Source organism: Lolium rigidum, chromosome 7 (genome assembly GCF_022539505.1).
Source record: "Lolium rigidum isolate FL_2022 chromosome 7, APGP_CSIRO_Lrig_0.1, whole genome shotgun sequence".
NCBI lineage: Eukaryota > Viridiplantae > Streptophyta > Magnoliopsida > Poales > Poaceae > Lolium > Lolium rigidum.
This window is the reverse complement of record NC_061514.1, coordinates 101977392-102049480: the sequence shown is the minus strand read 5'-3', so window position 1 is coordinate 102049480 and position 72089 is coordinate 101977392. Positions and strand designations below refer to the sequence as shown.

The window sequence follows — 72089 nt, the reverse complement described above, 5'->3', positions numbered from 1 at the left end:
TTTCAACTTATAACATGTATATCTCATGGATATTGTCAATGTAAAGTAATATAACAAGTGCAATATGCAAATATGTAGGAATCAATGCACAGTTCACACAAGTGTTTGTTTCTTGAGGTGGAGAGAAATAGGTGAACTGACTCAACATAAAAGTAAAAGAAAGGTCCTTCAAAGAGGAAAGCATCGATTGCTATATTTGTGCTAGAGCTTTGGTTTTGAAAACATGAAACAATTTTGTCAACGGTAGTAATAAAGCATATGTATCATGTAAATTATATCTTACAAGTTGCAAGCCTCATGCATAGTATACTAATAGTGCCCACACCTTGTCCTAATTAGCTTGGATTACCGGGATTATCATCGCAATACACATGTTTTAACCAAGTGTCACAAAGGGGTACCTCTATGCCGCTCTGTACAAAGGTCTAAGGAGAAAGCTCGCATTTGGATTTCTCGCTTTTGATTATTCTCAACTTAGACATCCATACCGGGACAACATAGACAACAAATAATGGACTCCTCTTTAATGCATAAGCAATTAGCAACAATTAATGTTCTCATATGAGATTGAGAATATATGTCCAAAACTCGAAACTTCCACCATGATTCATGGCTTTAGTTAGCGGCCCAATGTTCTTCTCTAACATTATGCATGCTCTAACCATTTAATGAGTGGTAAATCTCCCTTACTTCAGACAAGACGGACATGCATAGCAACTCACATGATATTCAACAAAGTGTTGATGGCGTCCCCAGGAGCATGGTTATCGCACAACAAGCAGCTTAATAAGGGATAAAGTGCATAAGTACAGATTCAATACCACAATAGTTTTTAAGCTATCTGTCCCATGAGCAATATATTGCAAAGGCGAATGATGGAAATTTAAAGGTAGCACTCAAGCAATTTACTATGGAATGGCGGAGAAATACCATGTAGTAGGTAGGTATGGTGGACACAAATGGCATAGTGGTTGGCTCAAGGATTTTGGATGCATGAGAAGTATTCCCTCTCGATACAAGGTTTAGGCTAGCAAGGTTATTTGAAACAAACACAAGGATGAATGGTGCAGCAAAACTCACATAAAAGACATATTGTAAACATTATAAGACTCTACACCGTCTTCCTTGTTGTTCAAACTCAATACTAGAAATTATCTAAACTTCAGAGAGACCAAATATGCAAACCAAATTTTAGCAAGCTCTTCGTATTTCTTCATTAATGGGTGCAAAGTATATGATGCAAGAGCTTAAACATGAGCACAACAATTGCCAAGTATCAAATTATTCAAGACATTTTAGAATTACTACATGTAGCATTTCCCGATTCCAACCATATAACAATTTAATGAAGAAGATTCAACCTTCGCCATGAATACTATGAGTAAAGCCTAAGGACATATTTGTCCATATGCAACAGCGGAGCGTGTCTCTCTCCCACACAATGAATGCTAGGATCCATTTTATTCAAACAAAAACAAAAACAAAAACAAACCGACGCTCCAAGCAAAGCACATAAGATGTGATGGAATAAAAATATAGTTTCAGGGGAGGAACCTGATAATGTTGTCGATGAAGAAGGGGATGCCTTGGGCATCCCCAAGCTTAGACTTTTCACTCTTCTTGATCATAGTATATCATCCTCCTCTCTTGACCCTTGAAAACTTCCTCCACACCAAACTCGAAACAAACTCATTAGAGGGTTAGTGCATAATAAAAAATTCACATGTTCAGAGGTGACACAATCATTGTTAACACTTCTGGACATTGCCCAAAGCTACTGGAAGGTAATGGAACAAAGAAATCCACCAAACACAGCGAAAGAAGCAATGCGAAATAAAAGGCAGAATCTGTCAAAATAGAACAGTCCGTAAAGACGAATTTTAAAGTGGAACCAGACTTGCTCAGATGAAAATGCCCAAATTGAATGAAAGTTGCGTACATATCTGAGGATCAAGCACGTAAATTGGCAGATTTTTCTGATTTACCTACAGAGAGGCAGGTCGAAATTCGTGACAGCAAGAAATCTGTTTCTGCGCAGTAATCCAAATCTAGTATTGACCTTACTATCAAAGACTTTACTTGGCACAACAATGCAACAAAACTAAGATAAGGAGAGGTTGCTACAGTAGTAACAACTTCCAAGACACAAATATAAAACAAAAGTACTGTAGTAAAATAAACACATGGGTTATCTCCCAAGAAGTTCTTTCTTTATAGCCATTAAGATGGGCTCAGTAGCTTTTAATGGTGCACTCGCAAGAAATAGTAGTTGAAGCAAAAGAGAGCATCAAAAGGCAAATTCAAAACAAATTTAAGTCTAACATGCTTCCTATGCATAGGAGTTTTGTAAATAAACAAGTTCATGAAGAAAAAAGTAACAAGCATAGGAAGATAGAACAAGTGTAGCTTCAAAAATTTCAGCACATAGAGAGATGTTTTAGTAACATGAAAATTTCTACAACCATATTTTCCTCTCTCATAATAACTTTCAGTAGCAACATGAGCAAACTCAACAATATAACTATCACATAAAGCATTCTTATCATGAGTCTCATGCATAAAATTATTACTCTCCACATAGGCATAATCATATTTATTAGTTGTAGTGGGAGCAAATTCAACAAAGTAGCTATCATTATTATTCTCATCATCAAATATAGGAGGCATATTGTAATCATAATCAAATTTATCCTCCATAACAGGTGGTACTAAAAGACCAATATCATTATAATCATCATAAATAGGAGGCAAAGTATCGTCAAAGTAAATTTTCTCCTCAATGCTTGGGGGACTAAAAATATCATGCTCATCAAAGCCAGCTTCCCCAAGCTTAGAATTTTCCATATCATTAGCAACAATGGTGTTCAAAGCGTTCATACTAATATGTTCCATAGGTTTTTTAATTTTCGCATCAAACCATCCATATCTTAAATCAGGAAATAGAATAAGAAGCTCATTGTTGTCCATTATGCCAAACTAGTGTAAACAAGAAACAAAAAGATGCAATTGCAGGATCTAAAGGAAATAGCTTCGAGCACACACACAACGGCAACGTAGAAAGTACTTTACCCGGGACCGGAGTATGAGTGCCTTTTACCTTTCCTCCCCGGCAACGGCGCCGTAAAATAGCTTAGTTGCCGGGGTCCGGTGTGTGTGTGCCATTTACCTTTCCTCCCCGGCAACGGCGCCGTAAAATAGCTTGATGTCTACGGGTGCTTCTATTCTTGTAGACGGTGTTGGGCCTCCAAGAGCAGAGGTTTGTAGAACGAGCAGCAAGTTTCCCTTAAGTGGATCACCCAAGGTTTATCGAACTCAGTGGAGGAAGAGGTCAAAGATATCCCTCTCATGCAACCCCGCAGCCACAAAGCAAGAAGTCTCTTGTGTCCCCAACACACCTAATAGGTGCACTAGTTCGGCGAAGAGATAGTGAAATACAGGTGGTATGAATAAGTATGAGCAAGTAGCAATGGCACCGTAAAAGTGCTTTGTTGTCTAGGACCGGCGTGTGGTTGATGGTGGTAATATTGCAGGCAAGTATAAATGCAGAAAAACAAGAAACAAGCAGCGATAGCAGTATTTAGGAACAAGGCCTAGGGATCATACTTTCACTAGTGGACACTCTCAACATTGATCACATAACAGAATAAATAGATAGATGCTAGACTCTACACCCTCTTGTTGGATGATGAACACCACTAACTCGTGTAGGATTACACGAACCCTCAATGCCGGAGTTAACAAGCTCCACAATATTCAATGTTCATATTTAAATAACCTTAGAGTGCATAACAGTATCAACATAACCAAACCAAGTACTAACATAGCATGCACACCGTCACCTTCACACTACGAAAGGAGGAATAGATCACATCAATACTATCATAGCAATAGTTAACTTCATAATCTACAAGAGATCACAATCATAGCCTACGCCAAGTACTACACGATGCACACACTCGTCACCATTACACCGTGCTGGGGAATAAACTACTTTAATAACATCACTAGAGTAGCACACGAGATAAATTGTGATACAAAACACATTGCAATCATAAAGAGATATAAATAAGCACTTCACTATGCCATTCATAACAGCGAATAAGTATTCTCGTGAAATATAGCCTAAGAGACCCACACGGTGCACACACTCGTCACCTTTACACACGTGGGACAAGGAGTCTCCGGAGATCACATAAGTAAAACCCACTTGACTAGCATAATGACATCTAGATTACAAGCATCATCATATGAATCTCAATCATGTAAGGCAGCTCATGAGATTATTGTATTGAAGCACATAGGAGAGAGATTAACCACATAGCTACCGGTACAGCCCCGAGCCTCGATGGAGAACTACTCCCTCCTCATGGGAGACAGAGCAGCGTTGATGGAGATGGCGGTGGTGTTGATGGAGAAGCCTTCCGGGGCACTTCCCCGTCCCGGCGGCGTGCCGGAACAGAGACTCCCGTCCCCCGCATCTTGGCTTCGCGATGGCGGCGGCTCGGGAAGGTTTTCTCTCGGTTTCGTCGAACGTGGTAGGGTTTTCGCGATGGAGACCTTAAGTAGGCGGAAGGGCAGCCTCGGAGGGGGTCTGGGGCCACCAGACACTAGGGCGGCGCGCCCCCCTCCTGGGCCGCGCCGCCACCATGTGTGGGCCCCCTGTGGCCCCTCTCTCGGCGGCTCTCGGGTGTTCTGAAGGTCCCGGGGATTCTAAGATGTCGGGCGTTGATTTCGTCCAATTCCGAGAATATTTCCTTACTAGGATTTCGAAACCAAAAACAGCAGAAAACAGTGAACCGACACTTCGCATCTCGTCAATAGGTTAGTTCCGGAAAACGCATAATAATGACATAAAGTATGCATAAAACATGTAGATATCATCAATAATGTGGCATGGAACATAAGAAATTATCGATACGTCGGAGACGTATCATGCATCGTGTAGTACTTGGCGTAGGCTATGATCATAATCTCTTGTAGGTTATGGAGTTAATTATTACTATGATAGTATTGATGTGATTTATTCCCCCTTCGTAGTGTAAAGGTGACAGTGTGTATGCTATGTTAGTACTCGGTTTAAATTGCAAAGATCTATTATGCTCTAAAGGTTACTTAAATATGAATGTCGAATGTTGTGGAGCTTGTTAACTCCGGCATTGAGGTGCTCTTGTAGCCCTACACAACGAATGGTGTTCATTATCAAACAAGAGTATATGTAGCACAAAGGAAGAGAACTTATTTATTTATGTGATCAATGTTGAGAGTGTCCACTAGTGAAAGTATGATCCCTAGGCCTTGTTTCCAAATACTGCAATCATCGCTTGTTTACTGTTTTACCGCATCTTTACTTCCTGCAATATTACTACCATCATCTGCACGCCAGCAAACACTTTTCTGGCGCCGTTACTACTCGCTCATATTCATTCATACCACTTGTATTTCACTATCTCTTCGTCGAACTAGTGCACCTATACATCCGACAAGTGTATTAGGTGTGTTGGGGACACAAGAGACTTCTTGTATCGTGATTGCATGGTTGCTTGAGAGGGATATATTTGACCTCTTCCTCCCTGAGTTCGATAAACCTTGGGTGATCCACTTAAGGGAAACTTGCTGCTGTTCTACAAACCTCTGCTCTTGGAGGCCCAACACTGTCTACAAGAATAGAAGCACCCGTAGACATCATGGGGCACCCCAGGGTGGCACCCCACAGGCTGGCGCGGCCAGCAAGGGGGGCGCGCCACCCTGGAGTGTGGGCCCCTCCTTGCCCCACTACTTCATCTCTTCCTCCCACTCTCTTCTTTCTCCCGAAAAACTCGCACCAGGTTCCTCTCACTCGCATTTTTGCTCAAGAGCTCCAGATTTCTCGATCTCCTTGCTCAGCCCAGATTTCTGTCTGAAATTTGGCACATTTGCTCTCCGGTATGTGACTCCTTCGATCATCCAAGTAGAATTTTGTTTGGTTGAGTATATCTTGAATATTTTGCTGCTGTAGGTAACATGTTTAGTGAGCTTGCATGCTTGTTCTAAGTGGTAGAAACTAATTTTGATGCATGATTAGTACTCTAGCAAGTTCCTATGGTAGTTTCCCTCAATTATATGTCACCAAATCAAGTTTTATAATGTTTGTTGAAAATTTTCAGAAAAGGAAGATGGATAACCACAACTTTGGAGAAGTGTTTGAAAGAGAGACGACGAGCACGGGGAGGCCCTCAAGGTCATCCACCCGATTCAGGCAATCCTATAATGAGGACCTCATCGCACCAAGCTTCGCACCCGAAGAGGACAATGGAGTCCCTAACGCTTCATCCTTCCCATGTTATGACTTTTTGAGTAATGCAGGGTTGTTGGATGATTTCTTGACCCTCGTCGGTAAGGCAGGCCTAACCACCTACATGGGAGATGAGAGTGAGCAATACTACATGCTCACTAAAATCTTTGTGGAGAGCTTCAAGTTCAACAACAAGCACTATCACCCGACAGTTGCATTCAAGATCTATGGTAAACCTATTACTATGAAGTTGGGAGATTTTTGTGCTGCATTGGGTATTGCCCCTTTAGGTACAGCAAGGAAGATTGAGGACAACCCCAAGGAATTGTTGGAGCTCTATCGAGGAATCACCAATGATGATTGTCGCACCATTCAGCGTGGCAAGATAAGAAACATTCAACTCCCCGCCATTAAGTATTTCGCTTATTACATTGCTACTAGCATTCTCGGTAGGGAGAACACTAGTAATATATCTAGCTATCATCTTGCTTTCTTAATTTCTGCACTCACTGGAGACACGCCTTATCATCTTGGTGCTCTTGTTGCTCGCCGCTTGTCTAACAAGGGGCCTATATTTGGAGGAACTATTGCATCACACATTTTAGCATATCTAGAACTTCCTCTTGACCCTACTGATATGAAACTAACCCCTATAAGGCTTGATATTGCTGCTATGAAGAGTCATCAATTTGTTACAACTGACTCTAGTTTAGATAATATTGTCTATAGAGTGTTGTTTGCTGACGGGGAAGAGAGGGAAGTCCCTTTGCCCCAGCCAGATTTGTTCAGTATCGACAGGAAACCATGGTCGTGCTCTAAGGAGGAGGTGGATGAGCAGCTAAAGATACACAGCTTCCACCAGCAGCATGAATCCGAGGACGCCGAGCCCTCCTATGACTATACCGTCACGTATCCGGGTGCTTCCTCTAGCACATACCCGGAATATGATCCATCTTCGTCGTACTACGGAGGTGCTACTTCATGGGCACCATGGGATTGATCTCCACTTAGGCCAAAAGCCTAAGCTTGGGGGGAGGTATACCGGCATCACTCATTCTTTGCATATTATGGTTGCTGGATACTTGTACATACTTGTTTGGTTTCTTAGAGTGATTTTCTAATAAGAGGAAGATGATATTTTGGGAAGTGCTGCCTGAAAACAGATTCTGGACTGTTACTAAAAAAATTTCGTGTGCACAGCCAGAACGTCATTTTGAGCTGCCAATTTTTGTGCATGTTCCCCAGGTTGTTATCTAACTTTCATTAGTTGAACACTTTTCGAGCTGAGCAGCGGAAGAATTTCTTAAAAATCGATTACTGTACTGCTGTCAAGTTTTGGCAGATTTCTGCCATCTTGCTTTTCTGTGTTTCTTTTAGTTTTCATTTTCTTGTTTTTGCTTTGGTTCTTTCCTAAAACACAAAAAGACCAAAAATATTTCTGTTGTTTCTCTTCACCATTTGTTTATTTTGGTTTCTTGCTTTTATTTTGCTTTGTGTGCTATCGTTGGTTTGCTATAAGAAAATCCAAAAAGATTTTGCTTTGTTTGCTTGTTTCCTTTTGTTCTTGTTTCTAATTCGAAAACACCAAAAATATTTGCTGTTCTTCTTTGGTTTTGTAAAGTTCATTATGAGTTCAATGGTCTTCGGTGGCTGGAGCGTGGTTTTCATTCCATATTATTCAAGCTACACAAGTGAAAAGGCAATAATGACGATCTACGACAATCCGATTGTGGTGAGAGGCTGGTATGAACTCTATTTGTTTTCATTTTTGTACATATACTCATCCATGTGAGCATGCTTAGTTGGTTCATGTGAGGTATATGTCATTTAATAAAGTCTAGTAGTTCATGATCTCTCATGCTTAGCTCCAATTTATTAATATGAGTAGCATGTCATAAATATTTGCTTGCATTGTTTTATTCATGGATAGATATGACATTGTGGTATCCTCCTCTGAATATTTCACTTGAATCAACCTAGCACATGCTCACGCATGCATATGACTGAACAAATGTCAATTAAGCCTCGATGTTTTACTTTACCTCAGAGTTCTTGTATCACTTTTATGCCTCCGTTAATTTATTTTGTCGCAAGCATGATTATGACAAGCATCGCTCTCTTGATTGTCGCTTCCTAGTCTATTGCTAGCCTTCACTTGTACTGAGCGGGAACGCTGCTTGTGCTTCCAAACCCCTGAAAACCAAGTTGTTCCAAAGTGTCCACCATAAATACCTATGCATGGCATTTCAAACCATTCCAAGTAAATTCTCATGTGCTACCTTTAAATCTTCAAATGCTTCTCAATTTGTGTCAATGTTTTATAGCTCATGAGGAAATATGTGGTGTTTATCTTTCAATATTTTCATTTACTCCTGACAGACTTTCATAATGGACTAGTGGCACATCCGCTTATCCAATAATTTTGCAAAAAGAGCTGGCAACGGGGTTACCAGCCCCAATTAATCAACTTTCATTAATAATTCTCTTCACATGTTTTGCCCTGATTTATCAGTAAGCAACTTAAATTGCAAATAGACACTCCTCCATGGTATGTGATTGTTGGAAGGCACCCGAGGATTCGGTTAGCCATGGCTTGTGTAAGCAAAGGTTGGGGGAGTGTCATCCATAATAAAACTAAAGTACGTGTGTAAACAAAAGAGAAGAGGGATGATTTACCTTGCTGGTAGAGATAACGTCCTTCATGGGAGCCGCTCTTGAAAGTCTGGTTGACGAGGTAGTTAGAGTACCCACTATCATTCGTTGACAACAACAAACACCTCTCAAAATAATTTTACTCTTGTTTTACAAATGAAAAGCTCTAGCACATGTTAATCCTTGCTTCCCTCTGCGAAGGGTCAATCTTTTACTTTTACATTGAGTCTCCATCCTTTCTTTGAGCACTTTCTTGAGAGCACAACTGTCATTCTTAGTATAATATGCTTGTCCCAAAATGTGATTAATTGTGGTATAACTTTGATGCTTTTATCTTTGATAATCTCTACTTCCAGTCTTCCCATGAACTTCAAAGGTGCCCAAGCATTTATGTTTTGCCGTACAATTACGGGCAAGCGAGATACCACTTTATCATATCATTCTATGAACACTGCAATCCTGCTGATAGACATGATTCATGATGCTCATTATTAATTTATTGGTACCTTTTCCATGATTGACATAGCTATTAGATGATTTTATTTGCATGTACCCTATTATGAATTGCTTAAGTACTTGCCATATCATGAGAATATTTACATCATATGAACAAATGTGTTCGTGAAAGTTCTTTTATCGCACTCAGCTTGTTAATCGAATTGCTTGAGGACAAGCAATAAGCTAAGCTTGGGGGAGTTGATACGTCCAAAACGTATCTACTTTCCCGAACACTTTTGCTATTGTTTTGCCTCTAATTTGTGTATTTTGGATGCAACTAACACGGACTAACGCTCTTTTCAGCAGAACTGCTCTGGTGTCTCATTTTTGTGCAGAAATCGAACTTTCAGGAAAATCCTCGGAATTTATGCGAAAGGTCTTATTTTCCCGGAAGATTTACGGAGCCAGAAGGGCAAGCCAGGTGGAGGCCCGAGGGCCCCACACACTAGGCCGGCGCGGCCCAGGAGGGGGGCGCGCCGCCCTGTTGTGTGGCCCCCTCGGCTGGCCTCCGACGCCCTCTCTCGGAGTACTTAACGCCCTCGACCTAAAAACGCACGGGGGTTAGAAGAAATCGCCGTAAGACATCCAAGACGCCGCCACCGTCGCGAAACTCCGTCTCGGGACCGAAACTCCGTTCGGCACTACGCCGGACGGGGAATTGGAGGAGATCATCGCCATCATCACCACTGACGCCTCTCCATCGACCAGCCATGTTCCCCCCATCCATGTGTGAGTAATTCCCCCGCTGTAGGCTGAAGGGGATGGTAGGGATTGGATGAGATTGGTCATGTAATAGGCATAGTGCCTAGTGTCCGTAATTGGTACTTTTATGATATTGTTGCAACTTGTTATGCTTAATGCTTGTCACTAGGGCCCGAGTGCCATGATCTCAGATCTGAACATGTTATCAATTCATTATGATATTCATTGCTTTATGATCTTACCTGCAAGTTGTATACACGTATTGCTGTCCGGAACCCGAGGCCCCAAAGTGACAGAAATTGGGACAACCGAAGGGGATGGCGGTGATATGAGGATCACATGTGTTCACGGAGTGTTAATGCTTTGTTCCGGTGCTCTATTAAAAGGAGTGCCTTAATTTCCAAGTAGATTCCCTAGAGGCCCGGTCGCCACCTGGCTGGTAGGACAAAAGATGTTGTGCAAGTTTCTCATTGCGAGCACGTACGACTAAATATGGAACACATGCCTATTGATTGATTAGTACTTGGATACCGTTTTAGTATTATCTCGCAAATGCCCTCGCTTTGAATGTTACATGAGTTTCTCTCATCCATGCAACGCCCGTTCATCCATCCCTGTGCCTACGGTATTTTAATCCTGCTTGTTTACTATAATCACTACTGCTGTCTTTGTTACTCTGCTGTCGTTATTTCACTACTCGCTATCGCTATAAAACTGTTACTATCGATAAACTCTTGCGAGCAAGTCTGTTTCCAGGTGCAGCTGAATTGAAAACTCCGCTGTTAAGGCTTACAAGTATTCTTTGTCTCCCCTTGTGTCGAATCAATAAATTGGGTTTTACTTCCCTCGAAGACTATTGCGATCCTCTATACTTGTGGGTCATCATTTCGTCTAAATTTTGGTGAAGTAATTTTGTTACCGAAGGTTAATGAGGCGAAAAGGATCCAACAATATAGACATATCTGCCTTTTAAACGTCAGTTTCAAGATTTTCACGAAAGTGGCCACCATTAGACTTAATACGGTTGCGGATCATGTCGTCCAGCCATCACAAACCACGTTCATGCAAGGAAGGAACATCCTTGATGGTGTGGCGGTTTTGCATGAGACGGTTCATGAGATGCATACTAAGAAACTAAATGGGGTTATTTTAAAATTAGATTTTGAAAAGGCGTATGATAAAGTAAAGTGGTCCTTCTTACAGCAGACACTCAAGATGAAAGGTTTTTCTCCCGAGTGGCGGGCTCTAATTTATGATTTTGTGTATGGAGGTAGTGTGGCAATTCGGGTTAACGACGACATCGGCCACTATTTTCAAACACGAAAAGGGTTACGCCAAGGAGATCCGCTATCACCGATGTTGTTCAACATTGTAGCGGATATGTTGGCGATACTCATAGAGCGGGCCAAGTCTGATGGCCAAATTGAAGGTGTGATTCCTCATCTGGTTGATGTGGGCTTATCCATCCTTCAATATTCCGATGATACAATTCTATTTATGGATCATGATCTCGAAAAGGCTCGTAATCTGAAATTAATTTTGGCAGCTTTCGAGCAGTTGTCGGGTTTGAAAATCAATTTCCATAAAAGTGAATTGTTCTGTTTCGGTGATGCCTAAAATGATATGACTCTATATTCAGAGTTGTTTGGTTGTGGGCAAGGCCAATTTCCTATTCGCTATTTGGGTATTCCGATTCATTATCGGAGACTTACGATTGCTGAATGGAAAATTGTCGAAGAAAGATTACAAAAACGCCTTAGTAGTTGGAAAGGTAAATTGTTGTCCCTGGGAGGAAGATTGGTACTCATTAATTCGGTACTCAAATATGGTACTGTATATGTTATCATTCTTTGTTCTGCCGAAGGAATTCTGCATAAACTCGATTATTATCGATCCAGATTCTTTTGTCAAGGATAGCGAGAAAAAGAAATATAGACTGGTGAAATGGAGTATAGTTTGTAGTCCCAAAGATCAAGGCGGACTTGGAGTTCACAACCTAGCGGTTAAGAATTCAGCTCTGCTGGGTAAATGGCTTTTTAAACTTCTTACCGAGGATGGGATATGGCAATCTATACTTCGGAGAAAGTATATTGGCTCGAAAACGTTATCCCAAGTGGTTTGGAAACCTGGGGATTCTCATTTCTATGCTGGTCTCATGGCGACAAAGAATGTTTTCTTTCGCCATGGTACTTTCTCGATTAAGAATGGTGAACAGATACGTTTCTGGGAAGATATTTGGTTAGACAATGCTCCCTTATGTGAACAGTATCCTGCTCTGTATAGTATTGTTCGTCGCAAAGGTGATACCATTGCCGCGGTAATGGCTTCCTCACCCCCGAACGTGACGTTCAGACGAGTTTTGCTTGGACAAAGACTATTGGCATGGACTGATCTAATCCACCGGCTGGGAGATATTCACCTATCGCCTGAACCAGACGAATTTAGATGGAACCTCCATGTAGATGGTACTTTCTCAGTCAAATCGTTATACAATGCGATCCTTCATTCTGATACACCAGTTGATAATAATAAGAAAATCTGGAAGATGAAGGTACCATCCAAAAATTACCATTAAAAATTAAATTTTTTGGATGGTACCTTCGTCGAGGAGTTATTCTTACTAAAGATAATCTTGTTAGGCGAAATTGGCATGGAAGTTCTAGGTGTGTTTTCTGTCATCAGGATGAAACTATTAAACACCTGTTTTTCCAGTGCCATTTTGCGAGATCTATATGGCCAGTCATCCAAGTAGCGTCTACCCTGTATCCCCCGACTAGTGTGGCCAATGTCTTTGGCAACTGACTTCATGGTGTCGATCCAAGGTTTAAGTTGCTTCTTAGGGTGGGGGCGCTTGCAGTTATCTGGGCGCTGTGGCTAAGTAGAAATGACAAGATTTTTAATGATAAAAACTGTTCTTTGTTGCAGGTCATCTACAGATGTACAGGTATTCTCCGTTCGTGGTTACCTCTTCAGCGAGTGGAGAACCGAGACCTATTTACGGAGGTCTGTACACGGTTGGAGGCTACGGCGAGGGATACTTTTTCCCTATATAGGTGGCAGCATAGCCTACGGATTGTAGTACCACCCTCATCTTAGGCGTTATATGATTCATCGCTTCGATATGTATTTCGCCTTGTTTTATATACTTTGAACTCAGATACTTGAACGGCTGTGTGCATCCTGGTTATGCAGAGGCTGGATGTAATTTCCAAAAGTAATAAAGCATCCTTTATCGAAAAAAAATCAAGATATCTTCTCTCCGGAGGCATTTCCTCCATGCGGTCCTTATGAGTATCCAGCACCGGCGCCACCACCGCCACCTCGCACCCGTACTCGTACGCCTCACCGGTGTAGCCATCGCCCGTGAACACGTACAAACTCTTGCTATAGTCTGGACAGCCACTCAATTCCACGGCCGAGGGCCAGGAGGCGTTCTTCGTGCAGTTGTAGAAGAAGGTGATGTTGGAGTCCGAGCCTGTGAGCTGCAGAGAGGAGCTGCTGTCGATGGTGAGGTTGCGGTGGAGGAGCGGGCAGCTGGTCGAGTTGAAGGCTTCGGCGTCGTCGACAAGGGAGACCGTGTGTGTGTGTCGTAGTCGATGCGTGGGACTCTGTACCAGTGGTGGGATTGGTCGAGGAGAATTAGAGTGGTGTTGCCCTCGCAGGCGAGGCCGAGGCCGGACGCCGGAGTAGCCGCAGCTGGAAGCTGTAGATGAGTTGAGCCAGAACGGGTAGGCGATGGTGAGGTCGCCGCAGGTGGCGTTGCTGCAGATGGACGGGTAGCCGTCCACCACGGCGAAGAGGAGCAGGACGGGGAGGAGGGGCAGTGGAAGCATCGTGTGGATGAAGAAGACGAGACTGGGTAGAGTGCCGATTTTCTCGGTCAGTAAAGATGACCGACGAGTGGGAAACAGGTCCTCGGGTCGCTCCCCGCGAGCGACTCCAGGACTCCCAAACCCTAACCTCCCCCGACCCCCTTCCTCCACCCTCCCCCGCCGCCGCCGCCGGCGGAAGCCGCCGGGCAAAGCCCTGGCGGTGCCGGCGGCGGTGGCCCTTCTCTACCCGGCGTTTCTCCTCTCCAGGCGGGGCTGGCGGGCAGGCGACGGTGCGCCCAGGTCGACGGGGTTCCGGCGGCGGCGCGTCCCTCAGGCGGCGTGGCGGCGGGTGGCGACGAGGTGGCGGCGCGGCTTCTTGGCCGCGGGACGGCGCGGCGGCTCGGGGCGGCGCCTGCCTGGACCAGATCTGGGCCCTTTGGGCCCCATCTGGGTCCGGGCGGGCCGGCTCCCTTCCCTGCGGTGGTCCTCGTGACGGACGGAGGGGCGGCCAGCGTGGGGGTGGCGGCTGCCGGCGGCACGCTGCGGCTGCGGCGCGGAGACCGGATCCTCACGAGCCCGCTCGGGCTTGGCCGGGCAGCCTGGGCCTGGTGTGATCTGGTCAACGCGTCCGGTCGGTGTCCGCGGGCGGCGGTGGAGGCGGTTCCCTCCGACGTGGCTGCTGTCGTGCTACCTCTCGCTCCCGGATGGCCCGTCTTGTTCCTGATGTCCCCAGTTCGTTGGTCACGGTGAGACGGCGGTGGTGCTCGCAAGGCCGTGGTGGCGTGAGGTGGTGGGCGGCGAGTGTGGTGGAGCACGATGGAGCGTCCAAGGCGGGACTACGAGGGTCGGGAGAAATCCCTGTCGGTTTCGCCGACACCGACGCGGTGACGCCTGCAGGCGCCACCCTCCCTTCTTGAAGGGCGTTGGGTGAAGCCCTGTTTCCCTGTCCTTGCGCGTACCGGGGGAAACCCTAGGATCACTCCGGGCAGCAGCGTCGTCATCGTCGCATCCCTTCTTGAAGGTGTTGCTTGGTACGCGGGGCTTCCATGTGCTAGGCTTGTGGTGGATATTCTCCGGCGGGCGCAGCGGCTGCGAGGCATCTCCGTTTTCGTCAATCCGACCTTTTTCGGCATTAGTTTCTCTTGTCTTTCTTTTCTGTTTTCTTTTGGGCGTGTTTGTGCTGTTTGCCCCAGCCATGGATCCATGATGTATCGGTCTTGTGCTATATTAATATAGCGGGGCGAAAGCCTATTTCGAAAAAAAAAAAAAGAAAAAAAAAGTAAAGATGACCGACGGTGAGATTGCTCGGGACAGTCCATAGTCACGATATGTCTGAAGGGCAGCGGGCACTTCGGGAAATTTTGCGCCACATGACCACGACTGGACACAGGACAGCGGTCAATTAGTTTAGGGAGATTTTCGCAAAACAAACGCGCAGCTGACCGGTCTACACCATGCCACATGTGCAGATACGTACATGTATCGTAACCAGGGACCGTACGTGAGCGGGCAACGATTCTTCCTTGACCGTAAATTGAACTTTCCTGAATAAAGTGATTGAACTGATTTATACAGACAAGTTCCATGATGAACCATGTATTATACTCATTTACCAACTAAACCATAACTACTACACTATTCAAGTTTCAGGCGTTGCACGCACGCTTGAAGAAACATAACAAACTAAAATTCAGGGGTTTTGCCTTATGGGGCATCTGAATTATCTGATCGGCTTGGTTTACAGCCATCAGAAGCGTTCAGGCTTTGCAGTTGAGCCTCTAGTTGGTGGGAAATTACACAAACAAGAGAAGATGCAAAGCCACAGCACGCGGCAGGCACTCCGAGCCGGAGGCATGGCAAGAAAACGGATGGTGCGAGATGCAAATTACCGAACAATTTTAGAAACTAAAACAGAGGAAAAGCCTCAAGAGGGTTCAGTTTAAGCCTATTTAGATGGGCACTTTTGTATGAGTTTGTTCTTGAAGATATGTTAGTGTACATGTCTAAAAAAAATTCGACTCCCTTGCTATTGAGAAAATTGGTTGCTTGATATTGAGAAGTTATTACCAGCTGAATTCGACGTAGTGCAGTTCCAATCGTTGATTTGGCCGTTGGTGCACAGGCAAGCCACGAAGTCGCCCGTTTGGCTGTGGGCGCACCGCCCACTGGATACCTCGCACAGCGTACACGCGGCGGGCGGGCCGTTCTCCCACGACACCGCGAATCCCTGACGAAGAACCTTGCCGTATGAAGTGTTTCTCCATGCATCATCATTTGGGTCGGCCGGGTGATCAAATTTGAGCACAGGTACTCTTATGATCAGGCGGCATGCCTGCGACCAGTTCCCGGCGGGTACTGAACCATTAGGAAGGACGAACGAATATCCAGTAAAACTGGCGACGATATCTGGGCAGGTGATCGCGAAGAGGGGAGTCGGTCGGTTGTGGCCCTGCCTAAAGAGGCAGTCGAGAAACAGGAAGAGGTAATCCACCGTGCTGTCAGTGAAGGCCAGCCACGAGCCCTGTGCGAAGGTCACGTTGTGATCGACGCTTGGGCAGCTGCCGACGGCCTCCGGATCGGCAATAGAGACGTTTGCCCTCCTTCCGTCGATGCTTTTAAGAGCATGTCTAACAGGCCCCGTATAACCCGCCTACCTCGTAAAATTTCGGCGGGATACGGGGCCGGAGCGAGTTTGGGCGTCTAGCAGGCCCCGTATCCGGGCCACCCCGTTTCGGAGGAATACGGGCCCCAGGAAATCGGCCCCGTCGCCCCGTACATATAGTGGGCGCAGGAGCTCCGCCGTGCGCCGCCGCCTCCTCCTCCTGCTCCGGCGAGCAATTAGTCGCTCCCCCGCGCCGCATTCCACCCCAGATCCTGCATGGACTCCCGCCGCCGCAGTAGCGCCTCGCCGGCGAGCGGATCGAAGCGATCCCGCTCGCCGGACACCGTCGAGGAAGCGTGGCGGCGGCAATGCAAGAGATCCGCCGCCGGCAGCCGTCGCGCGGCCTGCAAGTACGACGGCGCCGCGTCCGTCCCGGAAAAGCTAATCGACTTCGCGCGGGGCGGCGCGCTGGTTCATCGAGGATCCGCCGATGAAGCCGATGAGCGGGCTCAAGTTCGACGAGTGGCGCGCCGACCGGGAGCGCCGCCGGCCGGGCGAAGGAGGCTTGGAGCAGCGGGAGCACCGGCGCTAGAAGAGCTCCGCTCGCCGGCGATGACGAGGAGGCCCCCGACTTGTTGAAGGAGCTACGGCAGTTCTCGAAGGACGACGCCAAGAGGAAGAGGGCGGAGGAGGAAGAGGTGGCGGCGGCCATCGCCGCCGCGAAGGAGGCGGAGTTGCGGGAGGCGGAGGCGGAGGCGGACTCGTACCTAGTCGACCTCCCCGAGTAGGATCGCGCATTCTGGATGTAGAATCAATGAAATCCGTAGTATGATCAATGAAATCCGTAGTATGATCAATGAAATCGAACTTCCCGGGGTTTTTATTTTTTAAAATACGGGGCGAAATACGGGTTCTGCTAGACGGAATGGCTCTTCCGTTGCCAACTTTTCGATACGGGGCGAAAAAGCAGCGAGATACGGGGCAGAAATATAAGGGGCCTGTTAGACATGCTCTAACTGTGTAGTTCTCGACGCCGTTGAGCTGTAGGATTGGGTTGTCTTTGTCGCAGACGATCCCCATGCCAGGATAGCCACAGTAGGAATTCTCGTTGCCGTCGACTTCTTTTCTGTCGCTAGAGCGATAGAACGGGTAGCTGAAGCTCACGCCTCCGCAGGTGTAAGGTTCAGACAGGCACATGGAGGAGTCGTAAGTAGTGCCGGATGCATCGCCATGGAAGCCGGCAACTAAGAGGAGAAACAGCAGCAGCTGGTGGTGGTGGGGGATTAGCAAGAGAGGTATGGCAGCTTAGGGCCACTTCTTTTCGGCTTCTCCGTTGGCTTCTGGAAGAAGCTTCTCCCCACCACCTTCTCCTAGAAGCTCGAATTCAAAATTTGTTTTGGCTTATAATCTAGTTTGATCTAAACTCGAGTATAAGCCAGAACAAATTTGGCAGGGAGAAGTAGGTAGGAAGAAGCTTCCCCCGTAAGCCATCGTAGAAGCCGAAAAGAAGTGGCCTTAGCCTGCTTGGCTAGCTAAGTTAGCGGTATACTGCTTCATTGTCTGCTTTGGTTCGTTGCTCGCCCGCCTATCTTTGTTCACATGTTACGAGGGCTCTTGGTCTCCGAAAAGGAAATTTCGGAGAAGAATGGGCGACTAACGGGACGTAAGATTCAACGGCACTGCATGATAGTTGGCCGGGTCATACCAATCATCTGTTTCTCGGCGTCAGAGTAGTTAGTCGTCTGCTGTCTCTGTCTTCCAGTTTGTAACTTTGTGTCGCTGACTGTATAAATTATGTTGACTGGCATAAAATCTGTGTGTTGCTACAGAACATATCGAATAAATCGATCAAATGAGTGCTCCTTTCATATTTTTATATTTCCGAGTCATCAAACCAAATATATAACAGTATTTTTTTCGATAAAGGACACTTCATTACTTAAAATATTCAAGCATTACATCCACCATCTGCATAACTAAGATGCACATAGCCGTTCGAGTATCAAGTCTGAAAAACAAATAAAAGATGGATAAAAGGTAGCCAAACTAGACTACGCTTCGTTGGCTTCAATCCGCCTAATATGCAGCTACCCATGTTGGGAAATAAACTCTTTGGCCGTGTTCTCCAACCGCGTAGACACCTCCATAAAGAGGTATCGGTCCTCCAAGCGTTGGAGCGGCGACCATGAACGGAGCATAGCCGTACATCGGTAAATGACCTGCATGAGAGAAGAATTTTTGTCATTGAAAACCTTGCCATTTTCTACATAGCCACAACGTCCATATGACTGCAATTGTGCCCACTCTGATAAGTGTTTTATACCTAGTATTTACCACATTTAACCAATTGCCAAATATATTTGCAATGCTACGAGGCGGATATAAGGTAGAACCCATCTAAATGACTAATCATATAGATCTAGCAAACCTACAGTTGAAAAAAAAAGATATTTTATTGTCTCATCTTGATGAAAAAAACACATTTCTTACAATCGTGTCAGTTGCGTTTAAAAAGGTTGTCTTTTGTTAAAACCACACCGCGGCGAAGATACCACGCAAAAACTTTCGTTTTCGGTGGTATCTTCATCTTCCAAATGTATTTATTATTGAGTATCGGTTGACTGGGAATGGTAAGCGCCCTATACATTGAATTGACAGAGAAAACACCATTCTTGGTTAGGTTCCATCGGAATTCATTAGTCCCTTGAGCTAATTGTATTGAAGCTAACCTCTGTAGCAATTCATTCCAACTAGTCAGTCGGGGGCCAATTAGATCACGTCTGAACGTCACAGAAGGAGGAGAAATTTCCATAACCTTCTGCAAGGTGTCTTCCTTATAACGAACAATATTATACAAAGTTGGATATTGTTCCCGAAGAGTAGTTGTTCCCAACCATCCATCTTCCCAGAACCTAATCTCAGCCCCATTCCTTATGGAGAACGAGCCAAAAGGGAAAAAGTGCTTCTTAGTTGCCATAATATCAGCCCAAAAGTGAGAATCTCCGGGTTTCCAAAAGACATGAGATAACCCTTTTGAGCACACATACTTTTTTCCTTAATAGTTGTTTCCATATACAATCATCAGTTAATAATCTGGCCAACCATTTTCCTGGCAAAGCCCTATTCTTAACTGCAAGATCATGAACACCAAGTCCACCTTGATCTTTTGGACGGCATACAACACTCCATTTAGTTAACCGATATTTCTTCTTCTCACTGTCCGCTTGCCAAAAGAATCTTGAACGTAGATAATCTAATTTACTCAAGATTCCTTTCGGTAGATGGAAGAAAGATATCATATAGAGTATCATATTCGTAAGTACTGCATTTATGAGAACTAATCTTCCCTCAAGGGACAACAGTTTACCTTTCCAACTACTTAACCGTTTCTGAAGTCTTTCCTCTACGAGTTTCCACTCCGCCAACGTCAGTCTTCGATAATGAATCGAAATACCTAGATAGTTGATCGGAAAGGAGCCAAGACCGCATACGAACAAGTCGGCGTATAGGTTGGCATCGTCATTGGCCTCACCGAAAAAGAATAGTTCACTTTTATGGAAATTAATTTTGAGACCAGACAATTGCTCGAATATCGTTAGAATTAACTTCCGAGTCGTGTTCCATAAAAAGAATTGTGTCATCCGCATACTGAAGGATAGATAATCCACCATCCACAAGATGAGGTACTACCCTTCAATCTGACCATCAACCTTCGCACACTCAATTATAATAGCAAGCATATCCGCCACAATGTTAAATAACATTGGAGAAAGGGGATCCCCTTGCCTCAAATCTTTTTTCGTCTGGAAGTATCGACCAATATCGTCATTGACCTTAATGGCCACACTTCCACCGAAAATAAAGTTACTTATAAGAGCGCGCCACTCATCAGAAAAACCTTTCATTCTGAGTGTTTGTTGAAGAAAAGACCATTTAACTTGATCATAAGCTTTCTAAAAGTCGATCTTAAGAATAACACCATTCAGTTTTTTTCAATGCATCTCATGTACTGTTCATGCAAAGTGACAACACCAACTAGGATGTGTCTACCTTGCATGAACGCGGTCTAGGACGGACGGACGACATGATCTACCACTGAATTTAGTCTAATCGTAGCGACTTTGGTAAAAAAAATTAAAACACACATTAAGCAGGAATATAGGTCTGAACTGTTGAATACGTTCCACATCAGTTGTTTTTGGTAAAAGGATAATCTCACCAAAATTTATACGGAACAAATCCAGTTGACCCACATGGAGCTCCGCGAAGAGTTCCAATAAATCATGCTTGATAATATCCCAGAAAGATTGATAAAATTCTGCAGGAAACCCATCAGGACATGGCGCCTTATTGTGCTCCATTTGAAAGACCGCATTTCTTATCTCCTCCTCAGAATAAGGAGTCACAAGAAAGAAATGTTCCTCTAAATTCTCATATCGGGACTAGAGGAAATTTCGATTCCCAATCTGAGTTCATGAGTACACGGTCCAACTTCTCATATGTAGGCTCTGGGAGACTATTTTCCCAGGTAAATTTTCTCCCAACCATAGAAATCTCTCTCAAGTCCAAACTGTCAATGACAACATTGAATAAAAAATGCCAATGGCTGTCAAATCTGCCCTTGCTTTTCTCCTCCGGGTATCTAAGCAGATTGAAACCCCCACTATAATAATAGGACTAGTTGAATGCCCGTGCGTTGCTACGGTTTCTATTCTTTCTCGCAGCAACACAATAGATATTCTAAAAACTCATAAGATTAAATATATTTTCACAAACAACATAGTTGGTATTGTTTAAATTTAGTATGCGTCTCCATACAAACATGCACATCGGTTTCATTGATACACATATATTTCTAATCCGCATTAAGAATATCATGCAAACTGATTGCAACGCTCCATTCGGCTTCATCTTATTTTCAAGAAGCTACTTTATGCCATGTTACTATTAGCACCTCTTTTTGATTGAAAGATGGAAGTAATTACATGGAATTTTCCACATTTCTAAGGCCAGTTCATATTGCGAGTGATAATGTGAAGCACACATCTTAGTTACTAATTGTGCTTTTCTATGCTTCACAATTCAGTTCATAATAATTCAGCAAAAGCAGTATGTCTTTTAATCCTGGGAAGTAATGACCAGATTTGAAAATCAAGTTATTAACGATTTATATTTGAATCAATAAACCGGGAACACAAATGTACTTAAAATAACAAAACTTTGCTCAACATCAGTGATGAATACCATGCACCAAATCAGTATATATGTATGTATGGAGTCAAAGTTATATCTAGGAGCGAGCAAAAAGATATATCTGAGATAATGTTACCTGCATTTGCAAATGCCCGACATAATATTATTTGCATTTGTAGGAGCCCTCGTTACCAACCGGATGTCTCTCATATGTCATTGCCACGGCCGACGGTCACTGTCGGAAACATCTGCCTTCGCATCCTCATCAGCCCCAAGCTTATCACCTTGCCGGTTTGCCCTCTATGTCCCTTCTCTTGATTGCTTTTTTACATCACGTCCCCCCTTCTTCTTTGTGGTCAACATGAGTCCATGAATTGCTCCCCACATCTTGTGATCATGAACGTTCCACACATATATATCTTTTACACTCAATTTATAAGTACTGAAGGCACACGCCGACACACACTGAGATGCTTGTTCAAGAAATAACAAATAGTAGTACATGCGACCATGATTCAAGACATTTCCATTACCTCATATTTCTATAGATTCTACCAAGCCGTATAAAGATGAAGAAATAAAAATTGCCTTGTTTCAAATGGGACTAACAAAGGCGCCGGGACCTGATGGTTTCCCTGCACGTTTTTACCAAACTCACTGGGAATTCTTGAAGGAAGATGTTTGCCATGCTGTCGGATGCTTTTTGAATGGAAAGCCAATTCCTGATGGTTTTTGTGATTCTGTGATTGTTCTAATCCCGAAGGTTGCAAGGCCAAAACACCTAAATAACTTAAAACCGATAAGCCTTTGCAATGTACTCTACAAGATAGCATCGAAAGTGTTGGCTAAAAGACTCAAATCACTCTTGCTGGCAATGATCTCCGAATAACAAAGTGCTTTTGTTCTGAGGAGATTAATCACGGATAATGCCTTGATTGCTTTTGAGTTTCTTCACACAATTCGACAACAACGATCGAAGAGACCATACTTTGCCCTCAAGATTGACATGACTAAAGCATATGATCGAGTTGAGTGGACCTACTTACATGGATGCCTAAGCAGACTTGGTTTTGCGCCTTAGTGGATCAACACGGTCATGAGATGTGTAACCTCAGGTAGTTATGATGTCCGGGTTAATAGAAAACTCACAAATCCAGTGATTCCAATAAGAAGCATCCGACAGGGAGACCCAATCAGCCCTTACCTGTTCCTTCTATGCACCGAAGTGATACGGGCATGGAGGCCTATGTGGAGCCCAAATTCAGGACTCCACCAGCTTAATTATCTTAGTTTATGTAATGGTCATATGTGGGCCAATTAGGGATTTTATTAAGTGGCCGGAGTCAGTTTGGTTTGGGCCTGTCCAAACCAAGGTAGAGAGGCCCACTAGGGGCTTGGCGGCCACTCCCCTCATATAAGGGTGGTACGGCTAGGGTTTTAGGGTTAGACAAGTTTAGACTAAGGTTTAGGGTTTACCCCATTGCGTGTGTTCACGTGTATCATCCCTCCGGGGGTACGGCGCTGCCGTTTATCTATATTATCCGTTACGAAGGTTCTTCTGTTCATCAAGGATTGTCTAGCTCAAGGTTTGAGGCGTATCGTTCATCGATCCGTTGCTTGCTGGATTCGTTCCCTCTTCTCTAGGCTGCGTTCATCGCGTTGTTGGGAGGATTTACTATCCCGGGTTCTCGTTGTGAAAGATCGGGCAACACCCTAGGTGGATCTGCTGGGTCAACCGGCCCTACGACCGGCCCGGTCGGCCCAGGTCCTAGTCGGACCGGCCCTACCACCGGCCGGCCCGGCCAAAACCGGCCCTACAACCGGTGCCCACCGGGGCGATGTCCAGGGGGTTCCGCTCGTCCGCCCGGTCGGCCGCCCGGTCAGACCGGCTGCTGGACCGGCCCAGCCGGCCATAGGCCCGGTCGAACCGGCTGTTGGGCCGGACCAACCGGCCACAAGCCCGGTCCAACCGGCTGCTGGGCCGGATCGGCCTGTTCTCAGTTCTGCGCAACCAACACTTCAGCAGTCTTCTGCGACGGGTTCGTTTTCCGGCGATGTTCTGGGCATACCTCTTCAGAAGATATCAAGTGTCGTTTTCAATGATTATCTTGACATCCGGAAGGGAGTTCAGCTTCACGCATCCGAACTTCAGTGGTATTTACACCATTACGCGTCAGTTGAGGAATATGAACATTGGGAAACGAACATGGAATTGGGTTTCAATCGCTGTCACACTTACAATAAGAAGTTCAGTGGGTATGATGCATATGTTCTCGCTCACCGGCGTGTGGATGAGGAGTTGGACAATTATTGGTGTGATGCAGTTGATCGAGGCGACTTTGCTTGTACTTGGACGAACTTCAAAACTTTTCTTCGTGGTGGTTTATGGTTACCGTTGGAGGAACGTGAGCAGCCGTCCAGAGTTGTACATGTAATAGAGGAAGTGGGCAAGTGCATAGTTCCTATTCAGGAGGTTGGTCCTCTACCGACAGTTACTGAGGGCAAGGCTGACTGCAGGCGGATTGGAGTTAAAGTGTTTAACCCTGTGCAGTTTATCTGGTACTTCTGTAAATCAGGAGGCAGGTCATCGCCTGGCTTTGGAGTAGCAGTAAAAGAAGAATTCGGGGCAGTCGAAAGGGAGTCGGTGTCTAATAGAGCCACGTAAATCATGTCGGAACCATATTTTTCGGTAGATTTACGAGTTTGGGTTGAAAGCGGCGCGCAGAACAGAGACTGAACTCGTTGCCCGGCCTGAAAACTTTTTCAGGGGTTAAAAAAATTTCAGACTCGACCCCTATTAATACAGACTGAAGGGCGATTTACATGCCCAAAACTGAACGGATTTCTCACCACTCCTCCAGCGCCGCCGTCTGTACAATCACCTCCAGCCGCCGATTTCTGGCTACTTTGCTAAAATTATGCATCGCAGGTCAAATATCCTCGGTCTGCTCCAATTCCAACCATGTCTATGTCAATTTCCAATGAATCTTCTCGCTATAGACTAATTCCGGCGAGCGGCGCGGTACAGGCAAGCAACACATGGAATGCGTACACGTGCAGATTCTGGCGAGCAGCGCGACGCACGTGAGCTAGTCTTACATGGGAGCTAGCTAGCTCTAACTATTTGATGCTAATCATCTCCTGATTGATTCACAAATATCCAATCGATTTCATTGCTAGCTAGCTAGCTGGGTGGTGTTACTCTTCCGATTAAGCTAGGTGGCGGCGGGTGCTGGGCGCGGGCGGCAGGCTCTTGGGCGCGGGGAGGCCCAGCCAAGGGCGTGGGCGGCGGCCGCGTGGAGCGACCTAGGTAGCGGCGCGACCAGTTAAGAAGATGATGACTTTTCGAACATTCTGTTTTTAGTTTTAATTTATAGGGTCTGTCCTGCGCCAGCTGTTTTGCGACCCGTAAACACGTTTTCTGAAAACTGAACTCGAACTTTTGGATTTGCATTTTTACGTAATCTGTTAGAGATGCTCTAACTCAGCAACTCGGGGCCAAATGACACGTCCTGGCTAACTCTGAGGCAGCCGTTGCCACAGAGCACGTCAGTGTCCCTTAGAAATGACGGTGTAACTGTGACAGGAAATGTTCAGAATGGTGCATTTGTCTCCCTTGAGTTGACAGATCGTAGTCTCCGCTTTCGCTCTGAACCTGAAACCCCAAATTGTAACCCAGAATGCAAGTATTATTGTGGTACAGATTTGTCGAGTTCCAAATAAAAGTTTAAACCTGAGCCAACAGTACTGACTCTTTAACTCACAAAAGGGTACATGGGTCACCCTCGATCAATAATTTCTAGACAAAATGCATCTGCGTGGCTTTATATATAAAGCCCCAAACGACATGCCAATTTGTTAGGTGACTCACACAATTTACATAATTTTATGGAAGTCTTAAAAATTTCCAGTTGCTTACAATGTTGCAATACTGGAGCGAGTGCTCAACACTTATGTATAAACATATTGATTGATGATTGTCATCAACTAAACAGCACCTTTGGTGGCAATTCAAGGACATGTGTGCTCCCTTCTAGCATCTCGAGGACTCTAGTCATTGTTGGACGATCATTAGCGCTTAATTGTATGCACCATAGCCCAACCACTATCATCTTCCTTACAATCTCTATGATCTCACCATTAATTTCAGAAGCACTAACACAATATTCATCTAAATTTTCATAAACCCATTGTGGGAAATATTGGCTGCTAGATTCACTGTTTGCACTGATATTCTTATCCCTTGCCCCAACCATCTCAAGAACCATCATTCCATAACTGTAGACATCAGATTTGCTACTTACTGCTCCAAATTGCTTAGAATAGATCTCGGGGGCAATATAGCCTATTGTCCCTCTAGCACCACCAATAGAAATAGCACTTTCTTTATTAGGGCACAACTTGGCCAATCCAAAATCAGATATCTTAGGACAAAAATCTTGATCCAACAAAATGTTATGGGGTTTGATATCAAAATGGACAATGCGAGTATTGCAGCCTCGATGGAGATATTCAAGTCCTCGAGCAATGCCAACTGCTATATCAAATAATTTCTCCGAACCTAGAGTAATTTTCCCTTTAGAGTCATCTGTGAACGCATACCTTTCAAGTGAACCATTAGGCATATAGTCATAAATGAGTGCCCTTTTGGAACCTTCCAAGCAAAATCCTATGAGGGTAACGATGTTGACATGAGATGTTCTACTAATGCTAGACACCTCATTGATGAAATCCTCCCCATCGGTCTTGTAATCCTTTAGCATCTTCACTGCTATCTGACGGCCATCAGAGAAGCTTCCTCTGTAAACAGCACCAAAACCACCTTGACCTAGTTTTCCAGCGAAAGACGTCGTCATTCTTTTCACTTGTGCATAAGTGTATCTTTTTGGATGTATGGTTCCATTCTTTTGTAGGAAGGACTCAATTCTTGCTGTTTCATTTGACTTCCTTTTGCATCCATACTTCTTGTAGCCCAACCAAAATGCAAACAGAAGCAGACAGAGCATTGTGCTTGAGATGCCTGCTATTGTATCTGTGTAGACAATTTGAGGGAAAAGGCATTAGTAGGGGAAGAACTTATGAAATCTTCTACTATTATTTTTCGCCCTTTGTCTACTGCCACATAATGAGAAAGCCATAAATGAGTGCACATATGGAAGCAACACAATTCCATGTGGCACATAATAGAAAGCAATGGATCTCGAGTTAACGAAGATCATTGTTGAGTGTTGACAAACCGAATGTATTGCGTATTCTAAAAGGCTAAATATATTTAGAGTATGTTCTACTTTTTTTCCTTTAGTTGTTACTATGACATATTTGCGCTATTAAAAAATATTGTCATATTTTAAACTCTAGTTGCGACATTGTGATGATTTTTACCTCAACATGTTGTTGAGAACAAGCAAGTGCGTGTGGGTAGGGAGGCCTCTGGGGCTATCCACGATACGCACCTGGCGCACGAGGGCTGGCGAGTGCGAGAGAGAAAGAAAAACGTGAAAGAAAAAGCTAGGCGAGCAACGAAAAAAAAGGTAAAGTGGATTTGTCTCACACTTATTCTCCCCACACGCAAACTCCTCCATCTCCCAGTCCCAGCGGCGGCGGCGGCGGCGGCGGCTCCCGACGCCCTCATCTTCTTCTTCTCGTTGGCTCCGGCCGGTTCCTGGTCTCCTCCACCGTCACGGCTTTATCTGCGTCGTCAGCCCGTGCTGGAAGCAGGCAGGAGCAACTCAACCGCGGAGGCTCGACGGCCAGAGCGACGGCGACCGGCGCGGCCCTAGATTGCCATACGGCCCTCCCAATGGCCGGGATGCGTCGCCCCTTGCTCTCGTCCCCAAGCCCCAACAGATCGAAGGCCGAAGCGCCGCGCATCACGGCGGCAGTTTGGACTGAGGTACGTGATTCCCATTTTTCTCATTGTATTTTATCCATTTTCTCCATTGTCATCGATGGATAGATCAAGTTGCAAACCACGATTGTTGCACGGAGTACATGTGATTCATCAGCGTACCTTAGGGTTAATCATCTAAGTACAGATGTATGCCACACACTGATATATAGTTTGTGATTTCACGTCCTGTTGATTGATTGATGTTGCCTTTTGCTATTTGGCATTTGTTGTTGTTAATTTACCACTTTTTACTTTCAATGTTGGATTATAGAGCTGCAGGCGCGGGGTATTCGCTGCCCACTTCAATCGTGCCCCCTTTGCAACTTCTTTATTCCTTGGGATTGTACAATGCACTCTGTCTTGATGAATTGGTCACTTGCCAAGGCTTCAGTTATAAGAGAAGGATTTTCCTTGGGAATAATGAAGCTAATTCAGTGACAAGAAAGCAACTATCAACTACATCACATACATGTTCAGAAAACTATTCCGAATGGTTTGGTCAAAATCAAGGATCTGGATCATCTAGCTATACTGAAAGGCTATCTTTGTGATATTTTTTTCCTGTTGCTTTCGTAAGTACATTTGATGCGTACTATCATTTATGGAAAAAATTTGGTGCAAGATTTGTCCTAATCATTTTTGATGACTCCTACTTTTCTTGTATTTCTACAGGAATCATGGACTGCTTCCTAGCATGTGAGCAACCCCTCATCTATCCATGTTATTTTCAAAGATCCAATAGTTGCAGTAACTCTAATCTATTTTTTTTGTATGCATCAAAGTGATGAATCGGCTTGACATCCATCATCTTTCAAGGTATATAAACATGCAAATCCAGTTTATTATATCTCTCTCTTTGAGACGAATCCTTAAAGTGACCAGGTTGTATTGATACTGGTAGTGTAAATATGATGTCTAACTCTTCTCAGGAAAGTAAGCTGCACTTCATGCCCTTTTGGAAGGGAGCAATTTTTATCAGAATTTTGGCACTATATCCTAATCTGAAGTGGTGGTTATGAGAATTTGACTTGAAAAATGCACTACCGCATACCAGATCAGATAAAGATGTCACAAAATTGAATTTGGAGGACAACCGTCAGCTGAGCTTAAGGACGTTGCCTTAGTCGCTCCTTATGTATGTGTACAATTTGGTCCCTTCATGTGACTTTGTCGTCATGTGTTGGGGCCCAAGACTTATTTTTTGGTATAGAGAACAAGCAAGTGCAACCCCCTTTGCCCTATCCCAGGGCTCTCCAAGATAGCCCGGTGGCGCGCTCGCGCTGGGCGAAAATTGTACCGCCTCGCCCGGCTTGATTGTACTGCAGTGTACAGCGAGAAAGCGCGAGCACTGGAGCTGTACTGCAAGCGAGCCAGGGAAAAATTGTTGAAGCCATCCTCCTATCCTCTCACCTTTTCTCTCTCCCTCCCAACCCCTAATTTCTCTCCCCTCCCAATCATCCTGGCGGCGGCAGCAGAGGCGAGAGGGCAACAGAGTTGCGACGACCAGGTCAAGAACCCCAGTAGCTGCCTCCCGTCCCCTACCCCCTTTTCATCGCCCCGACGCTCATCAGGGAGCAGGACGACCTGTGCCTCCAGATGTGCCGCTGCCGCGACATGGAAGCCGGCCTACTGATGCTGCTCTCCTCCCGTGTCGGGGACGACGAGCTACTGTTGCACACCCGGTGAATAGTGGCGATCGAGTACTCCTTTATGTCAGGTTCGTTCCCCTTTTTCTAATGGAATGCTGTCATTTTCTTATTTATATTGCAATGATTGATGGTAAAGCCCAATGCATCGGTCAGGCGAGGATGGGAGGCGGCGGGTTCAGGAGGGCGCGCAGGGATGATGTGGTGCCATATTTGTGGCGTAAGAGAAGGAGGGGGACCTATCGGCTTATGAGTGATAGTCCACATCGAACACGTAAGCCCTAACCATTGCTCTTCGGGTTTCATCTGTGAGCCCTCTGTACTCAGTCATGTTAATTGTTCTACCGCACTTGTTTTTTTGTAGACATGTGTTCTATGGAAGTGCTAGGAGCAGCAAATCTCCTTATTAATGTGTTGCCATACCTGGCAGGGCTAGCCATTTTAAATTTATTCGTTCCTTCAATCAGATAATTTTTGTTTGGTTCCATTTGTTTGTAGGTTCTTGTGGAGGTTGGTCGAGCTCCAAGACAGGGTCAGAGTTGGTCAAGGTATAATGGATGGAGCTTTAATGTCAGATTATTCTTGCCTATAGATTTCCCCACTATTGTTCACTTCATAGACATGATGTTCTTTTTTTCCTTTCACCAGAGAACCAATGATCTTGTGAAAAATAAATCCATGCGACCTCTATTATATGTGGCTACAGGGTGACCTCTATTATTTGTCGCTACAGGGTGAGCTTATAATGTCTTAGATTATTTATTTTTGACATATGTATTCTACCATATTGCTATGCGTGAAGCTTGCGAATATGTTGAAGAAAGTTGCATGTCAAGGTAAAAGAATACTATATCCGGGACTAGTGGCAGTAGAACTATGTTCCGTTCCATGCTTATTGTCATAGTTGTCATATGCTGATAATGCCGGCATGTTGTGGTGTTCATACTCTCATGCTTATCCTCAGATTTTGAACTTATTTGTTTGGAACACATATACCTCCTCATGGTCTCAATAATAGTTGGATTGTAACTGTAGTCCGTAACAGTCTTTTTGTCTTTCATTTGGCTAGCTTCCCTGTTGAACTAGGATGTCCAGTATATAAATACAGAGATGGACCTCTCAAGGCTGTAGATGAATATCAGTTTTGCAAACCTTCTGTGATGGTACTGTCAGGAAGCAACTATTTATGTTTTCCCAGAGCCCTTTCATTCTTCCCCAAATTTAAACTATATTGATAATATAAATACCTACCCTCTTTATAAGTATCTGTGTATGGTGTAATTATGTACATCTAATGTACCTACCCTCTTTATAAGTATCTGTGTATGGTGTAATTATGTACATCTAATGTCGTGTTTAGTTTTCTTGTATGTGCTTCTTGTAGGTTATTGTCATAGTGGGAGAAACTGGTTATGGTTAAATGGTGCAAATACCTCAGTATCTTCCTGGAGCTAGATATACAGCAAGAGGAAAGGTATGCTGCATGTCAACATTGATCTTTCTATTGTTCTTTCGCAAACCGTTTCCATGTTTTATAGTGCAGTCTACATGCTCTGGTACATAGTGAGATGGCTATGCTCTGCTCCTTTGCGGCATTCGGTGGGAGTAGCACTGGCCACCGCAGCACATCAACTTCGAGAAGAGGTGAGCCGCCTCTGATCTACCTTGAGTATAGGCGAGGATTGGGAATGCAGATAACATGTAAGCTAGAAGAGAAGTGTACTGCATATTTTTCAGATGAAGTAGACCACATGCCTATACTGGTAAATTGTTAGTAATTGCTTCAAAAATATGTTAAAGTTAGTAATTGCTCCTGGACCATAGGTATGAACACATGCCATTTGCATTAAGTCAAGTGCCCCACTGAAGCCTTTTGGTAAAAAAAATCGTTTACTTCTGAAATATCTTTTAAAATACGGAATATGTATTGCTGGAAATCTGTGATAAAATGGGTCACGATAGGGTGCATGAAAACTTTTGTTTCAGACAGGGCACCAGGTCCAGGCTAGACAGGTGGTTAACCCTCTTTGTGATATCATCCATTTTATTGCCATTCAAGGACTTACAGCTTAGGCCTTCAATCAGTTTGTGGTTTGCCTTACATATTTTTGTGCCTTCTGCTCACAACAAATTGCTACATCTTCTTTTGCATAGGAAAAGTGGTAAATACGTCTGTGCATATATAAGTCTGGTTTATAGGTTAATAATTATAGTGTATAAGATGTAGGTGCATATTCTGTTAAAATTCTAAATTAGAAGCACATGATTTATTGATTGGAATTTTCTATCTATGTTCTGGTGTGCTTATCTCTGCATTTGAAGGTAGCAAACTTTGTCTTTTCAAGATAGTAAAATTGAGGAAAACGGATATAGTTCTTCAATAGAAAGATAATTGTTAAGACAACTATGCATGTGTTCTACTCTTGCATTCTAATTAGCATTAAAGGCCTCGAGAATGGCTGGCCCTGCAACCCAATTCGCCCACTCTGCAGAATTGAACCTGAATCCGTTGTTTGCCTCCTCGCCAACTGCACATTTGGGCTCTTCTGCTTGATTGGTGGCAGTTGTCTTCCAATCAGGTTTCTTTTCAGCACTGCAAGGCCTGGAGCTCCATCATGCAGCTTGTTGTTGCTGAAAGCTCTAGACAGATTCCGCGGGGACCTTTCGGTGTGGTCGGACGCTCAAAAATGCTGAACCTAGGAAGACCACATGGACGACTGAATATAATGGCCAACTGGGTGCTGCTGAGTCTGTGGTGCTTTGTATTCTTTTTTTTCTTCAGTTTTTCGTTTTCGCTCCCAGCTTGGTTCGGTTTGTCTTCAAATCCTGTAACTCTCCTCTAATCTATAATCCATGAAAAGCTGCGCTGACAGCCCTTTCGTCAAGAAAAGTTTCAACTTCTCAGCCTTTTATTTTTATCTTTCTATGATAATTGAGGAGAAAAGAATTCTGTTATTCAACACAAAGAAAATTGTTGCGACGGTTCTTGCATTCTAATTAGTATCAAAGGCCTCTGCCTTTTCTATTTATTTTCTCAAGACTCTGGGTAATACAGGCAATTAGGCAACAATGCACAATCTTTCGTGTCTTCAGTTTTTAATACACTCGTGAATTATACACCCTATGTTGCTTGATACATGAGTACATTGTTATCTATGTGTTATCCATTTCAAATGGGATTTGTCCCGTGGACACACCAAATACGAGGACACAAAGATCAGCACGTGAAGAAAAGATCTTGAAACATGAAGCTAATAAGTGAAAAGCTGGGAAAAGGAGATTAGCCAAGTGCAAAGATTTAAGATAGAAGGTGTGGTGATTTGCTTGCACCTGACCGGCGAGGAGCTGCCCCATGGGGCAGCCCAACCACTAGTTTCCTATAAACTGCGTTGTGCGGGAGCACTGCAATGCAGCTAGGAGCGCCTATTTGGTATAATTTGACACAGTTTCTTTGTCCACTGCCCCAACCAGGCGCGGATCAGGGTCGGTCTCCAGCACCTCAGCAGCCGACAGCGTGTTCCGTGTTCGATGCGTATGGTGGTGCGTGTCCCTGTTGCACAGTTCCGACATGTGTCACAGTTCCGACATGTGTAGGGGTACTGGTGCATCGCTGCGCCCGTCAATGGATTGGAGTCCGCACGCCCGCTTCCTCGCCCGACATGGTATCACCGGATGCTTCTGTGTGCGCTTCATATCCTCATCTCTAGATTGTGTGAGAGCATTTTCAGCTGTTGGGGCTTCCCAGGCCGAAATCCGGCACAATTTAACGTCGGATAGATGTAAAACTTGGTCTGGGGCCTATTTTCCTAGCGGCGAGCCCAATGGAAGATCGAATGTATTTGAATTCAAACATAAATATACGAAAAACGTTCAAACTTATGCGAAATTTAGAGATATTTAATATATATAGACGAGTTTTTACATATATAGGCCGAATTCGTAATATATTTGAATTCGGCCAGAGGGAAACATAAACTAAAATTAAAACACGTCGTTCTACATGCCGAAATGGCGGTAGAACGCCGTGTAGTTGTCGTCGTCGTTGTCACTGGAGTCGCCGCCGTCCTGCGTTGGCGGCCCTTGTTGGCTGCTCTGGCCGGGAGCCCAACGGCTGGACCCTGCCCAGGGTCGCTAAGGCGTGGCGGCGATGGCTTGTACTACTCATCCTCGCTGGAGTCCTCCAGCTTGATGAGCGGTGCGCCTCTGGCGGCTGCAGCCGCGGCGGCCAGGTCCACACGGCCGCCGGCCGCTTCCGCCTCCTCCTCTCTCCCGGGTCCTGCTCGGACCAGGCGAGCGCCGCGTCCATCTGCAGGGCATTGTCGGCGGCACGAGGTCTTGGAGGGACCTCGTGATCGCCTCGGCCACCGCTGCGTCCTCGGCCCGCGCGGCCTCCTCGGCGGCGAGGTCAGGCGCAGCAGCCGCTGCTGCGTCCTCCTTCTTCATCTTCGTCTTCCTCCCGCGCGCCGGTGATGACGAGGCGCGCGCGCCCTCGCAAATGACGAGGGTGCCGCTGCTGCGCCCTCTGGTCGGCGGTGGCGACGCCGGCTCCGTTTTCACCGTCGTCCTCGGTGTCGCTGTTGGTGGACCGGATCCGCAGCTGCGCGTCGCAGACCTTGACGACGACCCCGACGAGGACGACGACGCCATGCATCGTGGCATCCAGGAGCTTCCGTGTCGGCGCGACACAGAAGGCACCGCCGCCGCCGGCGGCATCCCTAGGACGGGGTAGTTGCCACCCTCTATGTGCACGAGCACATTCTCGAGGGTGCGGCCCGGCACGCTCCACCAGCGGCGGTGGCCGGCGGCGTTATTGCGTGCTGGAGGAGGGGGAGGACTTTCGTACACCAAGACTTCTCGTTCGTACCTGCGACGGAAGAACTCGTTCCAGGCGGCGTAGTTGTCGGGGAAGTATTGCTCCTCGGCGCGCTGCTCGTCGCTGATGGTGACGAGCACAACATCGATCTCAGCGTCAAGCGCGTCGCCTCCCACCGGAGTCGGCGGGATCGGGACGCCCCCGCGCTCAGGCGCCATCCTCCGGGCGCGTGGAAGTCCGGCGGCGCCGGGTAGCCCGCCATGTGCAGCGGTCGCGCCTCCTATTGGTGCAGCGACCGCCGGCCAAAGCCGTTGTTCGCCGCACCGTCGCCGTAGCCCGCCATTGCTCGCTCGAGGAGGATTGGGGAGAGAAGATTGGGCTGCGGAGAGAAGGGAGACAGTGGTGGTGAATGCGGCCAGACGCGGTAGTTCCACGATAAATAGAGGGAGCCGCGCTTGAATTCGAGGCGACGATATTAACTCGCCGTGTGGAAGCTACACGTCCGGCAAAGACTGGCCTTTCTCGCTGACAAGTCGGGGCCACCAGGCGCGCGGGAAGTTTCCTCGACGTTTCCCGCGCTTTTATTTCCCCTGGACTCCCCGAGCGTGCCCGGGGGGGGGGATGACATGGGCTCGCTGGATGGATGAAAGTCCAAATCCGGGCGAAAACGAGGAACCGGGAGCACGGCTGGACCATTTTTCGCCGTCCGAATGAAAAAAGGGCTGCCAAAGGCATCGTCGGGGAGACGGCTGGAGATGCTCTGAGACTCACCACCCCGGCACACACCTTCATTTTATTTTATCTTTTTCATCGCCATTGATTCCTTCCAAAGCTTAATAGTGTAGGTGTTTTGTTGGGTAGTAGTGAGAAGGTGGTTGTAGTTTCAACTAAGGCTTTGAGACATATGGTATTGGATAGATTAAACGTCATTCCAAAGGCCTCAACTAAGTCTGATACCACCCAATCGATGAGGAAGAGGTGAGTGCCATAGTTGATGGTCATCTTATTTCGCATCTTATTGGTGAGGCTTCTGAGGTGGGTTTGGATGAGGCAATGCTCAATTCAATTTATGACCTCAAAGTATCTCGCCGGAAATCTAAATCTTTCTCTCATAGTAGAAATCTAAACGTTGCTAAAAGGCAAATTTATCAAAATCCTCAATTGTATCCCAATGAATGGTATGTTTACTAATAACAGAGCCTTCGGGACTTCGCTAAACATGTACACATTGATGATTTCATTTGAGAATATACTTTGAATTTTGTAGCTCTTTCGAAAACGGTAGACGATATTACTTGGAAAGTTTCCTAAAGCCCAAGCTCCTACAGCTCGACGCAAGAGTGCTTGGAGTCTGGGTTTTGTCCCACTACGAATGAGGCCATTGGAATGCTCAACTTGTCCATTAGATTATGGATGGGCCACAGATGCTAGATCTAACCAGATCCCAACGTCATCACAATGTTCCTTTAATTCTCGGACTGCAAAGTTTATGCTATTGTTAGTAATGATATTGTGTGGGAGACCAAATCTCACCACGAGGACTCTGAGAATTTTTAGTGTTGATGCACCATCAGGTTTCCTCGCAGGCTTGGCCTCAATCTATTTCCTGAACTTATGGACTACAACTAGGAGATACTCAAAATCGGAGGAAGCTCTCTTCAGTTTTCCGACAATATCGAGACCACAAACTGCGAATGGCTATGTGATGGGGATGCTCCTCAGCCCTGCTTCTCGAGCGTGTGGTTGTCTTGCATATAACTGACACCCACGACAATACTCGACAATGTCTTCCGCGTCCTTTGTTGGCGGTCAACCAGAAGAAACCTTGTCGGAAAGCTTTTAATACGAGGGATCTGGAGCAGCATGATGCCCGCAATCACCAAGATGTATCTCTCTAAGTACATCAATGTTATCTTGTTGTGAAACACACTTCTAGAAAATTCTGGATCTGCTATGTTTGTAGAGCTGTCCATTGATTACTACATAGGACTTTGCCATGATCTGCCTCCTTAGAACTTCTTCTTCAGGCAATTTCTCATCTATGAGGTAATCCATGTAAGGATTTTTCCATGCCGAAACCACGGAAATAATTTCTTTGGTCGGAGGACTTGCGTGTTCTGGATTTTCCGGGTCTGCACCCTCGACTGATGGTACCCAAAGATGCTCCAGGAAAATTCCAGGCGGAATTGGCTTCCCGCCGGATCCGAGCTTGGATAGCATGTCCGCTGCAGTGTTGACGTAATTGACTTCGTATACGAGGAAACACTTGGCCATCTCGTCAACTTCATCTCTATAAGTTGCCATGATGGAGTTTCAGGCGTTCCAAGTTTCGGCCACTTCCTGTGCTACTAGGTCAAGATCTACACAACATATGATGTGCTTGATTCCAATTTCCTTTGCGATAAGCAATACGTGTAGCAGGGCTTCGTAGTCCACCATGTTGTTTGTAGCGTGGAAGTGAATCTGGAGAACGTATCTCAATTCCTCTCCGGTTGATGACTTCAGGGTAACTCCAACCCCTGAGTCTTGATGTTGCTTGGATCCGTTAAAATGCATGACCCAAGTGTCGAGGGTGCTCCTCGGTAATGCCCTCCGATAGGGGCTTAGGGTTGATGGAATCCTGCAAGCTGACACGAGACATCGGTTCACAGAGAAGCGGGGAGAGCAATTTACCCAGGTTCGGGGCCCTCGATGAGGTAAAACCCTTACGTCCTGCCTGTCTGATCTTGATTATGAGAATATTGGGTTACAATGGGGTGCCGAAGGGTTCGGCTAATATCTTGTCGAGAGGCTAAGTGTTGCGATGACCTAGCTCTAGACTTTTGGTGGCTAAGATTGCTAAGATTGTACGTACCCCTCGGCAGCCCCTCTCCTAGCCTTTATATAGGAGGCCAGGTCTCAAGAGGTCTAACCGAGTACGACTAGATTTACAGTAGTTTTATCTCTAAACTTTCCTTGTTTGGCTCCTCCCTTGTCTTGCCCGCCAAGGAATCTTCTACTGCTCCATCCAAGTGGCCCATCTTGTCATCGGACACCTTCATGGGCCTCCAGCTGGATCGTGCAGGGTAGGGCAATGTCGGTTACCCGAAGGGTAATGCCCACGTCAGTAGCCCCCGAGTGTCTAGCCGAAGATAGTTCGGGTAGATAATAAAGCATGCCTCCACCTAATGTTCTTCTCCTGGATTGTTCTGTTCATCTTGTATCAGCATCATCATCTTCTATCGGGTGCGCGTCCAGCACTCCCGATGGGAGTAGCCCCCGAGTCTAGGTACGGATGCTGGCTATCCGTGCGTAGACTCAAGTTGTACCACTCGATCATTTTTCTCTGCCGAAGTTTTGCTACAAGTCTTCATGGGCCATCCGATACATTTGTATCAAGGCTTGTTCTCTTTGATAAGTTTTCCATACGCAAGGGATAATGAATAACGTGCCCAACTTTTGCTGGTTAACTGCCGATGGCAAAACAACGTCACCCTACACAGAATCAAGTCTCCGGGCATGATCCTGGAGTGCAAAAAAGTTCTATCGGGTGCGCGTCCAGTGCTCCCGATGGGAGTAGCCCCCGAGTCTAGGTGCGGATGCTCGTGATCCGTACATAGACTCAAGTTCACCATCCGATAATTTTTATATTTCTTCGAATGCTTCGGTCGCCCCTCATGACGCCACTAATGACGTTGTTGTTATCCTGATCCTGACTGACAAGACGCGACCCGCTGGGCCCATTTTACCTCTGCCTAGTTCTGTTTTTAAGTAATATCTGCTGTCCTCGCACAGTTACCAAGGCGCCTCCTCAATCTCCGCGATTAACAACGGAGAAAGGGTCCTCTTCTTAAAATTTCTTAGAAAAAGCATCCTTAGCATTCTCTCATATTTGCCGCAGCATCCTCCTATCCTTCTTCTACCTTTCTCTTTCACAGTCGTCGTGCCGCCACCACCGTTTCTTAGATCTTCTTCAGATCTTACGATGGTGAAGAAGAAGAACCCCACAGCCGCCGCCAGCTCCACTGATACGTCTCAAACGTATCTATAATTTCTTATGTTCCATGCTAGTTTTATGACAATACCTACATGTTTTGTTCACACTTTATATCATTTTGATGCGTTTTTCGGAACTAACCTATTGACAAGATGCCGAAGTGCCAGTTCCTGTTTTCTGTTATTTTTGGTTTCAGAAATCCTAGTAAGGAAATATTCTCGGAATTGGACGAAATCAACGCCCAGCATCTTAGAATTCCACGAAGCTTCCACAATACCCGAGAGCCACCAGAGGAGAGCCACAGGGGGCCCACACATGGGGCCAGCGCGGCCAGGGCTGGGCCCGCGCCGCCCTATTGTGTGGCGGCTCCGTACCCCCTCCGACTCCGCCTCTTCGCCTATTTAAAGGTCCCTGACCTAAATCTTCGATACGGAAAAGCCACGGTACGAGAAACCTTCCAGAGCCGCCGCCATCGCGAAGCCAAGATCTGGGGGACAGGAGTCTATGTTCCGGCACGCCGCCGGGACGGGGAAGTGCCCCCGGAAGGCTTCTCCATCGACACCACCGCCATCTTCATCAACGCTGCTGTCTCCCATGAGGAGGGAGTAGTTCTCCCTCGAGGCTAAGGGCTGTACCGGTAGCTATGTGGTTAATCTCTCTCCTATGTACTTCAATACAATGATCTCATGAGCTGCCTTACATGATTGAGATTCATATGAGCTTTGTATCACTATTAGTCTATGTGGTACTCTTGTGATGTTATTAAAGTAGTCTATTCCTCCTTCACGGTGTAATGGTGACATTGTGTGCATCGTGTAGTACTTGGCGTAGGTTATGATCATAATCTCTTGTAGGTTATGGAGTTAATTATTACTATGATAGTATTGATGTGATTCATTCCCCCTTCATAGTGTAAAGGTGACAAGTGTGTATGCTATGTTAGTACTCGGTTTAAATTGCAAAGATCTATTATGCTCTAAAGGTTACTTAAATATGAATGCCGAATGTTGTGGAGCTTGTTAACTCCGGCTTGAGGGAGCTCTTGTAGCCCTACACAACGAATGGTGTTCATTATCAAACAAGAGTATATGTAGCACAAAGGAAGAGAACTTATTTATTTATGTGATCAATGTTGAGAGTATCCACTAGTGAAAGTATGATCCCTAGGCCTTGTTTCCCAATACTGCAATCATCGCTTGTTTACTGTTTTACTGCATCTTTACTTCCTGCAACATTACTACCATCAACTGCACGCCAGCAAGCACTTTTCTGGCGCCGTTACTACTGCTCATATTCATCCATACTACTTGTATTTCACTATCTCTTCGCCGAACTAGTGCACCTATAAATCCGACAAGTGTATTAGGTGTGTTGGGGACACAAGAGACTTCTTGTATCGTGATTGCGGGGTTGCTTGAGAGGGATATCTTTGACCTCTTCCTCCCTGAGTTCGATAAACCTTGGGTGATCCACTTAAGGGAAACTTGCTGCTGTTCTACAAACCTCTGCTCTTGGAGGCCCAACACTGTCTACAGGAATAGAAGCGTGCGTAGACATCATCCACGAGCGGTGGCGCCGCCGCTAAGGCCTCCTCGAATCTTTCGAAGAGGAGCACTCCAGATGCTCCTCCCCCAGCTCCGGCGCCGCCAGCGCCACCGAGCTTGTCAACCGTAGTCAAACCCGGAGACTGGCAAGCGTCCTCCGTCACAAAGCGTGATGAGAAGAGGGCCCGGAGGCTTGGGCTAATCTCCTCCGATGAGGGGAACGTGATTCTCCCAGGTGCGATCTCTCGGCCCAATCCTCCTGCTGGTTTTACCGTGATGTTCCTGTCATTCTTGTATCGGGGTCTCTCGCTTCCTGCTCACGAGTTTCTTCATCATCTTCTGCGGACTTATGAAATCCAACTATGGCAACTCACCCCAAATTCAATCCTCCATGTTGCTGTGTTCATTACCCTCTGCGAGGCATTCCTAGGCATCGAGCCTCACTTCGGGTTGTGGAAGAAACTTTTCTTCGTAAAGAGATACAGTAGTAGCAACGGATCCTTCGTTATTGGGGGAGTAGGGTTTGTTGCTCGTTCAGAGGTCAATTATTTCAGTTTCCCAATGAAAGAGTCCGTGCAAGGATGGAGACTGAAATGGTTTTATGTTAAGGATTCCTCAACAACCGAATCCCAGCTTCCCTGCTTTGTCGATGTCCTTGAAGCCAAGCCCAAGCATTCTTGGAAGAACATTCTTTCACCCGACGAAAAGACAACAGCCGATGAATTATTTGCCAAATTTCTTAAAATCAAAGAAAACGACGGCCAAACCATCATTGGTACAGAGGTGGCTGCGGTGTTCTTGAAACGTCGAGTTCGGCCAATCATGGCCAGGAATCGTCCAATGTGGTTGTATTCAGGTCCAAAGGATGAAACCAGGATAAAAATCGCTAAACCGTCGGAAAAGGAGCTGCTTGATGAAGTTTGCCGCCTTACTCTCTTTAGCCAGGAAGACTCGATCCCATTGACATCTTCTTATCCTCCCCTTGATGCCGATCATCCGCTGATAGAGGTAAATCTTTCTTCTCATAATCTCATTACCCCATTTCATTCTGCCAACACAACTACTATTGTTCTTATTCACTTTTTCTTCGACAAATTCTCATAATTTCTGAAAACCTGCACGATTTACCAAATGACACTTCCGAGGGAAGAGATTCCTCAACTCCTGAACATTTTCGCACTGTCGAATATACGAACTCAAAGAATGAACGCGATGATCCGATAGACTCTGAAGCTGTCCTTGCCGATCCTTCACCCTCAACCAATGATACTTGCGACACAGCAGGATCAGTGCGTGATGACGATGCTGATCGTGATACCTTTATTAATGCAGCTGAGGAAGAAGCCAAAGCTCCGCCTATGAAGAGATCAACCGTGGGTTTTGCTGATGAAGACGATCTCTTTCATTCGTAAGTGCCTTTTTCCTGGAATCCGTATGTTGCTTTCTCCATTCGTATTTCTTTCCTAACTTTTGCCAGCCATTCCGTTTTGCAGTGACGAAGGTCTCATCAAGCCCCCGCCTAAGAAGGCCAAATCTGATGCCGCTTTGCCTGACGTCGCAGCTTCCGAAGCTTCGGGTCCTACTGCAATCCCCGCGGCCCAAATATCGACTGCTTCCTCCCTTTCTAAAGGGAAGGATGTTCCTCCGACTACTACCGCCACGACCCTTCCTTCAGGGAAACCTGTAAGTCTTTCATAAATCTTCATAAATTTGTCTTGATTGATGGTTCTCTGTCAAACATTTGTTTTTCCCCTTTTCTTAAGGATCTGCGGGGCGTTATATCTTCCTTGGAGGCCTTCGCCTCCCAATTCTCTTCCCTTGAGGCAGACAAGGTTCGGCTGCAGGAGGAAGTTAAATCTTCTTCCTCAAAACTGGACGGTGCCGTCAAAATAGCTGCCGCAGCTCGCCAAGAAGTCGACTCCCTCAAAGAGGAACTTGGCAAGCTAAAGGAGAAGCTGAAGGAAGAGGAAGCGTCCAGGCTGGCCGCCGAAACTCGGGCAGCCGAAAAAGATGATCTTCTTCGCCAATCTTCATTGGCTTTGCTTGGTAATCCCTCTTTATGCTTCCTTATCGATTATTACTTTGCAAATCTAATCCTTTGATAGTAATTTTTCCCACTTCATCCCTTTCCAGAGGCCGCTGACATCCCTGTTGATGCTTTGGATAAAATTCCAAACAACTCTCCGGCAAACAATGTGTCGATGACTCTTGCCGCACACCAGCTTACACGGGAGCTCCTTGATAAGGGCAAAGGTGCCATGGCGCGGATGCACTCGATGATCTTCCCCAAGATTAGTCAAGACAAGACTCTGGGGCAGCTGATTGACGCCTTCGCAGTCGACACCAAGGAGGTTATCGAGGTATTCAAACGTACTTCGCGTACTTATGGTGCCCTCCTAGCCTTCCAACTTATGATGGGTCATGGCTTCAAGGCCAATATTGAGGAGATGTCTAAGGAGTTGCCGAAAGATCAAGATAGGCAGTTTATTGATTTAGGCATCTTCAAAACGTTGGCTCTTAAGTGCGCACGCCAACTCCTCGAGCTAGTTTCATCGAAGAAAACATCGGCTGGCCCAAGTTTATCGACCCAGACTCAAGCCCCTTGACTTTTGTAACAAACTTTCCTTTGATTTGATGTGGAACGATGCTCTGTCGCAAAACTTGTGTTTGTAATAAACTTCGTGCTAGCAATGTTGCTAGTACACGCTTGTTATGATATTTTCACTTGCACTCTCCCGATGGGAGTAACTTCTGATGTTGAAGCGAAACGGTCCAGCATGCCTCTAACGCTGTTCTTTGCAGATTTTCCCAGTGTCTGCGTTTGCCGATGATTCTTCGGGTGCTCTTTCTGAAGAGGATTGGGTCCAACGCATGAAGGATCGGATTGCGCAGATGGAAAATGATCTGCGCAGTACCTATGCATTGGCTGCCATTGTCAGGAAGAAGGGCAAAATTGCAGCCAACATAGAGCGCTATGCTCTTACTGAACTGCATAAGGCCACTGAAAGTTTGAACTGTAAGTTTTCTTGGTCCTCGTGCTTATTACTCTTTGTCGAACATATTGTCTAATCTTTCCATTAATTCCTTTGCTAGTCATAGCCCTGAACCGTGCTGAAGAGAACAAGCGAATTCACGAGCGCGTGAATGCATTGACTCAGCTGTCATCAGCCGAAGAAATTTTCTGGAAGGAGCACTCGAAAGCTTCGGCTGTCGTGCAATTCCAAGATCGGGTCCAACAGGTCCATCATTTCTTCGACAAGTGCTACAAAGCCCTGAGGGTAATTTGGAAGACGATGTTTCCTTTGAACGCGGTCCCTCCTACGCTGTTGACATTGATGTCTGAGTTTGGGAACACCAGGAAAATTCGAGACTTGGTGCGAGCTCAGGTTTTTGCAGGAGCCAGGTTTACACTTTCCCTTGTCCTTGCACGATATCCTTCGACAAATCTGCTTTCTATCACCAACGCAGTTGGTGCTTTAGAGACGTTGTACCCGAAGGTAGTGCTACCCGCCAATATAATTGTTGATAAGCTTGAAAAGGATTCAAGGGTACCTGATGAAAGAGAAGCTCCGCAAGAGTAAATCAGGGTTAAGTTCTTACTGTAAATAGGCTACTTCATCCAAGCGTTTGGACTACATAGTTGAAACTTTAAGTTCGGTGGGTACATGTATATGTACTTTTACCGTATTGATGCCACTGGCAAAAAAATTTTAAGGAGCAAATCTTAATTGCCCGTTCGAACGTATGTGCACTTGTTGGTCAGCAAATTGTTTGAGTGATCAGCTCGTGTTGCAGGTCTTGCTAAACCTGTTGTATGCGCAACTTTTGCTTTCAACCGATGTATGTTCCGACAGCAGCTCCCGAACATATCGAGAGCATTAACTCTACCGATAAACCCGTTGTCCTTTGATATTTCCATAAGTAAAATATTGAACGTGGGTTGTATAATTCCAGACTCTTGCTATTTACGGCGCTCGTAGAGGCATCTATAGCAGAGGGAAAGATCATCATCCTTGCCTATTTTTGCATCCGTTAGCACTCGAAGAGGCTTTTTTGGAACACAGTCTTTTGCCGCGCATTGCTTTGCACCATCGTTCACCGAGTGGTGTAAGCAAAGGTTACAATGATGGGCATTAGGTGCTCCGAATTACTGCAATGCTTATCAAGGAATCAAAACTTAGGTTCTCATTAATAAGGTAAACACGGGACTAAAGGGCGTAAAAAAGGGAGAAGCCCTGAAAATAAAATGGTAGAACTAAACATTATTCGACTATTCTAAGCAAGGGAAAGGTTCTTCTTATCTTCTGGCTTGTCTACCATGTTGGTGGTTTTCGAAGCGTCGTTGATTGCAGTGGGGGTCTCGGCAGCGATTGCCAATGTCTTGCTGCCTGTTGTGCCATCATCTGCCGGAATTTTTGCTGCTGAAGCTTCTGGAGCAAGGTCGGCTGGCTTCTTCTTGATTTCCTTGGCAGGTTTCTCCTCCTTAATCTCACGTATCGACAACTTGGGCGGAAGGTCGACAATTTCTTGTCTTAACACAAACTTCGCAGCAATCCTCTGAAAGTCGCGATCACAATTGTCCGAGCGTGAAAAACTTCCATAAACTGTGATATTTGTCCTGTTGTTCCCATGCATTTTCAGCTTGAGGTATGCGTAGTGCGGTACAGCCATGAACTTGGCATAAGCTAGTCTCCCGAGTATAGCGTGATACTGTGATTCCCAATTCACTACTTCAAACTCGATCTTTTCCTTCCTGAAGTTGTCGGTTTTGCCAAAGACGACGTCCAGGTAAACTTTGCCAAGAGAGTACGCCGGTGAAGTTGGGAGAATCCCATGGAAGCATGTGTCTGTTTCTTCTAGCATCCTCATGGTGATCCCCATACTTTTGATTGTGTCGACGAATATCAGGTTTAGCCCGCTCCCACCATCCATGAAGACTTTGCTCATCTTGAACCCCCCGATTTGTGCCTCGACTACTAAGGCAGCGTGTCCTGGTTTTGGTATGGTCATCGGGTGATCTGCTCGACTGAACGTAATGTTCTGAGACGACCACTCAACATACTCAGGGATGTTCGCCATGATACTTTCTGCCAGATTAATCTCTCGGGTGAGCTTCTTCATTTCTCTTCTTGAGACGCCTGTCCTGTGGATCATGCTCATCTGCCCATGTGGTGGTGGAAACGCCTCACTGGGTTGATGAGGCTGAGCCTGCTGGACCTGGTGCTGGGGTGGTGGTGGTGGCGGAGGTGGTGGTTGCTGTTGCTTCTGCCGGATGAGTTTCTCCATGTCAAGGAACTGCCTACAATCTCTGAGCAGGTGACTTGACTTTGTTTTGTTATCCTTGGAATCAATGTATGAGTGCAAGTAGCAAGGAGCGTTGATCTGCTCAGCGAAGGGTAGCTCAGGAGTCCTCTGTGGTCGCGGTTTGTAGTTGCCGCGGTTTCCAGAATTATTCCGATTACCATCCTGCCGATCGTCTCGTCTGTCGTCGTCTCGATCGTCCTGCCGATCAGAGTATCCTGCGGCTACCAAATTACTATCATCGTAGTTGCGATTTTTCCTTCTCTTGTGACGATCCCTTCGTCCACCCGAATCATGCTTCGGCTGGTCGTCATCTTCGTCATCACTGCGTTGTCGTGGCCTTCGTACGTTGTCCTCGCCATCAGCCCAGCTGTTGGCGATTTCCATTAACTTGGTTATTGTTTTTGGCTTTTTACGCCCGAGTTCCTCTATGTAACTTTCCCGTCGGATGCCGTCACTGAAGGCATCGATTGCTCTGTCAACAGAAACATCTTCGGCAGCGTTCAGGAGCTTGGTGAATCTCCCGATGTACGCGCGCATCGATTCCTTCTGCTTTTGCTGGCAATGCCGTAATTCCTCAATCCCGACGGGCCTTTTGTATGTTGCTTGGAAATTGGCAACAAAAGCGTCTACTAAGTCGTCCCATGATTTGATAGAACCTTTTGGCAGACCTCTTAACCAAGCTCGTGCTGAGTCCTTTAAATAAAGCTGCAAGCATTGCATTGCTGCTATCTGATTTCCTTTGTGCAGAATCACAGTCTGCAAGTAGTCGTCTATCCAGGACCTCGCTTCCTGATGTCCATCGTATTTGGCGGCATCAGTAGGAGTAGGTTTGAACTTTCTGGGGGGCACCGCCTCGCGGATTTTGTAGCTTAAACAATCGGCCCCCCTTAGCTCACCATCGTTCTCCCGGCTTTCATCCAAAGAATCACTGTCGTATTCCTCCCTAGCGGCGCGTCGTCGCCTTGCTTTGTCAATTCTGCTCTGAGTCATTTCATCTCGAGCGTCTCTCGCATGATGCCTTGAGCCACTGGCCTGCAGCGTGGTCTTTTCCTTCCGCGGGACCAGGTTGTCCCCCAGTATCGCAAGGCTTTCTAGGGCACCTCGATGGGCTTGGGCCATAGAACCTTCAGGGCGCTGATTGATGAGGTATGCCGCGAGATTGGCAGTTGCTCCTGCGACGGTTTTTGGCCGTGGCATGCCCGCGGTGTCCATGGTCATAAAAGACTTGGTCAGGTTCGAAGTTATTTCCCTGGCGTCATCTTCCGAGAGCCTGGATAATCTTGATCGGTGCTTGCCCGCCCCTTGAGTGCTTCGAGAGGCGCTTCCTCGCGAACCTCTCCTAGATTGTTCTGCAGCAGTTAAGCGTCTCTCGAGGGCGGCTTGCTCCTTCGATAAGTGCTCCCGGTTCTTCTCTAGTATAGAGCGATAAGCGTTGAGGGTCCCAACCGAGGTTCCTGCAGGGAGCGGCGTGTTGTTAAGTACGGCTGCCTTGGCCGCTACCCACTCCTCATCCGCGATGGTGTAATCGCTGTTGATGTTGCTGGCGCTGTTCTCGAAACTCGCTCGTCTGCTGGAGCGGGGGGTGTGATCTCCGTCTCCCCTGTGCCTTGCGTTTCCCGTGTTATTGGCGACATAAACCTGGTGGCGTGCCGTTCTTCGGGTAGTACCTTGGATGATGTTGTCGATGCTGCTTTCTCCCGATGAGTACTGGGCATTGCAGATGAATGGCGTGTTGTTTGATCCTAGCCCGTGCCTGGTATCGCAGTGCAAGCACTAGTACGAGGTCATCTCCGAAGATGCGGGGTCGTCAGATCCAACCGACATGGAAGACGTCGAACGAGGAGTCGATAGCGTGAACGAACTCGCCGAGTCCGTCAGGCCAGCCGAAAGGTCGGTTGAGGATGGCGTGCTTGGTCCTGTCGATATGGAGGCGAGCGGCTCCAGCAGTCGAAGGATTCCTTCTGAGTTGATGTTGTAGTGGACGCTGCCGAAGGTCATCTCCATGTTTCCTTGTAGATCTGAAAAATTCGAGCGAGAAGAGTCGCTGTACGGGGTGAATTCGTAGGAGCCGAATCGAATCGGGCTTCCCAGACTTCGCAATGATGGTGTCGATGAAGCTGCCGATGACATGACTGGATCTGCCGATGACCGATCTTGTGCTGACAGGGTTCCCACAGACGGCGCCAATTGTCGAGGGTGCTCCTCGGAAATGCCCTCCGATAGGGGCTTAGGGTTGATGGAATCCTCCAAGCTGACACGAGACATCGGTTCACAGACAAGCGGGGAGAGCGATTTACCCAGGTTCGGGGCCCTCGATGAGGTAAAACCCTTACGTCCTGCCTGTCTGATCTTGATTATGAGAATATTGGGTTACAAATGGGGTGCCGAAGGGTCCGGCTAAGATCTCGTCGAGAGGCTAAGTGTTGCGACGACCTAGCTCTAGACTTTTGGTGGCTAAGATTGCTAAGATTGTACGTACCCCTCGGCAGCCCCTCTCCTAGCCTTTATATAGGAGGCCAGGTCTCAAGAGGTCTAACCGAGTACGACTAGATTTACAGTAGTTTTATCTCTAAACTTTCCTTGTTCGGCTCCTCCCTTGTCTTGCCCGCCAAGGAATCTTCTACTGCTCCATCCAAGTGGCCCATCTTGTCATCGGACACCTTCATGGGCCTCCAGCTGGATCGTGCAAGGTAGGGCAATATCGGTTACCCGAAGGGTAATGCCCACGTCAGCTTCTGTTTCTGGCACCAGCGTGTTCGAAGGTGCTTCAGTCCAATCTGTAATGAAATTTGCTAGAACTTGTGACTTGATGGCATCCTTTGGTTTGTAGTTTATCTCAAAAGTGGCTAATTCAATGCCCCACTTCGCTACTCTGCCGGTGGCTTTGGAATTATTGATGATAGTGTTCAGCGGAGCTTTGCTCACGACTGTCATTAGATTCTCCTGGAAGTAGTGACTTAGTTTCCGACTAGCTAGGAAAACACAATAGGCTAGATTCGGAAGTGAGGGTAGCGATGTTTGGATCCCGTCAATACCTCACTGACGTAGTAGACAGGTAGTTGGAATCCATATTCATTCTCTTCTTCCTTTCGCTCTACCACGATAACCATGCCGATGATTCCGTTTGAGGCTGCCAGGTATAGGAACGTTGGTTCCGATGGGATGGGAGCCGCCCAAACGGGTGCGGAAGAGAGTATGTTCTTCAACTCCTTGAGTGCAGTATTAGTTGTGTCATCCCTGAGAAATTTGTCTGTGTTCTTTAGTAGTTTGTACAATGGTAGTGCCTTCTTGCCAAGTCGCCTAACAAATCGACTTACTACTGCAACACAATCAGTGAGTCATTGTATGTCCTTGAGTCAAGTTGATCTTGAAATGTTAAGGATAAGCTTGATTTTTTTTCCGGGTTCACTTCGATTTCGCAAAGCGAAACGATGAAGCTAAAGAGTTTTCCAGCAGGTACGCCAAAGACACACTTGGTTGGATTTAACATCATCTTGTACTTCCGGAGATTATCAAAGGTTTCCTGGAGGATGCTTATGAGATCATTTCCTTTCCAGGATATCACCGCGGGGTTATCAACGTAGGCGTGCTCGCTCTGGCCAATCTGGTCATGGAGACATCACTGCATCGTACGCTTGTACGCTGATAGGTTGCACCTGCATTTTTTCAAACCAAAATGCATAGTAATATAGCAATATGTAAATAAGGCATGATAAATGAGGTCGCCAATTTGTCCGACTCTACCATCCGGATATGATGGTACCCGGAATTGCATCAAGAAAACAAAGGAGTTCCGACCCTGTCGTAGAGTCAATTACTTCGTCAATGTGAGGCAGGGGAACGGATCCTTTGTGCAGTGTTTATTCAAACCGATATAATCAATGCACATTCTTAGTATTTTAGTGCTCTTTTTGGGTACAAGGACTGGATTTGCGACCTAGTTATGATGGATCGCCTCTCTAACGAATCCTGCTTCTAAAGTCTTAGCTAATTCCTTTCCTATGGCACGGCATTTCTTGTCTACAAAGAATCTCAAAGCTTGCTTCACCGGCTTGGTGCCAGGTTGATGTTGAGTGAGTGTTCGACGAGTTCCCTAGGTACTCCGGACATGTCAGAAGGCTGCCATGTGAAGATGTCTCTATTTTTGCGGAGGAACTCGACATGGCTGCTCCAACGATGGTGGTCTTGGAGGAATCTCCATCAACAAGGTTCACCTTCTTGGTTTCTTATGCAGCCTTGAAGGAGGGATTCTGGTCGAAAATGTGCTTCTTGATTGCAGGCATCTCAGCCGGATCCACCAGGCTCCTCATGTCCTTCAGCTCTTCGGTGTTGAGGACTGATTCAGCAAACGTGGCTTCTCCTTCCTCGTACTCTTGAGCCTTCTTGTAGTTGACTTGAATTGTGATGGTGCCGTTCAGTCCAAGCATCTTGAGCTTGTTGTAGATGTAGCATTCCCTTGCATGCAACTTGTGATAAGCTGGCATGCCGAAGATCGCGTGATAGGAATAGTTCAAGGGCAGAATTTCAAATACAATCCTTTCTTCACGGTAATTGTTTACATCGCCGAAGGCCACATGAAGTGTTATGCTGCCCAATGAGTTTGCTTTCGTACCCATAACCACCCCGTGGAACTCAACATTGCTATGCTTGAGCTGAGTTTCCAACGGGTTCATCTTCTCCAAAGATTTCAGGTACATGATGTTCAAGTTGGCTCCGCCATCCATGAGGCACTTGGCGAAGTCGTATCCATCAATCATGTGGTTGACTACCAAGGCATAGTGCTCCTTAGGGATCAGCTCCGGGTGGTCTTCACGCCTCCAGGTGATGGGTTTTTCTGACCACTTCACGTACTAATGGACTTGTGGCATTGTGGCGTTTAAAGTCTGCAGAGCGGATTTCTTAGCCTTTGCGATGGGTCTGCCAAGGAAAGTGTGATAAGAGGTTGCGCTTTTCTTGTCATATGGATGGATTTGGCTGCGGAATCCCCCTTGGGTCCTGGCTGAGCTTCATCCTCATCCATGTCACTTGTTTCCTTAGCCTCTTCCTTCTCTTTGCCACTTTTCCACATGGACGATTTTTTCGGGCGCGCTTGTAGCCAGCTTTCGGATCCGCCTTGAGGGTCATTGACGAACTTGCAGTTGCGGTTGGCGTGTGTGGACTTTCCATTGGCATCAAGGTGAGAAAAGCAGGACATATCCCTATACTCTTCGTAGGTTTGACGAGGGCGGGATCCAGAAGTAGTGACCTCGTCACTATGTTGCTGACCTCTGCTGCCTCCGCCACCACGACCGCGGCCACGGCCACGGCCTCCGCCTTGGGCCCTATGCTGGAACGCCATAGCCACCATGTTAGATCGATCCGTCTTGCTATTGGTCGGCAGGCGGATTTTTCCGATTGTTGTTGTTGCCCTTCTGGCTGGTTTGGGACTGTTGTAGCTTGGTTGGATCCAAGAGCATCGTCATCTACTGCTGCGAAGGCACTAGCAGTTGCGATCAAACCGTTGAGGGTGAGGGTTCGAGAATCATGCTCACGTGTCAACGTGTGACGTAGGAGTGTTCCTCTGCTGAGTCCACCAATGAAGGTTAGGATTGTTGTTTCGTCACCTATGCTGGAGCAAGAGTTCTTCATCTCTAGCCAACGGGTCAAGAAATCTCTGGAGGATTCCCCTATCTTCTGCTGGCACAACTGCGTGTCAAAAGTGGTGAACATTCGCTTGTAGTTTCCTTCGAAGTATTGGTTGAAGGCTTCCTTGTGGTCGAACCAGTTATGGATGGACCTTTCTGGGAGATCCGCTAACCACTGGCGTGCCGACCCTGTAAGGTATAGTTGGAGCATCCGACATGCGAGGTTGGGAGTTTCACTAGCAAAGGTGACTGCACCGCAGAAGTCCTCTAACCAAGTACTGGGTTTCTCCCTACCATCGTAGAATTTCAGGCTGCAGGGGAGCCGAAAGCTGAATCCCCTGGGGGTATTTGCTTCTCGGATATGGGTTCTGAAGCATCGTGGTCCGACATAATCTTCTCCGTAAGTGTACATGTACTCATCGGGTACAGGTGTGTGGCGGGGCTCTTTGCTGACGCTGCCACCTCCGCCTTTGTCGCTTGGTGGTGTCAGGGAACGTCGTGGAGGACGTTTGCTTCGGCTTCCGCCCCCAATCTTGTGGCTTGGGGGAGTCGGAGATTGACGCAGGGGAATGTGGCCTCCGCCTCCTCCGGCACCACCAGAGGGTAAGGGGGCGACGCAGGGGGATATTTCTTTGAATTTCCACACCGTGAGTCTCTATCCTCCCTCTTGCTTCCACTACCACGGCTATTCCTCCAGCCATCATCACCTTGATGGTTATTTACACCATCGGTACAATGGTTCTTTGCGCCGTTCTCGCCGCGACCATTGTCTCTATTTCCTGTTGGCGTTACGTTGCCACATATGTTTATTCCACTAGGCCCCATGGGGCTGGGCATTTCCGTCTTGGCCATGGTTGCTAGGAGGTAGCATAGTTGTGGGACGTGCTGGCAGAGAGGGGTTGCACTACTTGTCAGCACCTTTGTACATGGGGTGCTTCCCTCTGTCCGTGCTGGAGGATATTGGGATGTGGTCCTTGTAATTCATGGCTTCTTTCCTCCGACGTTCCATGGATCCGGTACGAGACTGGTTGTCTCTTGCATCTGGCTAGTGTGCATTGGACAGGGAAGCGTGGGGGTGAGAACCCAAACTTCTAGAGGTTCCGCTTTGGACTCATGCTCCAATGCTTTGGCCAAGATGTACCTAGCCTTGTCGACTGCTGCCGAATCATCGTACTCGTCAGAGAGGTGATTTGCGTATGCCAGGTTGTCCTTTGGTGTTGCCATCTCTTCTTGCCCATTTTGGTCTATACCAATAACGATTATCTCTAGGCTTGGGCTGGGTGGTGTCAAAGCCGAGCTGCAGACGGGTGACGTTGTCACTATGCCTCTTCTTGTTTTGCTCCTGCAGCCCCTTGTATTCCGCCACAAGCTTCTTCTGAATTTCTCTGGCGTTATTGTAAGCTAGCAGGGCTTTTCGCTGTAGGTCCAAGGTTTTCTTATAGGTGTTTTAAATGTTTTTGGCTTTTGCGAGGAGTTCCTCGCGCATGCCATCGAGTCTGGCGACTTCCTTTACATGATCAAGCATGATGGGCGTGACCAGGAGTTCTCCGTATCTGCCAGGATCACCGCGGAGTGGTGCAGGGGTTCGTGTGGATCCAGGTGGGAACTCGTCGTTCTGCAGCGGAAATTGGTTCTATGGTGCAGAAGATTGTTCTGTCCAGAGTCATACATGACTTCATCTTCTTGTCGTACAAAATGATCTCCTTCCGGGTTGGCTGGCAGGTTGGTGGTTCCTTCTCCGGCCAGCTCTGTCATGTTTGCGAAAACCTGTTGGGCGGCCGTAGGCTGGTCAACTGCTGCCATCTCCTCATCATACTCCTTCAAGGTTGCCTCATATTCCTCTAATTCATCGGTGAAACATCATCGAGATCGAGGTCAAAGGCGTCCAAGATGGATTCTTCGGTTTCTTCAGCTACGACGGGCTCGTCGGATCCTGCATTCCCCTCGAGAGCTATTCCGGACGCAGGTTCCACATGGTAGATGAAATGACACCTTTGCTTCTCAAACGCTGGTGAGGACCGAGATCGGTACTCCACCATCGTTTTCACCTCAGGGGTGGTTTGGGCGGTCCTTGAAAATTTCAGATATGCGACGAATCCGGACAACGGTAGAGCCTGCCCAGATTGATCTTCCGTAAACGTACGCTACTCAACGACGGTCCGTGTGGGGCTTGATCCGGCAAACATAGCGGAGCAACTAATTTCATCGATGAAGATATGAATTCCACCGATGGGGATGACGGAACAGTGGACGATGTTATCCTCTACCAGAACCCAGCACTCGTCGTTGGGGACGATGGGGATGCTGTCAGCTTAGAGGACGCACCCGACGGCGACGGTGTCGCCGATGCCTACGAAGGCGGATCCCGCCCCGATCCGGCATCCCGACACCGCTGGCCTCACGGTGAGCGCCAAACTGTCGTTGCGTATCAGTGAGTCTCCAACGAGGGGAGCCTCACGGAGGGGTTTGAGAGAGAGGGAGTAATAGGGCGAGGAGTCACCGGGACGGGGTCAGACGAGTTACACAGCTTCTGACCTCGCAATGGCGGTGAGATCCTACGTGTTGTTATAATTCACTGTAAGGCAACAGGTGCGAGATTACAATGAGGTTTTTCTTCCCTCAAGGGCTCCTAGGATCTGGCTTATAAAGGCTCCGGATCTAGGGTTACAAGGTAGAGATCCTACCGGATATGAATAAGCCTAAACTACGCATGAGATTCCTTGTCGCGCACGTCCGAGATCCGACCAACCTTCATGAAGGGCCAGTTCTAGCAGCTTGTCTCCAGACCGGATCCTTACTTCTTCAGTTTCCGATAACTGTCCGCCCGGTCGGGCCGTAGGCCTCACCACCATCTTTGGGCCACCCGGGTTTACTGGAATTAAGGGCATGTGTCGCAGTATGCCTAATTAGCATATCCACAACATTTGGTACTCATGAAATCATGACTCAGCAATATGGTATTGTATATGATTTCGTTCTTCTAGTTACTTTAATGAGTCTCGCAAAGATTGGACTATTTCCAATCAGATTCTTTTGGCAAGAAGATTCCGAGAAAAACAAATACCGACTGGCGAAATGGAATCTTATTTGTTGTCCAAAAGATCAAAGAAGACTTGGTATTCATGACCTTGAGGTCAAGAACTGAGCACCTTGGGAAATTGTTATTCAAACTTCTGACCAGAGATGGGATTTGGCAAACAATGCTAAAGAGAAAGTATGTCGGCTCGAAGAAGTTATTCTTTTCATATAGGTCTTTCTCTATCAAGGATGGATCTCGAATAAGGTCCTTGGAAGATAGTGTGGCTTGATAGTGCCACTCAATATCTTGCAATATACACTATTGTGCTTCATAAATCGGATACTTCAGCAAAGGTGGTGGAAACTTCACCTCCGAATAAGACGTTCAGATGAGACCTTGTTGGTCGAAGGATAGCATTCTGAAATGCTTTGCTTCAGCGTCTGGATATGCTCCAGTTAACGCATGGGACTAATGAGTTTCACTAGAATCAACATGAGAGTGGCAAACTCTCCGTGGGATTCATGTATAGTGCTTTGATCTAGATTGATGTGCCAGTTGATAATATCTTTTTTTAAAATGAAGATACAGCTAAATACTAAGGTTTTTTCGTAGTATCTTCATAGAGGGGTAATTCTCAATAAGTACTACCTTGCAAAATTCAACTGGCACGGAAGGAAAAAAGAGTATATTTTGTCATCACGGCGAGACTATCAAATACTTATTCTTCCAGTGCCAGTTTGCTAGATCTATATGGCCAGTCATCCAAATATGTTTTATATTATACCCGCCACGTAGCTTGGATCATAGGTTTAAAATACTTATTAGGGTAGGATCTCCTACCATTATTTGGTTGCTCCCGCTATGTAGAAATGACAAGATTTTTAATGATAAAAATTATTTTTTTGCAGATTATCTACCGGTGCAGTGTTTTGCTATGTTTTTGGTCGCCTCTTCAATGAGTGAAGAATCACGACCTATTTATGGAGGTGTCTAAGCGGTTAGTGCAAACGGTGATGATTTTTTTTTCCAAGATAGGTGGCAGCGTAATGTGGGTGTTGGACCTCCACCACCCTATTCATAGTGCTTCTTAGGCCGGTGCCAGCGCAGGCGGTAGGGGAGGCGGTAGCGGCGGCGATGGGGCGGGAGAGGGGCGGGAGGCGGGCGGGACTGGAGCGGCGGGCGCTGGCTGGCTCGCCCGGCGGTAGCGCCCGCTACCGCCCGGGTGTCGCCCGCGTAGGCGGCGAGATGGAGGCGGGAGCGGGGCGGGAGGCGGGGCGGCGCGTTGGCGGGCCGGGGCGGGAGGTGGGCGGGCGAGAGGGCGGGCGGGAGTGGGCGGTAGGCGGGCGGGAGTGGGGCGGGAGCTGGGCGGTAGCGGGCGGGAGTGGGGCGGGAGAGGGGCGGGAGCGAGTAACGGCTAGCTGACGTGGCGCGACCTGATTGGTCCACGTCAGCTAGCCGTTGCTGGTTCAAAATTTCAGCTCCACCCCTATAAATACCCCCATTTGTTTCACTCACACTCCACACCCATCTCATCTCCATTCATCACCTTCCCTCTCTCAACTTCTCCACCATGTCCGGTTGGACTCCACCAGATTGCACCACGTTCACGGATCTGATGCTAGACGGGTCACCAATAGACCTCGAAGGTGTCTCTCCGACACATCGTCGCACCAATGTAGCTTCTTCGCCGATTCCCCGAGTTTTATGGTCCCCCGGCGCACCACCTCCGGGGCCATATGGCCCATACGCTCCACCTCCGGCGCCTCCGGGGCCATATGGTTCATTTCTTCCGCCTCCGTATCCATACCCCCAAGCACCTCAAAATATTTTTATTTATTATGTAATTTTTAATATTTATTATGCAATTTATTAACTATTATGTAATCGGAAATATTTTAAGTTGAATAAAATATTTTCTTGCATTATTTTGAATGTCTAAACAAAATCGAGTGAAATAACTTAATGTGGAAAAGAAATGGTGATGTGGAGGAGAGAGAAGTGAGAGTGGGGACTATAGCCCATGCATTGGCACCGTGTGGTGAGAGTGGGGTGAGAGTGGGGTGAGAGTGGGCCAAAAGCTGACGTGGCGGGGCGGGAGCGGGGCGTTGGGTTGGCACCAGCCTTAGTTGATCAAGTGTATTGCGTCTTTTATATTTTATCTTTTGTATCGTTGGACTTTGGATGTTTGTGCGGCTGTGTACTTCTCACTTATATTGATGCCGGGTGTAATGCTTAAGTTTTGTAAGCAATAAAGCTTTGTTTATTAATAATAGAATTATAAGCATTTAACATAATCTATACGCCCCCAGAAAATACATGCAAGTTGTCAGCCTGTCAGCTGCCACGTCATCTGAACAAGTGGGTCCAATTTTTCAATTTGGGGAAACTGACAAAATGGGGGAAAAACTGATCACAGCTCAGGATAAAACATGACGATATTTTTCAGTCAGATAAAAACCATCAGAAAGTCATGTTAAAGTGCAATATGTTGCGCAGTTGCTAAATACATATGATTGAAGCAAACAATTTGCAAAAGATAGAGGGTGGAAACGAATTGATAACGTGGTTGAGAGATATTTCTTACATATTGTGCTGGTCTTCTTCTGTCCTGCAAAAATTTCAACATAAGGGCTCAAGTAGATGAAAGATGCATTTATGCACAAAATATTTTTTTACTGCATGGTTACCGTACGTATTGAAAAAGAAGGTAACTTAACTGTTGTTCATCTACGGTCCAGCCATCAAGCACATTAGTAATTTGTGTTACAGGAACAAATAGCTAGTCTTCTTCTCAAAGAACAAAAAGAACCATCTTTTTCTATGTATAAATCCGAAAGAGATAATTTGATACACAACCGATCCCCTCCTTCCAACCGCTGCCCCTCCCTCCTCCTGGGCTGCCCCCTCTCCCTTTATCCTCTGGTTCTCCCACGCGGGCCACGCGCTTGCGGCAGTGGCTCCGGAGGGCAACAACCACAACACAAGATCTGCCTCCGGTGGCTCACCTGGCTGCGGTTGTGGCGGTGCCTGACCATCAAAGGCGGAGCGCTAGGAGGCGCATCAGGTGGATCCTCTCCGTTCAGAGGCGAAGATCCGGTGGGTGCGCAGTGGTGGTGCTCTCGGCAATGGACGGGGGCGATGGGATGCGAAGGCCTGGACCGCGGATGTGTGGCGACGCCGCCGGTGGCCTTGGGGCCTTGGAGGCATGACAGAACACAGCCCCTCGTCGGTGGGAGATTTCCTTTTCTTTTGTAGGTTGTTTTCTAGTGTCTTCTTCAAGATGATTAGGCGTGGGCTACATATTGAAGTCAGAATAAGATTCTATCTGCCTATCCTTGCTCCGGTAGTGTGTGTATAGTTATGTGTCCCATGGATCTCTTGATATCCATTCGATGTTGTCCTAGGTCAGGCTCTTCTGATCTACGGGTCTCACATTTGGCGACTCTTGTTGCTCTGGTGCGCTGGCCGTTTAAGGTCTTAGCACGGCGATTTTTTGTTTATATACTATACAATAATCTATACTACGACAAGTTTTTTCCGGCCCCATCCTGCGGCACACCTTTGGATTGTGCCAGTGTCTACAATCGTTGTTGGGTGGTCTAAAGATCTTTTTATATTTTTGTTACTTTTGAAATTCTTTGTAATACTATAGATGTTTATCAATAGATCAGTGACCATTTTCTAAAAACAAAATGCTAGTTAAATTGTTTCAAGGACCACTCCTGGTTTAGGATTTGACACTAAATCCAATGGAGCCAAACTAGATTTCATCTAGTCCCTCCATATCTAAATACATCTAAATTTTGGAAAATCTTAATCTTTATGGGATGGATGGAGTACCACCGTTAGTGGGGCATGTGCCGCCCTCGATCAGCAGTTGGCAACCAAACTCATCGAGTTGTCCCAAGCTGACGATGTTGTTCTTGAGCCATGGGATGTATACTAGAGTACTAGACACCGTCGAGCGCATAGTGACCCCCGCCCTTGCACCTAATGGTGCCTTTACCCTCGATGGCCACGACCGAGCTGTCGCCCAGCTTGATGGTGCCACGCACCGCCACGACTAGGTCGGAGAAGGTTGCACACCATCCCGTCATATGGTTGCTCGGGCTCGGTTTCCTCGACGCGCCCAAGGTTCACGTGCACGCTTTCCTCGATGAGATGGACGCCGCCCGTCGGCACCAGAGGTTATCCCTGTTGCCGTCCTTGCCACCACTCGGGCGCGCCTTGGGGGGCTTCGACGAGCCAGCTGATCCGCCCGCACCGTCAGAGTCGCGCCGTTTGGCACGCGCGTCACTCATCTTCGGTGAGGAGAAGCTTGTTGTTGACGTCGTCGACCACATCATGGATATCATAGCCCTCCTCCACCGTCAGCAACCGTCCGCAGATATCCTCGAAGAGGAATTCCCTTAGATTCACAGTCTGTACAATATGGCTTTACGGGGTACGACGCGCAGAAAGTTCAGTACGGCCTTGTACTCGTCCACCGGATCGCCAAGATCATTGATTATGTTCGTCAGGCGAATGGCGAAGTCCTCGATCGACTCCCCGGAGCTGAAGCGAAGCTCCTCGTACTCACGGCGTCGCTGTCTGCGCCTTCGCCTCCCGGATGTGCTTGCACCCGAGGCGCATCCTCTGGATGGCGTCCCAGGTGAGCTTCGCGTTGTCCTTGGCTGCCAAGCTGCGGATGAGCTCAGGAAGCATGGCCTGCAGCAGGGCTGCCAGTGCGGCGCGATCGTCGTGGTCGTCGTCGGCGCCGTACTCCACGACGTCCCACAGGTGCTGTGCTTGGAGCTGCACACGCATAACGATCGCCCACTCCCCGTAGTTCGTCCTGTCAGCATCGGGTAGTTGGCGGAGCCGGTGTTCTCCCGAATGATGCGCTCGCGCACCACCATCTTGCCGCCGGCGCCGCGCGACGGGCTCCGTCCACGACGCCTGGGTGGAGGTGACCGGGACTCACGCGGCTTCTTGGGGGCAGGAGACTTCGTCCCACTCCCCTCAGCTTGTGATTCAGCGATCCTCTCCGATGGCATCTTCGACATTGCCTCCACATGTTCTCTACAACTTCTTCCTCTACCTCGCAGTCGTGCTAGATAGAGACAGAGAAGATGAGTTCAGCCTTCAGAGAGAGAGAGAGAGAGAGAGAGAGAGAGAGAGATTTTGCGCTGGTAAAGCTTGCAGCTTTAATTTTCTGCCTTTTTTCCTTCCTTTTATTCAACGATTGGAAAACGGAAAGGAGCCAGAGATGCGGGGTTCGATCCGATACGGCCGTGCAATCCCAAGACTAACCTACACGATCCAACCTCAACGTCCAGTACGCCTACGACCAGGTCTCGAAGGAGCCTGTACTACAACTACTGCATGCCACGAACATACTCGCTGACATGCTGATTCAGAAAAGGGAAAAAACAAACTGGGAAATAAACCTATCGTGCACAGGATTAAAAGCTAACACCCTTGCTACTTATTTAGGAAATTGGGTGCTTGACTGAGAAGGGCTTACCGGTTGAGTTGTAGGTAGCGCAGTTCTTATCCTTGATTTGGCCGTTGGTGCACACGCAACCCAAGAATTCTCCTGTTTGCTTGTAGGCGCACTGTCCATTGGATTCATCGCACTGCGCACACTGAGGCCTCGTTCGGTTACACCCTAGCCGCTGGGGATTGACATGGAATAGCAGGAAATCATGTTTAATTACCGCTCAATACCTCCAAATCTGCCTCAACCTCACTCCAACCGGACAAGCCCTGTGCGGGTCTGTAGTCGAACGACGAGACCTGAAGAAGAGACCTGGGGACGCATGGCCTGTGTTCAGTATTTCTCCTGATGAGGAAGAGATAATTGGCCGTGCCGGCAACCAAGACGAGAAAGAGCAACAGCAGGTGCTCGCGGTGGCTTCGGAAGAGAGGCATGGCTACTTGGCTAGCTAAATTAGCTGTAGTGTTCCATCGTCTGCTTTGGTTCGCTGCCCCCCTGCCTATGTTTGTTCACATGTTGCGAGGCTCTTGGTCTCCGATAAGGAAATTTCGGAGAAGGAAGGGCGACTGACCTGACGTAAGATTCAACGGTACATGATATACCAGTCATCTGTATCTCGCCAGACTGTTAGTAGTCTGATGTCTCTGTCTTCTAGTTCTGACTCGTTGACGGTCTAACTTAGTCTATATTTGGGAGAGCTCCACTACACCTAACTTCACTTCGCCACTAATCTCCACTCCACTTGTAAAAATCCGGAGCAGTAAAAACTGATTGGCTAGGTTAGCTTCAGATCCTTGTTTCCAGTCGTTTGGTGTGCAACGTCCATATGATACCAACATTTGCTACTAGTAGCATTACTAGTATGTTTCCATTTGATCTCAGTGCCGATTGATCAACACCGGAACCTTTGTATTGTATTTCTCAAAATATGAACCTTTGCATACAACCTGAAAAGAATATATGTATGAACTGAACAAGAACTATTCACAGATCGGCTGCAGATTGAACAAGAAATTACAGGACACCAAAAATTATCTAGATCTACATGTGCTGTTTGCCGGTGCTCTTGCTGTAGGAGCGACCTCCTAGTAGTGCAAGCAGGTGATGGGGATATAGCCCAAACGGCCCATCACCAGAAGGACTCGCCTGGTCGATTGGGCTAAGATGATCATTCAACTCGCCTGGGCCGTCTGGATTGGAGGATGCCCCAGCGACTGGACCTGAAGGACCCCATGAGAATAGCAACAGGGCCAGCTAGGCCCGTGAGTCACCAACCGGCATGGAACCCTAGACACGCGATTTTCACTCTCATACTACCTTGCGAGTCGCCATTGCCGACCAACTAACCGAGCGTAAGATTCAACGGTAAATGATATACGACTCATCTGTATCTCGCCATAAAGTGAAGGGCTTTCCGCATGAGTAGTGTTTGGTTGCGTCAAATTTTACATAATAGGACAGTCTCGAGAAAATAAATGATGAGATGGGACCTTATTCTTAAAGTGCTAAAGGGCATGGGCGGGCACAGACTTTTAACAATGGGTATTCAAAAATAAAAGAAAATGTACTACAAAACAGTGGCAAGTAGCATTCGATCTCATGACCATCAGGGCAGAATGCAACTGCTCTAACCAGCTAAGCCTCCACATCCTTGTGTCCAAAGAAGCATAGATTACTACACAAAGTAAATTAGCGCTGCTGGATATTTCATAGAATTTGAAAATTTTGTCAAAATTTTGGGTATTCACCTGCATACCCATGAATACACATGTGCCCGCCCATGCTAAAGGGGTGAGACAAGGAGATCCATTGTGGCCAACTTTTTTTAATATGGCGGGTGAGTGTTTAACAAAGGTGCACTAGTAGGAAACTAGCTATAGTTGGGATGCTATTTTGTGGCGCACATGTTTTCCGTGCGCCATAGAATTTATTTCGATGGCGCACCAGACAATGTGCGTTACTGAAATAGCTTATTTTTGTGACGCACCTGCCATGCATGTGCCACAGAAATAAGGTGGGCCCCATCCCTGCCAGTCCCAATCATTGGTTTCATTATTTCTGTGGCGCACATGATCACGTGCGCCACAGAATTAAGACATTCTGTGGCGCACCTTGCTTGTTCCGCCACAGAAATAAGACATTCGGTGGCGCACATTGCTTGGTGCGCCATAGAAATTGACCCAATTATTGGTCCTCCGTCGGCCCGTCCGTATATCTCTTGCACTGCCCCCGCCCTCCGCTCCCCTTCCCCTGCCCCCTCCACCACCTCCACACGACGATCCCTCGACTCGAGGCCGTTCCAAATCCCTCGCCGCCTCCTCCCCAATTCCCGAACCCCCTAGCGCCGCACGCCACTTCCCCGCCGCCACGCTCCGTGCCCGTGACCTGTTCGACGGAAGGCCCGTCTGAGCAACGGGAGCCCAGCGGTCGGCGGAGATGTACGTGGTGAAGCATGATGAGCGGGAGTCCAGGACCACTGCGACCCCGTCCTCGTCGCCCAGAAGGTCTGCGCCGGCGTCTACAAGGGTGTCACCACCAGCCAGCTCGACGTGACCGTTGCCGCCCTCACCGCCTCCCACCCCGACTAGGCCTCGGTAACCCCCTCCGCCTCCACCCTCTCGGAACCGAGACCGTCGTGACGTGGCTGTGTTGCTTTCTGGATGCAGTGTGAAGGTCATGTATACACATGTCAACGAGAGGTCTGGATTGATGCCTCCCCACATCACTGATGCTAATTGCTAACCTTGTCTTTTGTAAAAAGAAAAATGTGTTATTCATCGCTTTAGACAAGTTGTGTCCGTTGAGTGCATATCATACTTAAGACAGTTATGGCTAAGATGTGATATGCTAAACATGATCACCTCGCACAGTTGTGACATAGTTAGATGTTCTGGTTGAACCGACACAAGTAGCTGGTTGTTCATGTAGGTGCCAACCCGATATGCTTGTGCGGATTTTGGTTGCGTACCGGGGATAGAAATTCAGCAATGTATGGCAATTTCTATTATTTTATCTGGGATCTTCAATTGCTAATGCCTTGGAAACATAACAATTTCAAATGTCTAATGGCGAAACCACAAATTGTATTCACTCTTATTTATATTGCTATTGAACTAGGAACTAATCCTAATTTAACTAGGAAGTAACTAGGAACACTGAATTCATACGATGGTCTGTTACTGACACTGAATTAAAATGAATTGGGTACAAGTTCATAAGGATTTGGTTTTTAATTTTATTTACACTTGCCGATGATTAGAATATTTGGTCACTACACTCTGGGGTGGGGTGAGTGAACCTGGTGTGATGGCACAAATATCAATCTGTTGTGCATCCTACTTGGTTTCGCTTACCCCATCCCTGAATGTTAACATTTGTTTCGACCAACAAAGTATGAGGCATGCTATTTAGTTGATACTACTTGGCTCGTATTTGAGTTGGAATTCTTCGTTTATTTTGGTCTTTCTTCCATTTTAGTGCCAATGATTAAAATGTTTGGTCATACACTCGGGGGCGGTGCTAGCGAGCCTGGTGTGATTGCATAAATATGAATCTCTTGTGCATCCTACCTGGCCTAGCTAACACCGTCGCTGAATGTTAATATTTGTTTCGACCAACAAAGTATGAGGCATATGCTATCTAGTTGACACTACTTGGGTCGTATTTGAGTTGGCATTCTTCATTAACCTTGGTTTTTCTTCCATTTTAGTGCCGATGATTAGAATGTTTTCTCACTTGTACACTCGGGGGTGGTGCAAGTGAGTCTGGTGTGATGGCACAAATATCAATCTCTTGTGCATCCTACCTGGCCTCGCTTACACCATCCCTGAATGTTAATATTTGTTTCGACTTACAAAGTATGAGGCATATGCTATCTAGTTAATACTACTTGGCTCATATTTGAGTTGGCATTCTTCATTAACTTAGGTCTTTCTTCCATTTTAGTGCCGATGATTACAATATTTGGTCACTCATACACTCTGGGGTGGAGCCAGTGTCGTTGCCTATTCGACGGTACTCCAGAGGAGGGATCCTCATGGAGGGAAGAAGAAGTAGGGGCCATTGGGCGGAGAGTCTTTGGGACGGTGGTACGCGATTTACCCAGCTTCGGAACACCTGCTCGAGGACAGGGCCTACTGCTGCTTGTCTGGAATTATCTGGGCACTTTCGCGTTGTTACAATAAGTTGTGGTTGTGCCTGTAGGGCTCCCGGGATCCGGCTTATAAAGGCGCTCGGATCTAGGGTTAACACGGAGAGTCCGAGCCGGAATACAAGATGCCTAACTACGGAATATACATTGTCGTGTACGTCAAGGATCCACCTTTCCTTACTTGCCGTAGTGGATCCGGATACTTCATGGGCCATCACGGATCCGACTTCTGAGTAGGTCGGTTGAGATCTGGCTCCTGCTCCTGGGCTGGACATCATCCATCTTCTATCAACAACAACTGGGCCGCCCGATGGGCCATATGCCACCATCACCATCTGCGGGCCACCTAGGCTTGCCGGATCTAGACCCCGTCGTCGATATACCCATAAAGTATACCCACAACAGTAGCCCCCGAAGTTCTCCGAGATTCATCATTCCTCCGTCTAGCTTGTCTGGATCCGAAGAGAATCTTGAAGAGCTTCCAAAACTTCGTCGTTTCTGATCCCATTCAACCGGAAATCATTCGTTCTTCTGTAACGGTAACTTTGGAGATTTTTCGCCCACATCGCGCACAACTTCCTTCTTTCCCGCGCTAATATTTCAGAGATGCGAATCTTCAGCCGGAAATTTCGGCAGTGTGCGGTTAAGTCACCACTGCATCGATTTCACCATTTTAACCTAAGACACGTGGCGGCCATCCAACGGTGCGACCTTTCCGTCTCTACCGTTGGATCCGGCTCACAAATCTCCGCGCGGGGCCTATAAATACCCTCGCGTCCGGTAACTTCTAACTTTTTACCTTCATTCACCACTTCATCTTCCTCCTCGAGACAACGCCACCCCGTGAATCTCATCTCCGGCGAGCTCCTCCGCAGAGAGCTTCTCCCGCCGCCGCTCCAGCGCCGCTTTCGACCCGAGCTGCACGCGGTTGAACAGGAAACCTCGTCCGCCGTCGATTCGTGGTCATCCGGAGCTCCGCACGCCAAGTCCGAAAAGCTCAACCTCGCAGGCGCAACGGGGAACCACCACACCATTAACGGTAAGTTCGCCAGACCCGTAGAAGAAGAAATAGTTTAGCCTAGTTTAGTTCCGGCTACTCAGATCATTTCATCACATGCATGCAGCCAGAAACATGTCCAGAACCAAGCTCACCGGAACCGTTAGCTTTCCTTCCACCACATATTTCCGACACTAGGTTGGCTCAACCTTTCTCCGCATCTTCCAGCAACGCACTAGGCCGGATCCCAACCCTTCAAGAGATCCGAGAAGAACTCGAGGGTCAAGCAAGAATGGCCACCAAAGTGCAGAAAGCGGAGCAGAAGAAGGGTTCCAAGGCGCGGAACCGTGAAGGCGAGAAAGGTCAGTGGTGGCCGTGCGAGGTCACCAATTCGGAGCTCAGAGCCTTTGAGACAGAAGGCATGATTGCTCCGGATTGGAGCTTTCACATAGATTCCGTCTCCCCTAAGCCGGATCCTGAAGAATGCGTCTTCACTAAAGCTTGGGTGGAGCGTGGCCTCTCTCTCTCCCTTGCTCCGAGTTCTTCCTCTCAGTCCTCTCTACATACGGCCTCCAGCCACATAACATCTGCCCCAACGCCTACCTCCTCCTCTCTAACTTCGTGACGCTCTGCGAGGGGCATCTCGGAATCCGCCCCGATATATGCATGTGGCAATTCTTCTTCCGCGTCAAGAAGGAGACGAAGGACAAGACAATGGTCAACTGCGGAAGCGTGACCTTCATGCTCCGCCCTAACAGGATGTACCCGCCGCACTCATCGCACGAGTCCGTCCGGTACTGGAATGCCGGATGGTTCTACGTCAAAAACATCACGGTTCCGGGCGTCCACGAGGGGCTTCCGAAGTTCATCAACTCGCCTCCGGAGGAGCTAGACAGCTGGAGCCTCATCCTCGCCCTCGCTCAGTTCTCGGAACTGGACAAGGCCGCGCGGAGAATTTCCTGGCTGGTCCATGACGGTCTAACCGGAATGGACCTTACCCTCAGCTGGTTCACCAGCCGGATCCAGCCGCTCAAGTACAATAAGCGGCTGATCTGCGAATACTCCGGAGTCGAAGACCATCTCCGGGTCACCCGCCACAACTTGCCGACAGATTCTCTGAATAAGAGGATTCGGATGCTAGTGCAGATTCTCCGGGGCCAAGAGGTTCCAGAGATCAACAAAGATATCTTCACCAACAACAACTGCCCTCCGGTACATTCTTGTACTTCAGTAATTTTAACTTCTCAACTTCGCAATGTTCTAACTTTTCCATGTTTTCCTTTCCAGCTCAATACTTTGGCGGAGGATCAACTTAGGCATGTTATCCGTACACCCGCAAGCGCCGATCCGGCGGAGGAGGATCCGGAAGACGACGAGGAGAGGAGGAGCAAGCACCGAAGAAGGTGTCTCCCCGAACCGCCAAGCGTCCCCGCGCCAAGGTTTCCGGCTCCAATGCCGGAGCCAGCGGCGAGGCCTCCGCCAAGAAGGCCAAGACCAAGCCACCACCCCCGCTTAACTCCAAGAAGGCGGAGCGCGATCGCCTTAGAATGCTGTCAACAGCAGGAAAAGGGTCACGCCCGCTCATCCCCGGCGCCACGTAAGTATCCGGAATCACAGGTTATCTTAATGCAAAGTCTTGTTACTTATATCTTTCCCTTGCTTGTTACAGGAGCCAGAAAATTCTGGCTTCTCGGGTTAACACCCAGAAGCCTATAACAAAGTACTTGAGGACGTCTCCGGTCATGCCTCCGATAACCCCAACACCCCCAAGCACCTCAAACCAAGCTCCACACCCGTCTCCGCCTGAAGCCCAGCCTTCCCCTGATCTAGTTGCCCACGCTCCAGAAATCATTCCTGTGAGCAGCGAAAAGGCTGGCGGGAGTTCTTCCGCTACAAAGCGGGCTGCTCCGGAAGGGCCTCAGGACAAGTCCCCAGAGGAGGCAGAAGTAAATTCCCAAGATAAGGCTGAAGCTCCGGCTCATGATGCCGTAACTTTTCCGGCCAACTTCGGGGACCCAACAAATCTGTACTCCACTCCGAAGGCTTATTCTCATAAGTTCTTCCACAAGCTGACGGAGGCGGAGAAGTAGGATCTGGAGCAGTACCTCCTGAACTCCATGATGAGCAATGCTTGGGGCATTGGGCCAAGGCGGATGTTGAATCTTCCGAGATTCAACTCCATAAGAAGGAAATCAACGACTTCTTCGACCAGCTCCTCGTTAAGCGAAAGGTAATCTGATATTCCCAGTAGCCCCCAAGTATCTAGGCGGAAACTAGCAATAGTTAGTGCTTTGATACTTAGAGTAATATCAACTGAAAAAGTTTCGTGGTAGCCCCCAAGCGTCATGGCGGAAATTTTCCGGCAATGATGCTTCGAAAGAATCTACACACAAAACATAAATGCCTCTGGAAACTAATCCGAACTATGGCTTTTACAGGAACAACAGGCGCTGCACTCCGAACTGTATAAGAACATCTCCCTGCAGCGCCGTGTCACCTTGAGCCAGGCGGAAGATATCCAGGTGGGCAGAGAGAAAATCGCAGAACTGGAAAAGCAACTAGCAGAAGCCCAAGGTATGCCTCTAACCAAACTTTATCACTAGTTCCAAATTCCGACTTTGAATTGATTTTGAGTTATCTTTAATAGGTGCATCTTCCTCCCTCGCCACCGCATCCTCCGAGCTTGAGAGCCTGCGCTCCGCATACTAAAATCTAGAGACCAGGCTCGCGGAGGCGGACAAGAAGCGGAAGCGCGCGGAAAAGCAGCTAGCGGAGAAGAAAACTGAGCTCATTCAGAAGGAGGCGGATTTTGCGATGAAGCGCAAGGCTGACAGCGACACACTGCAGAATCTTCAGAATGAAGTCCATGGGCTCCGGAAGTACATGAATACCGCGGAGAAAGGCTGTGACCTTCTCAACGCCGATGTCATGGGTAAGAATCCGGAAACCAAAGAATCAAACGAATCCTCCAAACTCAACTGATATTTAACTCCGAAATTTTGTGTGCAGAGCCTATTGGTTATGACGAAGACCGGCGCAACCAGTTCCCACGTGACGATCTGATCCGGCTTGCCGGAGACGATTGTAAAGATCTGATCTTCGCGAGCCGGAAAATCTGGCACAATTTGAACATCAAGGAGAGCAGAACCTGCGACGTCCGTGCCCTGACCAAGAGGGTGGAACTTCTCCCGGAGCTGGTTGTTGACCTGCAAGCCTCTTCTGCCCGGGGCGCCGCCCAAATTTCTCTGGCCATGTGCTTGGCGCGCTCCCCAGGTCTGGATATCGACCTTGCCACCACCGGAGTTCCTCCGAACACAGATGTAGATGCACTTCTAGATGCATGCAGTGGTTACGATACCCGGATTACGTGCCGCATCAGCCATAGCGAATTCTTCGACAAGGTGGTGCTTCCTGCTGATGAAATCCTCGAGGCAGAATATGCCAAGGAGCGAGCAGCGGAGGCGCGACCCGCCGGATCCGGCGACGAAGGCCAGATGACATGGACCAGCTCCAAGGATAAGTCCAAGGATGGCGCCACTTCTCCGACTGAATAAGCTGAGGACGATGATGAAGATGCTGTTTCTTCTCCGGCCAATGAGGCGGAAGATGAAGCAGCGCAAACTGAAGATGGAACCTTCTCTTCTCCGGCTAAGGAGAAGTAGAAAATTTTATCCTGCGGGAAAAAACAATGCATCATTTTGGCCCCATCGAAAGTTTGTAATATATAACTTTAAATTCTTAAGTAGCTAGGAATGAAACAATTGCATGGGTGGAAAAAATTATCCTGCTATCCGTTATATATATTTGCATGTTTTGTTTATTGAAAAAAGCAAGTGCTAGTTTCTAAATTTTCCGGCTTGCTCGCCCTCGTCGCCGTCGTCGTCGTCCTCGACCTCGCGGGCGAAGAAGTCGACATCGCCGAGATATCCCACTCGGCGGTGCGTGTCGAACTACTGCACCCCAAACAAGATCCAGTTGTACGAGGTCAGTGCAAATGCTGGATTGTCACGTAGATCTCGCGACAAGATGGCTCGGCGGCGCCGAACCTCATGTTGGCGCTCTCGTCCCTCACGTAGTCACGTGGCACGGGAGGGACCGGTACGCGGCTGGAGTTCAAGTACCAGCCTCCTCCCGGCTGACCCGCATCCGGCCATGGAACCGGCCGGTTCTTCTCACAGAACCGGCGCGAGTCGACGGGGACATACCGCTTGTGCCGCGACTTCTTGCCGAAAACTGAGCCGCCGGCCTGGTGGTCATTTTTCCCCTTGCGGTACGGCCAGGCCTTCCCCATGGCGTTGGTCGAGTGGGTTTGTGGCGATGGGGGCTCTGGCAATGGCATGGGCGAGAAAATAGACACCGCAAACGACACAGATGCCACCTCGCCTTAATACCCTGCCATTGAGGCCATTGCGACGCCGCCACCAGCGTAGACGCTCGGAAGGTGAGGCGTACCGCTAATGCAGCACAGAAAACAGCGACGCGCCGCCCGTTAGTTCTTCATCGTGATGTCTACGTGTGCTTCTATTCTTGTAGACAGTGTTGGGCCTCCAAGAGCAGAGGTTTGTAGAACAGCAGCAAGTTTCCCTTAAGTGGATCACCCAAGGTTTATCGAACTCAGGGAGGAAGAGGTCAAAGATATTCCTCTCAAGCAACCCTGCAATCACGATACAAGAAGTCTCTTGTGTCCCCAACACACCTAAGACACTTGTCAGATGTATAGGTGCACTAGTTCGGCGAAGAGATAGTGAAATACAAGTGGTATGAATGAATATGAGCAGTAGTAACGGCGCCAGAAAATAGCTTGCTGGCGTGCGATTGATGGTAGTAATATTGCGAGAAGTAAACATGCGAGTAGAACAAGTAAACAAGCAGTGTTTGCAGTATTGGAAACAAGGCCTAGGGATCATACTTTCACTAGTGGACACTCTCAACATTGATCACATAACTGAATAAACAAATACTACTTTCTCTACACTCTCTTGTTGGATGACAAACACCACTAATTGTGTAGGGCTACAAGAGCACCTCAATGCCGGAGTTAACAAGCTCCACAACATTCGATGTTCATATTTAAATAACCTTAGAGTGCATGATAGACCAACGCAATTATACCAAGTACTAACATAGCATGCACACTGTCACCATCATACTATGAAAGGAGGAATAGATCACATCAATACCATCATAGTAATAGTTAACTTCATAATCTACAAGAGATCACAATCATAACTTATACCAAGTACTACATGATGCACACACTGTCACCATTACATCATGAAGGAGGAATAGACTACTTTAATAACATCACTAGAGTAGCACATAGATGAATAGTGATACAAAGCTCATATGAATCTCAATCATGTAAGGCAGCTCATGAGATCATTGTATTGAAGTACATAGGAGAGAGATTAACCACATAGCTTCCGGGGGCGATGGAGATGCCTTCCGGGGGCACTTCCCCGTCCCGGCGGCGTGCCGGAACAGAGACTCCTGTCCCCCAGATCTTGGCTTCGCGATGGCGGCGGCTCTGGAAGGTTTCTCGTACCGTGGCTTTTCCGTCTCGAAGATTTAGGTCAGGGAGGCTTTTATAGGCGAAGAGTCGGAGTCGGAAGGGCCACGGGGGACCCACACAGTAGGGGGGCGCGCCCCCTCTCGGTCGCGCCACCACCTTGTGTGGAGGCCCCGGGCCTCCCTCCGGTGCCTCTCCGGTGTTCCGGAAGCTTCGTGGAAATATAAGATCGTGGGCCTTGATTTCGTCCAATTCCGAGAATATTTCCTTACTAGGATTTCTGAAACCAAAAACAGTAGAAAACAGGAACTGACACTTCGGCATCTCGTCAATAGGTTAGTTCCGGAAAACGCATCAAAACGATATAAAGTGTGAACAAAACATGTAGGTATTGTCATAAAACTAGCATGGAACATAAGAAATTATAGATACGTTTGAGATGTATCAAGCATCCCCAAGCTTAGTTCTTACTCGCCCTCGAGTAGTGCTAGGGTCTTCATCGGCGGCGTCATGGAGGTGGTGGCGCGGCTGATGTTGGTGTGCGTTTTGCAGGTGGCGCTCTTCCTCTCCGGCCTCGGTGCTCGTTGGAGTGGCGTGGCAGAGCGCTCCCTTCTGTGTGCTCGCGGCCCCTCGGGGTCGCCGGGTGCGCTGGATCCCCTTCCAGATCTCGCCGCGGCAGATCTGGTCGACACTTTCGAAGCAGCTGGAGGTCAACCGCGGCGAAGTTGGCGACGGAGCGAGGCGGAGGCTCTCCGGAGTTCGAGGTCCGAGAACTTCCCGTCCTTTCGGGGATCTTCTCCCATCCAAGGCGTCTGTGGAGAAGGAGCGGCGGCGCGTCTTCGGCACGTTTCTCTCGTCGTCGCCGGCATCGACCTACAGGAGGACTGGTGTGTGATTTCTATGTTTGTGGTGCTCCTCTCTGTAATACCTTGATTTAATCCGGTTGTTTCCTCGCAAAAAAAAGACTTTTCATGAATAATACTTTCAAGACAAGCATCAATAAGACTTGCATAACAGTTAACTCATAAGCAATAAATTCTTAGTAGAAAGCTTTGAAGCAACACAAAGGAAGATATAAGTTTCAGCGGTTGCTTTCAACTTCAACATGTATATCTCATGGATAGTTGTCAATATAAAGCAATATAACAAGTGCAATAGGTAAACATGTAAGAATCAATGCACACAGTTGACACAAGTGTTTGCTTCTAAGATAGAAAGAAGTAGGTAAACTGACTCAACAATAAAGTAGAAGAATGGCCCTTCACAGAGGGAAGCAGGGATTAAATCATGTGCTAGAGCTTTTCAAGTTTTGAAATCATATAGAGAACATAAAAGTAAAGTTTTGAGAGGTGTTTGTTGTTGTCAACGAATGGTAGCGGGTACTCTAACTACCTTATCAACCAGACTTTCAAGAGCGGCTCCCACGGAGGACGTTATCTCTACCAGCAAGGTAGATCATCCCTCTTCTCTTTTGTTTACACATGTACTTTAGTTTCATTTTTATTTTTTATTTTTTTAGATGACACTCCTCCCAACCTTTTTCTTTCACAAGCCATGGCTAACCGAATCCTCGGGTGCCTTCCAACAATCACATACCATGAAGGAGTGTCTATTTGCAAAATTAAGTTGCTTACTGATGAATCAGAGCAAAACATGTGAAGAGAATTATAAATGCAAGTTAATTAATTGGGGCTGGGAACCCCATTGCCAACTCTTTTTGCAAAGTTATTGGATAAGCGGATGAACCACTAGTCCATTGTGAAAGTCTGTCAAAAGTAAATGACAAGATCGAAAGATAAAACACCACATACTTCCTCATGAGCTATAAAACATTGACACAAATAAGAGATAATAGCTTTTGAATTGTTTAAAGGTAGCACATGAAGTATTTGCTTGGAAATGGCAGGAAATACCACATAGTAGGTAGATATGGTGGACACAAATGGCATAGTTTTTGGCTCAAGGATTTGGATGCACGAGAAGTAATCCCTCTCAATACAAGGCTTTGGCTAGCAAGGTTATTTGAAGCAAACACAAGTATAAAACGGTGCAGCAAGACTCACATATGAACATATTGTAAGCATTATAAGACTTTACATCGTCTCCTTGTTGTTCAAACACCTCAACAAGAAAATATCTAGACTTAGAGAGACCAATCATGCAAACCAAATTTTAACAAGCTCTATGTAGTTCTTCATTAATAGGTGCAAAGTACATGATGCAAGAGCTTAAACATGATCTATATGAGCACAACAATTGCCAAGTATCAAATTATTCAAGACATTATACCAATTACCACATGCGGCATTTTCTCGTTTCCAACCATATAACAATGAACGAAGCAGTTTCAACCTTCGCCATGAACATTAAGAGTAAAGCTAAGAACACATGTGTTCATACGCAACAGC

At 47.2% G+C, this 72089-nt stretch overlaps 1 protein-coding gene and 1 long non-coding RNA gene across 3 annotated transcripts; one reads left to right on the top strand and one right to left on the bottom strand.

Moving 5' to 3' along the window:
• Positions 1-25713: 25713 nt before the first annotated feature.
• On the bottom strand, positions 25714-26625 carry LOC124672480 (LEAF RUST 10 DISEASE-RESISTANCE LOCUS RECEPTOR-LIKE PROTEIN KINASE-like 2.1). Its single transcript, XM_047208701.1, has one exon. The coding sequence runs from the start codon at positions 26584-26586 to the stop codon at positions 25714-25716; it is 873 nt and encodes a 290-aa protein (XP_047064657.1). The 5' UTR covers positions 26587-26625.
• Positions 26626-29458: 2833 nt separating this feature from the next.
• LOC124678143 lies at positions 29459-31073 on the top strand. Of its 2 annotated transcripts, none has more exons than XR_006994351.1 (5): positions 29459-29540; positions 29765-29814; positions 29915-30000; positions 30651-30740; positions 30810-31073. It is a non-coding gene; the product is annotated as an uncharacterized LOC124678143 (long non-coding RNA). The 2 variants fall into 2 exon arrangements; XR_006994350.1 differs by having other exon boundaries at positions 30805-31073.
• Positions 31074-72089: the final 41016 nt, after the last annotated feature.

Excerpts from the sequence above, each read along its gene's own strand:
- LOC124672480 (XM_047208701.1), bottom strand. The coding sequence starts at position 26,586 with ATGACGACGTCTTTCGCTGGAAAACTAGGTCAAGGTGGTTTTGGTGCT.